Source organism: Helobdella robusta, assembly GCF_000326865.2.
Source record: "Helobdella robusta unplaced genomic scaffold HELROscaffold_39, whole genome shotgun sequence".
Lineage (NCBI taxonomy): Eukaryota > Metazoa > Annelida > Clitellata > Rhynchobdellida > Glossiphoniidae > Helobdella > Helobdella robusta.
Genome location: NW_008704865.1, coordinates 249,430 through 321,518, shown reverse-complemented (window position 1 = coordinate 321,518; position 72,089 = coordinate 249,430). Strand labels below are relative to the sequence as shown.

Genomic DNA, 72,089 nt, shown 5'->3' with positions numbered 1-72,089 from the left:
AGAAAAACGGGAAGGCAGAGAAAGCCAATAGAATCAAGAAATTATAAAGGTGCACTGCAGAGTTATGTTTCTAACTTTAACAGAGCACAATTGGAGGTTCGTCTGCTTGATTCACTGGCCGTCATGACTGACCAACCTACCAACTGATTTGCTGATTGGTTAACTAACTGATTGACTGACACTGGTTGGCTGACAGACTGGCCAACTGACCGACTTATTGACCGATTGTTATCAAGAGTGTGATTGATGGTTTAGTTTTGTTATGGTCTCAATTGAAGATGACTATGTGCAATTTGAATTGGATCGTGAGAGAGACTAATTACACTAAATTGGCTTGTTAGTAAGATGATAAGATTAATAATAATCGATTTGTGTTTAATTCAATTGATTGTATTGCTTGCTGGTTTTCTAAATTATTGTTTATTCTGTAAGTTTATTTTGTTCATATTCACTCACATAACCGACTTGATGATTGACATTGCAGAACAGTTGCAATAGATGTGTGGATTTGTTGAGAGAGAAGGACGTCATCCCCGAAACAGGTTCAGAGGTCAATCTACCTCCCATGTCAGATAATTTAGTCTGTGATCCAGAGTTAGTCGGCTAATCTTGATTTAAGGAATGATTGATTGAACTGATTGGTTGGTTAATAGTGAGTGAACGAGTAAACATTCATCCATCTTTGAACAGGGTGATGTGTTGTACCCTGAACGTTCTACCCAACACACCCGCCCTCCTTCAGAAGGCCAGACTACCACTGGCTGTTCATGTTCAACCATTAAAAGACATCCCCGTTTGTAACATTTACATTTCTAAATTGCTCCTAATTCATTCAGGAGCATGTTTTGTTGTGTTATGTGTTGCCTAGTTACTTTTAGTTTACATTCAATTATATTCAATTGTTGCGTGTATACATATATATATATATATATATATATATGGTTTTGTGCTTCTCCAAGTTTATTTCGTGTCTGACGTAACCGTATCATAATGCAGTTTAGTTACAGCATATTGGTGAGGTATACCATCAATGAAGCATGCACAGTACAATGCACGAATACACACACGCAATTCAGAATGTGCCGGTAGTAAAGGTAGACACAATAGTCAGATGTAGACTTTGTCGCATGTACATCAATCCCTACGTGGTGATCATAGACAGGCACAGGTGGAAATGTTGCATGTGCTCCAGGTTCAATGACCGTAAGTTCCTGTTTGCGCTCTTTATGTCTCTTTATTTTTGCTGGCTGATATGAGTCATACATTTCAATTGGTTACTTCAGTGCCAGAAGATTTTTCGTATGACGTGAAGCGCAAGGCTTACACAAATGGAAGACACCGGAATGAGATGAACTCTTCTTCCTATGAAGTTATTGCCTCTCCTGAATATATTGTTAGTGTTCAGTCCTACTCTATGTTTGTCTCTATATATCTGCTTGTCTGTCTGTCGTTCACTTCTTAAAGTATCCATTAAACATCTGCTATTATTATTATTAAATTGTGTACATTATATTTTGAATTTATTTTATTGTGGTGCATCAATTGTTTTTCTCGCTTTCAAAGGTTGGTAACTTAGCAGTGCCTGTCTACTTTTTTCTTCTGGATGTGTCATATAATGCTATCGAGACAGGTTAGATAAGGATTATGATTCTGACGCAATTAAGATGGTGATGAAAATGAGGATGATGACAAATATGATGTTGATGATTGATTGTGATATTGCCTGCAAGATTTGTAATGATGATAATGAGTAATTTGTTAGCCATGTTTCTTTAATTTCTTGCAAAAAAATTTATTCTTTCAATTCAATAAAATTGGGACTTGTTTTTTTAATAAAGGCTACCTGATTTCACTGTGCCAAAGTGTGATTGAGAAGTTGGAATCCTTGAAAACACATGATAACGTGATGGTGGGCGTTATGACCTTCCACACATCTGTTCACCTCTACAACATCCATCACCGATATACTAAACCTATTGTCTATAAACTGCCAGATTTAGAAAGTAGGTTTCTGATGTTGCTTGATTATAGAGAGAGATGAGAACTAGATTTAGATAAAACGTCACCTTATTTCATTTTTTTTTAGATCTGTTCATACCTGCACCTGATGGATTATTGGTCAATTTAAAAACTTCCCAAAGCTTGTTTGTGGATTTGCTGACAAACCTACCATCCATGCACAAGGACAACAAAGAGATTGGTAGCTGTCTGGGACCTGCTCTGAAACTTGCCTATGAAATTTTGGTATGCCTAACTGCATAGATTGAATGTTTAAATGTTTGTGTATGTATGTTCATTTTGTTTATTCGTTTGATTTTGTTTGTTTACTTGAATATGTTTCTATCTAATTATATGCAACACACCTTTGTATAGTAAGTACATGTGTACTTAAATAAGTAGTTTGTTTGGTAAATAGACGCAATCTTGCTTGCATAGTATTTTATTTTGTTTCTTTTTATTTTTAAATGAAAACAGTAATTGGGTCTTCATAATTAATTTGAATTAGCAACCAGTTGTTTATTGTATGTGGTGTCCAATAATCTGACCTCGCCACATGCAATGCATTGATCAAACAGGCGCCAACGGGTGGTCGGGTGAGCATCTTTCAAACGAAAATTCCGGATGTTGGAGAAGGATCCCTAAAGTCCAGGGAGGATCCAAATAAGAGGGCTGGTGAGGTTAGTGATACGCTTTTGTGATGTGTTACATGATTTGCTTCTTTGTTTGTTACTTTGTTTGTTCTTTGTTACAACATAATTTGCTTCTTTATGAAGTAATATGATGTTGCCACAAACGTAAGCGTCCACACACCAACCAACACACACACAAACAGGTGGTGCAAAACCTGACGGCAGCCACAGACTTTTACAAGAAGGTAGCTCTCGATGGATCTTCATCACATGTGGCTTTTGACCTCTTTATGCTCAACACTCAATACGCTGATCTGGCTACCCTATGTAATTCAATATTCTATGTTCAGCTAATTTTCAAAAATTAATTTTTTATCCTGATAAATGTTAAAAAATAGAATTTATCGTTTCCAATCGACTGAAGACTTTCATACAAATTGTTATGAGTGCTTCTTAGCATTTTATAGTTAAGGTATATTTCATTGTAAAAGCAACCAGTTTTACCGCTTATGGACCTATGTTTGATGATTGACATTTTATTTCGCAGCTGTTTTGTCACGTTACTCTGGCGGCTGCCTCTTCTACTTCCCCAACTACCACCTCACGTCCAATCCTGTTGAATCGAGCAGGTTCGACGAAACACTCGACAGGTACTTCTCGACGAACGTCGGTTTCGAGGCTGTCCTCAGAGTCAGATGCACTCAAGGTTAATTTTTCTTTCTATCCATCATTTCACCAGTAGTATTAGTATTTGAAGTGGTAGTAATAGTATTGATAATAATAACATTTTAGCATTAGTAATAATTATTATAATGTCATTACTGACGGTGTTGGTAGTGATAGTCGAAGTAGTAGTATTTGTGGTGGGAGCAGCAGCAGTGACAGTTGCTACTGCGGTAGCATTAGCGATTGCAAATGACAAAGTAATTAGTAATTATACAGAGTAGATAAATTTGTATCTGTATTGCGAGTTAGAATGATATATTATTGTAATAATATTTTTGACTAGCGTGTTTTTCGTCAGTACTACTCCAGCCATCGTCGTACAGTTCAGTCGTTTGTTCAAATAATTTCAATAGGCCTCAGTCTTCAACTCTTTCATGGAAATGGATTTGTGAGATCTGTTGACCTGCTCTCCCTCTCCTCTGTTACTCCAGATCTCTCTTACGCTGTTCAAATTCAGATGGAGGACTCCATTGAAGACACCAAGGTCTGCATACAGGCTGCCTTATTGTACACCACCAATCGATGTTAGTAGTAACTGTTAATGTAGGTTTCTGTAAATTAATTATGTTTTGTAATATTGTTCGTTTTTAAATAATGAATTCAAAATTTATGATAACGCAGATATTTTTAAAATTTCGGTAGCTAATCATGTAATTAAACTGATAAGAATGATTATAAAGATGATGATGATGGTAGCGATGAGGATGATGATAATGATAACAAAATTAACATTACATGAACGAACAGTTGAACGTCGCATACGAGTGCACACGATCTGCCTGCCTGTATCCACCTACCTAAGTGATGTCTTTGCACATGCCAACCAGATGGCTATCACGGCTCTCGTTGCTAAGATGGGTTGGTTTGAATGTTTCCATCTACATCATTGTATCAGTATAAAATATATCGATATATGTTTTTGTAATATTACATATCTGTTATTCAACCTTCTATTGCATCGCATTTTACTATTTGTCAAGAATTGGTATAACAAAACAAATGATGGTTTTAATGAAAAAACTGACAACGCCAAACAAACAATGCCTTCGCTCAAAAATTAACCTCAATTCTGCAACAAATGAACAACAGCTGTCGACAGATCTCTCAACAGTTCGGTTGCTGACGCCAGGGAAGCTTTGACAAATGTGGCACTTGATGCATTGAATGCCTATGGGGAGAACCTTTCAAGTGGACAGAGGGGTGGACAGCTTCCTTGTCCTTTCTTCTTGAGGGCATTACCGCTATACATCCTTGGACTTTTAAAATCTGTCGGTTTCGTTTTTTTTTTTATTGTAAACGTTTTTTCAGTGCTTGTACGACAGTAATTTGTGCTATACTCGTCAAAAATTGTTGTCCAAAATAGAAACGGTTACCTCGCTGCATAACTGTCATCGTGATTGCATTTCTTACCGCTTGTTGCACGATTATTAGATTCCATTTCGACTTGGGGTGAGCACAAAACTTGACGATCGAGTTTTCATGTTGGACCAGTTCAAGACACTTCCTTGGACGCACATCATCAAGTACATTCATCCAAACTTCTATCCACTGCATAAGCTAAACGATAGGGTGAGGTTTCTTGTGTTGCTTTGAATGATAATATTGGTGGTGCTAAATAATGAAGTCTGAAATTTTAAAATACATATTTTTCAAAATTTATACTTTTTACTTTCGAGCATTTAAAAATTTTTAATCGGTTTTCCTCAAAATGCAGAATGCCTTGTACGTAGATGACAGGGTCATCTGTCAGCCACCACTGCTCCCACTCTCGGCTGGATGCATGGACAGGCTGGGAATCTACCTGCTCGATGATGGCTTCAACATGTACCTCTGGTTGTCCAGCTCTGTCAGTCGGGCATTCCTCAGGGATGTTATTGGAGTCCAGAAATTTGGGGATGTGCTCAGTGGATTGGTTTGTGCTTTATGTTGCTTTAAATTCATTTCAACTTATAAGCGTTATATGAAGTGAAATTGTTGAATATTTATTTGTGTGTAGAGGGAGTGTTTCATTTTGTTCTTTTATGTATTTTCAGGTGTTCATTATTTTTATTAAGTTATACGTTTTGTTTGAAATCTTTAATTTTATTTATCACAATTTTATGTTCACTTTTTCAAATAATGCCCTCAACATTTATAACAAGTTAATTTGCTTTTAATGTTTGGAAATTAGTTTGAGTTTCCTCATTTGGACAACGTATGGTCAGAAAATGTAAGGAACTTCATAGAGTATCTTCAAAGTACAAGAAGTACTTACTCTCCTGTTATCTTAATCAGGTTCTTTTTATGCACTTTTATCATATTTTGCATTATTTCATTTTTTTGCAGAAAAATTAAATGCTTTTTCGTCAGCTTAATGTTTTTTATTTATTTTCGTATTGTAACAAATTCGAATACTGTTGATCATACAAATTCTAAAATAAAATACCATCGTAAATAATAGCGAGCTGATTTATTTATTACTTCATTCACGAATATTTCTGACAATTGTCAGCGGTGGTCATTAATTATTACTATAACTCGGACCAATGTTCATCATGTCTCTTGGGAGCTAGCTCTAGCCATTTCATTTCTTATTAATACTCAAGTTAAAATGCATGGGTTAGCTTGGTTCTCAGCTTTACTGGACTTGCTCAGTCGTTATTTGTTTAGAGACGTTCTTACGAATACATTAACTTGGTAAGTTTGCAGACAACTAAATTCTTGACATTGTTATGACAATTGTAATGATTATGGTGATGACAATTACTTTTATATTATCAATTACGTCATTATAAATGGATTTTTGTCTTAGGGATGACCAAACAGATCGTGTTATGTTTTACGAACGTCTGCTGGAGGACAGGACGTCTGATGTCTTGAACATGTCTTACATTGAATTCATAAGACACCTACACTCCTTAGTGACTTATTAATATTTTTCATTCGGCTATTGGATATTTCTCATTATTATTGTTATTATTTATTGTCACAGTTGTTAATTTTTTCGAATATTGCTGCTACCATCGTTATTATTGCTTATTTATATATAAAATCAAACGTAATATAAATGATGAATGTTTGTAATTTGATAACTATTTGTGATTTGTTAATGTAGGCTTTTTGTTGTGCGTATGCGTTTGATTCTAAATTTGGTATAAATTATTTAATTTATTTGTTTTTTGGACCTATGGCGATGATGATGTTTTGCATTATTCCGCACTTTTTATTGAAGAATTTTGTATGTAGAAAGTCAGATAAGTGCTAAAGAGTGCTGACTAACATTTCTGTAATTTTTATTTCATCTTGTTAACTGTTTTGCATCTTAACACCGATGGCGTATTTGAGTTCGAAGAACGGTAAAAACTTTTATTCGGCCATTGTCTTTAGAAAAATAATTTTAGATTGCCAGTTTGAGTCACTTAAACGTTTGTCATTTTCTTTTCTCCCAGAAGTCCGATGTCCTAATCAGACGGTGGTCATACTTAGAAATCAATAATTAGGCGCATGGTGAACTATAATGTTTACATTAATTTTAAGTTACCTTTTAAAATTTTTTAACACCTTGTGCCCCGGACACTGCTGTGTTTGGTGTTTTATTTTTCGAGTCATGCGGTTAACACTAATTTGCGCAAGTAGATATTTTAGACGCTACATCGAAAGAGAATTAACTCATTCACACTTGAGAAGAACTTGGAATCCGATAAATGGATGGAAGGATGTAGTAAAGAAAAATTGGGATTACAACGAACACAGGCCCTGGACTTCTGAATTTAAGCAGTTCAACCAACAAAAGCCAAGAAAGTACGTACCAGTTGAACCAATCAAAGAGTGGTCCATTTTTAAAGGTGATAGGGTAAGAAGCGTCAAGAAATTATGTGCAAACAAACTGAAATATAATATGTAACTTTTAAATTTTATTTAATCAAAAATTAATTTTAATCTTTTTAATTAATATTAAATTAATCATTAAACCTGTTACTAAACAAAACATTCTATTGAAAAATAAATAATAAAATAATGTTGATGTTTTAAAATTTAAATTATTATATTCAACTTGAATTCTCCTTGCTTAGCTTATCGCTTATCTGTAATATTAAGTTGTGGTAATAAATATTTGTCAACTAATTATTTCATTGTTAATTGATTTAGGTTCAAATTTTGGTTGGCCCAGATAAAGGTAAACATGGTTTAATCAATTGTATTATCAAAGAAAGAAATTGGGTGTTTGTGGAAGGATTGAACTGTGTAAGTTTGTTCAAATCACTTGAACATTTCAAGTTCTTCAATAGTTTTTATTTATATTACAAGTTTATCACATCTGGTCATTATAATCATTTATAAGTCTTGTAAAATTAGGTTATTAAAATCAACACAAAAAATATTTTTAGAGTTACACAATGAGACAACAATCCCCCACTTCAATGCCTGTCTGCATCAAAGATGAACTACCATTGCTGGTCACAAAACAAGTTGCTCTGGTTGATCCATCTGACAAGTAATTTATTGCACTTTCTCATCTTTTGCATTACCTGCAATATGGTGATTTTCATTACTAAAATTTTATTTAAATCAATATATTAAAAAATCTTATATTTTATTTAAGTGTGCCTACAAAAACATTATATTTTATTTCATTTTAGTTTGCCTACAAAAATTGAATGGCGCTACACAGAGGATGGTAAAAGAGTGAGGGTGTCAACGAGAACAGGAAGGATCATTCCCTTGCCTAGTGGATTTCATGAACTTGAAGATCTGGCCAATCCTCTTCTCTATTCATGTTTGTTATTTTCACTTGTCATCATATTTTGTTACTAACTATAGTGAATAAAAATATTAATTCAAACTTTTTGATTTTTTTTTGTTTTTAATTTTATCTAATCAAATTCTTAATGTTTTTATTTTTTTAATTTCGTTATTCTTACAAAACAGCATCTGATAAAGATACCTTGAACAATGAAGTCAAAAAGGTAACATTCGTACCAAAGTTGTGCACATTTGAAGAGGACATAAGCAATGAAATGGGAATAAAGGATGATAGGAAGCCGGCAAAGACATACTGGTACTGACTCTTTGAAGGATGTTGTTCATAGAAATTTACCTTTTTATTTACGCTTAAAATTATAGTTGACTATTGTGAAAAAAATGTAACTTGGTAAAAGTTGTGTGTTGTTTCTATTATTCTATAATTGTGTATGGTATAATAGTATATATATATATATATATATATATATATATATATATATATATATATATTAAAAAAATAATATATATATATATATATTAAAAGAATAATTATGCAAGCACAATTGTATTACGCTCTCGACGTTTTTCGTTCCACTCGTAAAATAGGTTAGTAACTACCAACGGAATTTTTGACTAGAATTTCCTATCGTATTAGCGATTTTCAAATTATAAGCTTCGAAGCCACCCAGTCAATGTAGAGAGTTCGAGTACTACAGCTCAATTTTTAAGTTAAAATCTCGCGGATGAGCCCAGCTTGCAATTTGCAGTCTTTGCGCGTTATTTTATAAGTTGTCTATGTAAAGTTGATGAGCAAATAAGAATTTTCATAACTTATTTTCATCCAATCAAAAAATTAATTCTAAAAAGTAGGTGTTACCAAAATGGCAGGTCAGTACGTATTTATTTTTATTTTTATTCTTCAAAAATATCGCTTCAAAAAAATTTTCATCTTAACGACGGGTTTTTTTTAATTTAATCGCGAACGTGATGTATTCTTTGTCAGATATCCAGTTTTATGAAGCTGACAATGACGAGAGCTCAGACTCTGGTAATTAAAATTTTCGATTAAACTTTTGACATTTTGATTGTTTATTCTTCATTTTATACTTTTTCTCGAAAATTGAAAATAATTAAATCGTTAACTAACGTGGAGATTCGTCCGAGAATGCTGAATGGACGCTGTGTCAGCCTTCCTTTTTATTTACCATACATACTATTTTCATTGTAAGTAATTCAATTGCATTTGTTACAGGTTTATTATTGTAATACAACTGTATAAAATAACTGTTGTATTGACATTGTATTAACTCTCAATATTGAGTGTTGTATTGTATTCATGTTATACAATATTATATTATTTGTATGTAAGTTGTTTTTAGAAAAGCTCTTTTATAATATAAGGCTTATCCTTTATTCTTTTTGTACTAAAAATTTCTTTGTCCTGGTTATCTACTATCTCTTGCCTACTTCTTTCTAGCTAATGCTGGTGACATAGTGTAATATAGTGTAATTGTAATTAACTTATTTACAATTGAATTTACATAGTGTTTTTTTTCAATTAAAATAACATTTTAATGTTTTATTCAATTAAATAATTTGATGATAGCTAAAAGATTTTGAATTCATTTGTTATATGTCATTTGTTGGGGTTTGTGTGGTTACACATTGATACATCTTATTCCACTATTGCTCTACACATCCACACCACATCGAGAAAAGCACTACATAGCAAACTTGAAACATGGCACATTACAAAATGACCTTACTTTCAATTAGCATTCCAACCAGGAGACCACTCAATGTTTTTATTCCTCGTTCCAGTAAGGCCTTGAGATTTGATTAATTTGCAATCATACATGGATATATTACATTTTTTGTTATTTAATGACATTCAATAGTTTTAATATTTATAATAATATTAACATTTAATAATATTTACTCTCCAGGAGATGATGGCCTATTGGGGTCATCTGATGGGTATGATTCAGATTCAAGCAATCCTGACTTTGGTTTAGGACCTCTGCAAAAACTTGAAAAGTTAATGCTAAGTGAACACATGTACACAAGGTATGTAGTTATTTTAAAGTTTATCTTTATATTATTATAAAACTGTTCATATTTGTTAAGAAAGTTTTTGATATTAATAGGTAAATAATGTTTTTAATGCTAATTTTATGTAAATTTCAGTGGTTTAGAATTTATTTCAAATGAATATACTCTTATCAGACAAGTAGTTGCGAAAAATTTGTTGGAGACTTTGAAGTTAGTGGAGCAGCCATCAGATGAAGAAAAAGTTCTTCAAGCCATGGTTAAACTGGCCGCAGATGCAGGTTTATTTATTACCAACTAGACTTTCGTTTCTCATATACCATATGTTTATTAATTTGGTAGAATTCAGTTTTTTTTAAATATCTTTCCGTGTGGATATTTTTATTATTTTATTTTATAATATATTTATTTTATGATCAAGTTTGATTTTATTAGATTGTAACTATTTTTTACCAATAACCGAAAGCTATAACAATTATCGAGGGTCAGTTTTTATTTTTCTCTTCCTCGACAGATAGTTCAGTTAGAATAGAGGTGATAGAGCAGATAGTGTTGATATCACATCATATGTATGTGCATGAAATGTTCCACCAATACAACTCCTCTCTTATCTCAACCTACATATTACCAACACTTGTCAAATGTCTACAAGATTGTAATGTTCAGGTTTGATGCAATCTTATTCATCTCATTTATATCAGTTTTAATTGTTCTTAGATGTTGGTGTCTCATTTTTCAACTTTACTATCTACTTTTACTTTGTTAACACTGTTAACTGTTCTAATTTTGATCAACCAATTTGTTTATATTTTGTTACAATGTGTGTATGTGTGTGTGTGTGTGTGCAGTTTTTGTTTATTATAGATTTTTATGTAATAAGATGAAATTTTATAAATAGAGAAAGCTAGTTTCTAATATTTTTCATTTTACTGGGCTTGTTGGTATGCGATATTTTTATCCCACTCATTGAAGCAGGCATGGTTTAATTTTTATATTTGTATCCTAGAAGAGTAAATGAACACATAATTGGTTACCCATTGTTAAGCAATCCTTGCTAGTGTCTAAATTTTTTTGTACAAAACAGGTCATGATTTATAATTTTCTTATATTAAAATTTCAAGGCAATCTGTTAAGAATTTTCACTGGTTTTAAATTTTGAACAGATGAGCTTTTAAATTTTTATTTTGTAGCTTGAAAGATTGCATAATTGTTCCATCAACTGTTTTCTGCTAGGTTCTATTAGAATTTGTCTAATTTAATATTTTCATATATCATCATGTGCCGTGATGAAATAATGACATTTTCATTATTATTGTTGTGGTTAAGTTATTTAATAATTTCTGGGGGATAATAATAAAATTGATCGACTAGTTGACTGCTGAATGAAGTTAGATACAATGACATGATAGATATATAGCATTTTTTATGATCTAGCTTTATAAACCGGCTTGCCTTAAAAATTTAACATGCTCCTTACAACCATAGGTTCTATGCTTACAATCTAGAGCACTAAATAGAAACATAATTGGTTAAACATCATGTCTAATTTGTCCATAGGTGCTTAGAGGCATTCAAAATTAATAAATTGATAGGCGTAAATTTAAATCTTATGCATCATAGTCATTTTCATAGTTGACTATGAAAAATTTCATGTTACCATCATTATCATTGCAAATAACAAAATAATGATATGGCGTTTATAATTATGCTAGCCATGGTAGCCATTGCTGGACATCTTAACGTCAAACTGTTTATAAATTGCAAATTAAGTTGCCCCATTGTGTGTGTGTGTGTGTGTGTGTGTGTGTGTGTGTGTGTGTGTGTGTGTGTGTGTGTGTGTGTGTGTTTAATTTTTATTAACAATCTATAAACCTACCAATCTATCAACAAACCAGCTTCTTTGAGAGCAAAACAAACAAACGCCCATGACAAATGGGATTGTTTTAAAGATATTGTTGATCAAAATAATATCATTACTCACCTCAATACAGTGACTAAACATTGATGCAGATGAGATGTATTCTAATTTGTCACTTCATGTAGAGCTCAAATATTTGTAGCATTATAAAAATTTTTACTCTGGAATTATGATGCTGTGGTTGGATTGCATGATGTTATCAGACGATGACAATATTATAGTGCTGATGTAATGGCATGCATTATAATTGCTTTTATTATTATCTCCCATGCCCCATTGCAATTAGGTACGAAAAACAAGTCAAACATCTCTACTGACTATCACACAAGAGGAGTACATTACACATGGTTTGTTTATCCTCTTCTTGTTTTTATTGTTGTTTGTGTTTCTGTTTGTATTTAGTTTCTTAATGCCAAACCAGCTGACCTTTATGTATTTGATTTCAAATCTGTTCACTAGTCTAATTCTAATTTATGCAAATTATTTCAGATAGCTTTCTGTCTGTATACTTGAGTTTCTTTTATCATGCACGAATGCAGTACATCTGTCACGTACTTGATATATTTTCTATGCTGTTTTCCTATTTATTTTTGCATTTTATTTTCATTAATGGTCAGGACCTAGTTATTTGTTGATGAAATTAGTGGCTTATGTACAACATTAATGAAATTTTGTAACATTTAGTTTTCATATTAAATTATTTATTTGTTTTGGTTTATTTTTACTTTTTTTGTTTATGAAACTTATTTATTTAGTTATGTATAATATTTGTTTCATGTACATTGATAGCTGAAGTTGAACTGATGGTGGTGCCGACCATATTGGAACTCTCTGAACCCGATGGCTTGGATGACTTCAGGACAGAATCAATTGTGGTGGGTATCAGTGCATGAGGAAGGATGTATGGATGTGGCTTTGTTTGATTGATATTTCGATTCATGTGTGTGTGTGTGTGTGTGGTGTGTGTGTGTGTGTGTGATGGTAAGAATAATGTTAATGTATTAATAGTTCATGTTTTGTATCATCAGACTAGGATAACTTTAGTATTGCAATCGTTGTTAACTGTTGATAAAGTTGAAAGGATAGAGATAGATTTATTATTACCATCATCATAATGTTTCATCATCACTTGTCATTCATCAGATTATGTTTAAGCTAGTCATCAATCTAGAAAATTTTGTATTAAACTTAGTTGATGGTGAAACTGGCATCTATATTGGGTCCTCAAGTAACTGAGAGGTGCTTCCTCAATAGGTTTCTTAGCCTATGCGATGATAGTCTCTTCCATGTCAGGAAGGTTGGTCACAATGATAATAATGGTGGTGATGATGATGGTGATTGTTAAGATGATGATGATGATTAGAATGATCAAGATATGGAAATAATATTAACAGTGAATATGAAGTTAATAATATATGATGTTATCTGATAATATTGGATTAAATTTTGTGGTGCTCCCATGAAGGTTTGTGCCACTAATTTTGGAGAAATGTGCAATGTTCTTGGCTGCAATCTCACACAGACAAAACTCGTGAGTGGTTTATTTTAAAAAATTATGGCAGTTATTTGTTCTAGTCTTATACTCAGATATTCAGTTTGCTTAGATAGTATTAGTGCCATGTCATCTTCTCAATTGAAAGAATTAGTCACACATTTACCTGATCCGTGTTTCTGTTTAGTTTCTGTTCATTATCACTGTACTGCACACATCAGTTAAGTAGTGTATTTGCGACATTGTAAACTTTTAAGTAAGTGTTTCTGGTTAGGAAGATGTGTACAAATACTTGGTGCCATTTCACAAAATCCTGTTTGTTGTTGCAAGTGTTCATGCTGACAAAACAATTCAACACAGAGACATTCAGAATAGCAATAAAATGAAACTTTCAGCTACCCAAGTTTGCCAAACTATGTCAGGACGAGGTGTGGGGAGTGCGCAATGCGTGCACTGAATGCTTCATGCAGGTTGCCCAATCCTGTCAGCTTTCAATACGAAAGAATGAGTTGGCGAAACTCTACATTGGTCTCTTGGCTGACCAATCGAGATGGGTTGGTGCTTGTTTGCTTCATTTAATTCATCATTGTTGTGTTATGTGCTAAAAAAAAGTTGAACAGTTGTCTGGGATTTTTTAACAGTTAAGCAGTTTAATTTATCTATTAGCAAGCACTTTCACTTACGCAGGGGTTACTCTAGACGATTTTGAAAATGTTTCAATTTTGAAACTTGATGGGGACCGAAAAACTAACCAAATTTATAGTAGTGCCGCTAAAATTAGGCTGGCAACCTATTTTTGATGATGTTTTTCCTGTGTAAAAACTGAGTTTTACTGACTTTGAATAACAATTCTTTTCACAATGGGGGTCCTTAAATCCGCCAGCCACCGCTGTAGAGAACTTATTGAGAGTACTTTTATATAATGAAGTAGCAAGATATATTAATTGATTTCTGACTTGAGAGTTTATTTTGTCAGTAGATGAGGTTGGGTGACTGACGCATAGTTAATACATTTGTTGCATAATCCAAAAACAAGGTTCGTATGGCAGCTTTTCAATCTCTTGGTGCTTTCATTTCCACATTCGCGGATTCCTCAACAACTGGCTTGCAGTTGGACAAGAATGGGAAGATTGTTCCTACGCTATCCAACAATGCAGATGTTAATTCTCCTGTCAAGTCAGCCTATGTATTTTCATGTCTAAATGTTTTCATTTATGCTGTCCTTATTGGTAATAATTTACATCTTATATTTTGATTTTGTTTGGTTGCATAAATACAAAAGCATATTCAATACTCGAGTGACGTGTAAAATTAAAATAAAACAAACAAGTGAAAAAATGATGCATCCATTCCATTGAATAAATCAGTGATCAGAAACTGGCCAGTGTCAATGGCAATGCCGACAACATCGTAACAACAGTGACGGTATCGACAACTCCACTTAAGACAACAATATCTCCTGCAGACTCACCAGCATTAACCACATTAAATGCCGGCAATTAGTTAGTGTTTTATTGCAGTTAAATAGTTTAGCTTATTATTTGATCTGTTTAATGCCACAATTTATGTAATAGTTTATTATTTGGTCTGTTTGTTTTCTAATAGAGAATTTCAAAATTAATGAACAACAGTCGAATATCGCAAGACTCATCGACATCCAACGTTAGAACAGAGGATGGAAAGCACCCAACCAGCAGTATTACAAGCAGCAATATGGTGGAAGAAGAGAGCGAATTGAAAGATTTCAACTCGTTCAATTACTGGAGAAGCTTCCCTGAAACCGTCCAGTTGATGGACATCTCCCCATCAACAACTTCCCCATTAGTGGCACCACAAACATCACCAACGGTTGTAGAGAAAGACCCAGAAACTACTACACTGGCCACTGAAGATTCATCTCATCAGGAAAATGATAGCGGAGATGATCAGGCTATCATCGATTCACTAGCAATTGTTAAAAATATCTCCTCAGATTCAACTATGGTGAGCACACAACAACACATGTCTAGTGACGAGACTGCAAATGATGCTGGAAAACATGTAACGTTAGATACACGCCAGGAGGCGACAGTTGACAATGAGCTGCAGCAAACATGCCTTAGTGATGCTTGTCAGTCTTTGATGCCTGATAACAAAACTGATGACAAAACGTCGAAGACGACCCTGCTCAGCAAAGACGGTTGTGAAGTTGACAGCCATCTCACTAAGAGCTCAATTGAGACCTTTTTTGCAGCAACCAATCCGCAGTTTGAATTCAGTTTCACGAATGACCTCACTGCCAGGGAGTTTGAGAACGCCGTCTATGATAACTCCTCCATGGAAGTTAATGGAGAAGGTTAAGATATATATTTTGCTTATTGTAAATATAATTTGAGTGTCCAATGATTGACATAAACTGTTTTGACGTCAAGATTTATCAAGTTCAGATATGATGTTTAATACTTTTTGTTACTTTTGAAAGTAAATTAAATGCAAAAACTAATAAGTTATTTAAATTATTGTTGAATGAATCAGCAGATCTGCAGGGAGTTGACTCAAGTGAAGTGGTGATTGATTCAGAAACGTCATCTCAGGTTGCTACTACATGTTGATCTGCTCTTATTTCTTCTGCTTCTCTTAATTCATTAATTTATTGTCCATGCCAGTTGATACTCTGAATCAACTATGTAGAAATCAAAGATAGATCATTAGGTTTTGTGTGTACACACATGAAACATGCTTATTCACTTGCATGTGCTTGCTCACTTATTCCTATTATTTTCAATAATCATTAAAACAAAACCTGGACGTTCGTTTTAAACAGATAGACTTCGTATGTAACTCACCTAACAACCAACCAACAAACCATTCAATCTATTTACCAGACAATTGTTCCACGAGAACTACTGGACCACTACTTGAGCATGGTTGATGCCACCAGAGCCCAGACGACAGACACAGAGATAACAAAACATTGTGCATACAGTTTTCCAGCTGTTGCATTCGCTCTTGGAAGGAATCACTGGCAGCTCTTGAAACCTGTCTTTCTGAAGCTTGTTCGAGATATGCAGGTCTTTCATGTTTACTTTTTTGTTTGTTGGTTGCTTCTTGTTGTTGTTTGTATGAACAAAATTTTGAAGAAGTTTTAATTTTTAAGAGTTTCGTTAATTGTAATTTCCAAAAAAATTAGTTTTTCCATCGAAAATATATTTTGATTGAAACTAGTGGAAGGTCAGGCGTACATTATCATTCTCCTTGCACGAACTGGCCATGGTCTTGGGCCCCCAGCTCACCGAGACTGATCTCTTGTCTGTTTTTGATGAATTCCTCAAGGACGTTGATGATGTCCGGGTAGGTCTGCTCAAACATCTGGCTGACTTCTTCAAGGTTTGCAATGGAAAATATTTATTATCTTACTAATTCTCAAAATATTTAATATTTGGAAGGGAAAAATTTATGAAATTTGATTTGTCCTACCATATCACTAGAATGCTGTTTTATTATTTTTTATTCATTAAATGTTCCAATTTTCTCAATGACTTGAGTAATTAAATGTTTAAACATTGTGCACCCATGCATTCATTCAACTAACTGCCCACCACCATCGTCGTGCATGTTTCAGTTGTTGGAGGTTGATGTACGAAGACAGTACCTGCCAAAGATTGCCGACTTTCTCATTACTGACAACTCACGCAACTGGAGGTTCAGAGTTGATCTGGCAGAGTAAGTACTTCTTCTATTTGTGTCTCTGTTTGTGTTTGTTCTTTTGTATGCATGCTTGCTTGCCTTTTTATCTTTGACATTATGCGCTTATATGGTGACCAAGCTTGTTATTTTTTTAATTGTCAACTTTATCATGTTAGCTACTGATCTTTTTTTTCAAAAGATTTTATGTTGAACTAAATTATATATGAAACTGGTTGAATAAATAAACAAAAAAACAAACAAACACACGTTTAGACGGCATTTTCCCCGAGATCGGGGGTTGCCGTTTGGCTACCTATGATGAAACCGAAATACCCCTCGACTCCATCCACATCTGTCACTCGCCTCAGTATCACGCAACCCCGCTTTCACCCTGTCCTTCTCCACCTGCTCTCTCCATCCCAATCGCGGACGACCCCTTCCTACCACTCCTTCAACCTCGAACTCCAACGCTCGCCTAATCCCGACCCTTTCATCCCTTCTCAACACATGTCCATACCACCGCAATCTCGATCTCCTTATCAATGTCACAATGTCCTCATTCAGTCCCATCATTGACATCAGCTCTGTACTACTCCTCCTATCCTTCACTTTAACCCCACACATCATCCTCACCATAGCTCTTTCAGCCCTCTGCAGTACACTTTCCTCCTCTCTCCTCAACACCCAAGTTTCACCACCATATATCATCGCTGCTCTCACACATGCTTTATATACCCTCCCTTTCATCTTCACTGACCAGGTCCTGGTTATGACATTAAACTGACCCTCACTGCCTTGTGAGTGATGTTGGATCATCAAAGGCTAGGCCCACCGCTTATAACTGTGGTTGCGTAAGGAAGGGCGTCCGGTGTAAAAACTAGCCAAATAATAAATGCTTATGATGATGACTGGTTGAATAAATAATGATTTAATAATTATAGAATAAGTAACATTTGTAAAAGAACAACAAACGGCATGGACCATAGCATTTAGCTACAATAACAATCACTGCAGTTCCTACCATTTCATGGATTCAGATATTATTGATGGTCATCTTTATTTCAACACCTTGAACTTTTACGCACACATACGTACACACGCACACACACACACACACACACAGACAGCTGATCAAATTGTTAGACCTCTTCTCATCATCCGACGTTTTTCATCATCTATCTCCCATCGCGTTCAAACTGGCAGAGGATAGCGTCGCTCAAGTCCGACATACCTCCGTTTCTGTGGTCGGTTACATTTTTATTCATTTGCTGTCGTGTTCAGTTGTTTGATATTTACCGTTTCAGACGAAATGTTAATAGATGAATGATTAATCTGATTGTTGATTCATTCTTTCATTCATTCATTCATTCATTCATTGTTTGATGTATTATGCTCTCTCTACAAGTTTTAGTTTGTTTATTATAATGTCTATTATAAAAAGAAAAACAATGCTATGAAAAAAGTTAAATTTTTTATATAATGTTATATTATTATTAAATATAATAATTAATTTTATATTTATTTGTTGATAGTTATCTTATTTGATGTCATTAACAATCCAATCAATAAACCACTCACTCGCTCACAGTTAGAAGGAATGATAAGGAAGCCTCGAGATGAGAATGACAAGGACATTGAAGAACTGTGGATGGCTTTCTTCAACAGAGTTAACAACTTTCACCTCTCAGATAGTTTTTTCAGGAGGCAGCTGTAAGTGTCTGTGCGTCTGTCTGTCTGTCTGTCGGTCTATTTTATTGAATTTATAATTTGTTTCAGATATATGTTTTTTGAATATGATCTGTATATATTTGTTTTCAGTTTTGCACAGATATGCAGCAAAATCTGTGAGAACAGTGGCCTGCCATGCGAACAGTTTGCAAATCTTTTTCTTCCTGGTCAGTCTTGTTGATGTACTGAGAATAGTGATTTTTTTGTATATATAGTGATTTTTTGGACGATTTATATATATATATATATATATATATATATATATATATATTACTTTCTAAAAGTGCACTCAACTTAAATTTGTAAAACTATAACTGAATATATCATTCATAGTTTTTTTCATGATACTTTATCTACAACTTTCATTTTTCAGGCAAACTGGATTTTACTTTGCTCTCTTATCTACTAATTAAATTGCAAATTTTCTATCGCAATAAATTTTTATTTATTATTATTGTTATTATTATTATTATTGGTGTTGTTGTACAGGTTTGCACAAACTGTCAATGGACAAAGTGCCTAATGTGAGATTGGCAGTGGCTGTTTGTATGTTCAAGCACATGGTTCATCAAGGTAAGGATGATGATGAAGATGATGATGCGAGTGATGATCATGGTGATGGCTGTTTTAATAAAACATATTTACATATATAAGTATATGTTGGTAATAGACCCTAATTTTTACAATATTCTATAAATTCTACCGAATGTTTGGCGTTAATATGTTTGTATTTCGATTTTTCTCACTAAAGTTTTTTGGTGAACGTTTAGTTTATTAAAATTCAAAATAAACTTATTTTCCGAATTCATGCTGCAAATAAGGCCATATTTCGATTCCGAATGAATCGCCATCAGTGCGATTTAGTTTATATAGGGAAATATTCACTTTGTCAAGTATTGAAGTATATATATATATATAGTTATATGTTCTATATATGGGATTAATTATAATTTTGGTTAGTATGGTTATAACTGTTATATTGTTGATGTAATATTTCATTAATACAGTAGTTAAGTGTTATTTATATTTACGTTCGTTCACTTACTCGTTCAGACTTTTTCATCAACTCAACGTACAAGAGGAGGGCAGACTTCATGGACATGATCCATCGGTTGACATCAGAGAAGGATCGTGACCTGCTTTTCATCATAGGCACGTACGCACCCAATTACTTACCTCCTCCGCCTCCACCCCCATCGCCACCTCAACCTCAGCAGCAGCCGCTGCAGTCACAACAACAACATCAGTCATCAGATCTGTTTGCACAACCTCAGTTAACGACACTCTTACACGATGAACCAGCAATTATAACGCCATCACAAGAGACGTCGATGACGTTACAGTTGGTTGCTTGTGCACTGCAGCAGCAGCAGCAACAACTGCAGTCGTTCGTTGAGTTAGTATTTGTAGAGATGCTGGTGTGCATGTTATTCAGTTGCTATTCTGGCAAACGTGGTCGTTGTGTATGTTTGTTGTTAGTGTTATGAGAACAACATCCTAACAAGAGATAAAATTTGCTCTCAGTGCCATGTCAAAGAGTGTAGTAGAGTTGAGAGACCCTACAACTTCATCGGCGAGAGAAAACTTTACTGATACTTATTCCGAAGCAATGCCAGATCCATCGTTAACATCGTCAGCCAACTCATCGTCGACTTCGGTTCCCAACAATGTTGCAACTTCGACCTTTTCAACAACACCAACAACAACAACTGCTAGCAACGACATAGAGTTTTTTGTAACAACACCATCTTTATCAGCGCCCATGGTAACGACAAAAACAACAACAATGTCGGCGCTAATGACGCCAGATTAATTTATTTTATATTAAAGCAATGTAAGCGAATTAAATTTTACTGATTCTTTGGTAGGTCTCGTACTGATATATGTACTGTACAACCAGCCAACAATATATAGATGATTATTTATTGAATAAATTCACACTCATCATTTTTTTAAATTATTGTACATTCTTCTTTGGAATATAAAGAAAATTAATTTTGTAGATCTAAATATGATTCGGCAGATATATTGATTTAAAAAACGAAATGAAATAATCGACTACATTCAAATCATCCTTGCGTAATGTCTTTCTCTGTCTCATTAGGACTCCTCTGGTTTTATAGAATTTATTGGCGTGCGCGAATTTTTTTTTTTTTCATTGATTAACTATCCTGTGTTAAGGCTATAACATTTTCATTATTCAATCATTCATTCGTTTATTCAGTCCAGTCCATTCAACCGTTCACTTATTAATTATTTAATTGATTGATTGATTAGTTAATTAATTAATTAAAGTGTTTGTCATTAGTTTATTCGCTGTTTCGGTTGTTAGATCCATTCAATCATCTATTCACTGACCCTGTTTTTTTGGAAGAGGTTTGAACTTAACAATAAATAGAGCCTGTTAAGTAGCACGTTTAGTCATCTCTAGTAGATGCCGTTTATGGCAGAAGCCACTCTTAATATGGTTTGCAGTTCTTTTTGTCTGTACATACGCTATACATGTTGTCTTCGTGTATTAAACGTTGTTTCCGCGTCGTCATCATTATCGTCAGACCTTAGGTTGGTGGCCAGCATCATCATTTCCCTTCACTATTTTACAGATTTTGTAATCGCCACTATATCGCCATTATGAGTGCACTGTTTTGCTTAACCAAGGGCCAAAGTAGTTATAACTGATGACTGAATGATGACTGAATGATACGGCCATTAATGTTATTATTAATGTGCTCCTTTTTACTCTGGACAACTATCAACATTAATAAACATTGAGTGTTCACCTGAGGAGGATGTGGTTTAATTAAATGATGATAGCCGCTGACGTGATAGTATTGGATAATAATAATAATGAAAATCACAAAATTACCATTTTTACTCTATAAATTATAAGAATTATGTAAATAATGTTAAATTAAATATATGTGCGTGTGTATTTGTGCGTGCGTATGTCTGTGTTTGTGCGTCATAATTTTTCGTTATGTATTTATTTACAAATTATTATTGCGTATATGTAAACAAGTGGTATTAATTATAGTTATAATATTCGTATTATAACGATTGAAGTACATAATATGTTCGGTCTGTACGTCGTTAGATTTTATATTAAGGTATATATGTATAACGTATAGTTGCGTATTGTATTACGTTTTATTTTTATTACATTTATTTTTCCTTCATTTATTTATTTTTATTAAATGAATATAATCTTAATGTCTTGCCTTTAAATGAATTTTAAAATATTGAATCATTATTGTGTAAATCAAATGTCATTTGCTCAACTGGCTCAGCTGTACATTCAATGAAATCATCTCGCATTAACCTACAGTTCCTACATTTCATTGTCGTCAACTACATTCACAGATTTTTTTATATTTAAACCGCATAGGAGGCTCATGAAATATATAGCTAGCTGCAAAGTTTTTGCGCCTAATTTTATTTTATTTTAATTTTAGAATTAACCTGCATCGTCGTATTAGTTCTCCAGTCTCTAGATTATTCATTGTGTCACTAATCACCGAGATCCTAACCAATGGCGTCAGACGGATGTATTGGTCCAGATAGACTAAATGAACAGACCTACTTGTCAACCTCCAAACGAATGTTTGTATGATTTGTTTGAAAGCATGATACATAGTACAATGATGGTTAACTGTTGGAACTTTCATAATTGTTTGTAGCAGGGACATATTTTGGCATTTTTTTTACAATTTTATGATTTTCATCATAACATTGTTCATGCTAAGCTGTCAAAATGACGAATTTTGATTTAATATTGCACATTGAATTTATTTTTCACATTAATTTTGACCGACTACCGTCTTTTATGTTTGTATAAAATTATTTACATGTAACATTCTCTTATAAATAAATACAAACATGCATGTGGTTGCTTCAATTTTTTCCGTTATCTGAGCGGATAGAAATTAACTTGGCTAACTTAGTGGCGTCAGTGATCTTTTTATAATAATAGTGTTTGTGATAGTTATGTGTTTTGAGCGGGCCCAAACAGGAGCTGGAGATTTCATAATCATTTGCCTGCTCAATTCATATCTTAATTTAACAAACAAAAAACAATATTTTGAATATTAAAAAATTTTTAAATTCTCTTAAGGTGGCTAAATTAATATGTACATATAATTATGCACGCACATATTGGCATGAAAAATTTATAGGAAGGCTGAAGCTCAAAAACTGCTCGGACTTCAGCGTTGATCTTCACCAGAGCTCCTCCGCTTGCTTTCCTTCAAAGTCCACAGGTTAACAGTCCAGAACTATTTCGTGACACTCTGCATTGTGTTGTTTTCGTTTTTTTAAATGAAAGTTATTTATGCGTAATATGTGTCATAACATGGATTGTTTAAGTTGTGTTGACGAGTATTTGAACGGTTAACGATTTTAAACTTTCCGACCTACTCTTACTTTTGCATATATTCTATCAGTCGCAATTTTTATTTTTTTTGCTTTTCGCTATTATAGGCTTCGGTAAATCGGCAAATATATTAATTCAGATGTGTGCCTTGCTTTACTTTTGCCATTTTGTCACGATTATTTTTAAAATCGTATTTGTTAATGGGAATTGACATCATATCATGGTCAGAAGAAATTTCATTACGAATTTATTCACGTGGTGTTCATAGTTTAGCGCTCTTGAATGTAAAGTTCTCAAAAATATAGGCGTGCTGTCGGACGATCTACCTACCATCAATTTACAATTTATTATCCATTCGTCATCGACGTCGTTAAATCGTAAATTAACGATTTTTTGCCGCTGTTTCACGAAATGTTCTGTTTTCTAAGAACGCCTTGACTGTGCTAGAAACTGGTTCACTGAGGAGCCATTTTGTATGTTTGCCGATGGGTTTTGTTTGTATGATGATATGTGCCTAGGTATGTGTGTGTATTACTTCCTACATATGTTTCTTATGTATGTATGCAAGTTGGTAGATAAGTATTGTATTACTATGTGTGTTTTTCTGTCTATATGTATGTGTTTGTGTCTGTACACATGTATGGATTGTGCTTGCGTGTATATGTTAATGTGTGAGTGCGTATTTATAGGTGAATGTGAATATATGTACGTCTTGTTATATGTATGGCATTGTGTGGATATGTATTTACGTTTGTATGTCTATATGTATTCATTTAAGAGTATATGTATAAATGGGTGTATCTATATGTATTTGTATGTGTGGGTTGCTTTGTTGCAACAACAGCAGTTGCTCTCGTGTGCATGTATGTGTGTTTGCTTGCATGTGTGTGCGTGTCGATATTTGTGTAAGTATGTGTTAGTAACTCTCTGTTCTGTTTAGTAATACTGGCGCAAGTACTTATTTATAATGGGTCTTTTATACAGTAGTGTGTCTCTGTACGTGTTTCTATGTACACAGACAAACAAAAACATCATGTTTGTTTGGTATGTACGTGTTTGTGTGTACGTGTGATTTTATTCTCTTTGTATTGTTGTTGCTGCTTGTTTTAGGCACGCACGCATCTGTTTATGTGCGTGTGAGTATGTGTGCTTGTAAGCCTAGGTATTTGTCTGTGTTTTTATCGACTGAATAGCTGGTTAGAGAATGTACGTTGTTTGCACGTGTGTGTGCGTGCTTCTGTGTGCATGTGTTTGCATTTGTGTGCGTGTGAGAAAGTGCGTGAGATTCAGCTTAGGTTTGTGCATGTAATATTAATGCTACTGCTGTTGCTGTTATCTGTTTTTGTTTGTATGCATACATTTTCTATTTGGTGCGCGTGTGTGTATGTGTTTCTCTGTGTGTGTGTGTGTATGTATGTATGTTTGTTTGTACTCTCGTTATTATTTTTGTACATTTAGTATTTTTTAGGTATTATTTTTATCTACGCGGACTTTACACGGTACATGGCATTGTGTGGATATATATATATATATATATATATACATATATATATATATATATATATATATATGTGTGTGTGTGTGTGTGTACATGCGATCTTGTTAGTTTTTGGCTTATTCCTGATTATTTATTTAAAGACACTTTTTCAAATAAACTGTTCGCAAACATGCGTCCTCGCGTATTTCCGCTTATTTATGACATACCTACCTACAACAATTTGCTATCTTCAAACATCATGTCATCATTAATCTGTTATTCGTATTCTGCCAATGTTCATTTTTGAAACATGCTGCTCAATCAATACCTCCGTCGTGTGATCTGATGAACCGACGAAGATGAATAACATGTAACCGAACTTTCAATTTTGCTTTCCTGGTCAGACGACGTTTGTTCGATTGGCATATATTTTCGTGTTACTGTGACGTTGAGTTTGATAGCGCTGTTGTTTCGCTGATATGTTGATCTCTATGACCTTCATTTTCATATTAAATTGACGTGTTAACAATGAACTATGTATTGACTTGAAACGTGTCAATCACTTATTTTCATGCATGATATAACCTGTATGATTTAAAAACTGAACTTTAAACGCTGTTATGCTTGACATTTTAATTAGGACAATAACAGGGAGAGTAGTACATGTTGCCAAGTGAACGCACGTTGTCAGGTAGGCTAGCAGGATAAGAAGTAGGAGGTAGTTGAAAGATTTATATCGTCCCCATTGTCGTTCATTACATGTCAAATGTTAAGCACTGTTGCGTTCAATGTTCACGAACTTTCTGCCGTAGCTTTTTAGCAGGTTGTCACATATTTATTGACTGACTGTTTATATTCATTCAATCGCTTTAAAAGCCGCGATCAAATTTTTAATGATCTTTTATTAAATGAAGTTTTAAAAATATTCATTTAATTTCACTTTCTCGCACATGCTGATTTCAAATTTTACCTTTTTTGGATCATTTTTTAGCGTCTGCAATAGCCTTATTTGTATCTTTAAAATGGATATATAAGTGTATCATGATATACATATATTTAAAACATATGTATATCAGCAAATAAGTGTACGTATGTATAAATATATTTATACATACATACATACATACGTATGTTTATGTATTATAGTATTGTATGTGAGTCATTAGAAACAACTTAACAAACATTCGTGCAACGTGATGTGACGATGATAACGAAGGCGTTATTATAAAACATTACCACAAGCACATGCATTCTACACACGTTTATATTATATATATATATATATATATATATATATATATATATATATGTATATATACTTTAAAAATACTAACGAAATGTAAAAAGCATTGTATGCATGAATGTATGCATGCATGACAGTCTATAAAAAGATATATGTACATAAAAAATAATTATATAATGTAGATGTTTGAACGTACAAATGTATGAAAGATACAATTGCACATTGGCTGGATGAAAAGTCTCTGGAAAAATACACAAAACAAGGATAAAACGTTGTATGTATGTACGTATGTATGCATGTTGTACACCAAAACGTACACAAAAAATAAAATCTTTCATTTGTACGATGTTGCATTGCAAATATGTGTGCTTGTTTTTCTCAAACCGCTCAATGCACACAAACAAACCATACTTCAATGTATGTAAATGTGTATGTGTGAATATTTGTCCGTAGGTATGTATGAATGAATGTTTGTATGCGTGTCTGTATGCATGTGTTTATGCACGTATTGATGTACATACAAAAGTAAAAATATACACATGTGCGCGCGTACAAACACCGAAAATTTTAAGTGTTTCTTATAAGCATAAAATCCTCTTGTATCATTATGAACTCCTTTACACAGAGATTCAATCTTACTTTATAATGTAAGTAATGGTGTATCATATATATATATATATATATATATATATATATATATATATATATATATATATATATATATTCATTATATATAAATATATATATATATGTATAAATAAATATATAATATATATATAAATATTATATGAATATATATTTATGCATGAAATTATACAAACATATATTTCTATTGAATTTAAAATTTTGAATTTAAATTTTCATTCATTTAATTGCACACCTACAAGTACGCACGATGCTTTTTTTTATAAATCATAATATTTTATGAATATTCCTACTACCCACNGCCCACACACACACACACACACACACACACACACACACACACACACACACACACACACACACACACACACTATATATATATTATATATATATACACATCAAGGGTAGTGAATTATATATATATATATATATATATATATATATATATATATATCACTTACATACATTATACACTACTATATATATATATATATATACCAATGATGTTTATGTCATACAAATTAACATAATGCATGATGAGATGATGTAATGTGTATACGGTCTAATCCAATACAGTACAGAGTGTATACGTATAATGTTTATACCACGTGTTTGTGTACAATATATAAGTATGTAGATGTGCATGTTGAATGTTAGCAATATATATACAAGTATTTATGTATATATATGCATGTATATATATATATATATATATAATTATTTACTATTGAAATAATAAATAATTGATTTTTAATGCTAATGCAACGGTAATAGCTGTTAATAGATGATATTATATATATATATATATATATATATATATATATATATACATACATACATGTAATTTATTGCTGATACAAGCAGTATTATAATAGCATTAATTTGTTATAATAATTTGTATACACATATACCATCTTTTTACACGAGCGAGTTTGGTGCGTGCATGTATTACGAGTCAGAAATACAAAATTTCGCATACTAAACGCGATCATCTTTGCATGTATACTTAATTGTGTACGTATACTTTGTCTCATGTACAAAAGTGGGTACGTTTACATACAGTTTATAAAGATTTATATGAGGAGACCACACTATGTGACTATATTAAATCAGAATCACACCCCTTTTAACATTTGTTCATCCTCATTGATGTAAACTATATTACTCTCATGTGTTGCCTTCGTACGTACATACATACACGTCCAGTCATACAGCACACGATACTCTCACTAATAACAACACAATATTCTCGCTTCGGATGCAGATGTAATAAACGAACGACTTTGAAGTTAGCAAACTTTTGGCAGGTACGATACGTTACGGACCAATGTTACGGAACGATGAATTTAAATCTACGCGCGAAACGATGTCAACTCATTGTCGAGATGCTCCTTCTCCTAAGATTTATGACCACTGTCTCTCCAAAGTTTTTCACCCCTTGGCTTCCTAACTTTTAGGGTTTTGTGATGGTTTATTTCGAGTGTGGCTGGTCGGGGTGTGTATGTACCGATGCATGTACACGTTTGAGTGTACACGAACACATCTGAGTGTACACGCACGCGTACACCGAGTGTGGTAGACGCTTTGTGAACACGAGCACAGCATATTCATGAACACACTCGTAGCTGTGTGTGTATGCCTGTGTACCAGTTTCTACAGCGTATGTGTTTGTGTGTCTGTGAACCCGTGCATTAATAATGCGCGTGTGAGTGTGCATGCGTGCGTGCGTGTAGCACAGCCATTATGTGAGGAAGCGCGCTATAAAATTCATGCAGAGCATACAAAGGATAGCTACACATACAAGCAATACATACAAGCTGTGTATAGTAGGTAGGCAAACACACTCGTACGCACGCACGCACGGGCACACACACAAGAACACACACTCACAACTGCGAAGCGTGTTTATATATTGCACTGTATGTCTATATATGTCTCTCCCTCTTCTATATGTTGTGTATGTTGCTGGTACACGCACGTTATTCTGTATGTGTTGTTCTCTATGCCTGCATGCCTCTCCCTATGCCTGCCTGCTGTCTTCTTGTTGTTCTCTTGTGAGTTTAAATCAACTCGTCGAAATATTCATTAGTGTCGGCCATCTTAGTTTTTCTATGATTAATTATTTTCGTCTTGTTTCCAGTTGAATTGATCTCTAATAAAGGTAAGTTTTCTTCCTATTTTCGTTGCACTATATTTTTCTTTTTCGTTTAATAAGCTCGTTCGACAAATTCTTATTTCCTAATTCACTAATCGCTAGGCCGGCCGATATTATAAATGGATACCGTTCTAGTTTGTTTTTATTTTTAATAATGGATTCAACGTGACTGGCGTATATTACTGACATAACGTTCGACCGGGATATTTTAAATTTGTTTAGTGAACTTCTTTGTTTCAATCAATGAAATCTAACATCTAAGAATGGCGGCGTGAAAATTCAGTTTTTTAATTGTATTTATTTACCATTTCAGATAAATTTTCCAAATATGAGCAGTGTTGCTACAGAGTCAAATTCAACACACGAGCAAGAACCCACCGTTGAAATGAAGTTAAAAGAAAGTCACAGTCCCAAAAATTCGGACACAAAGGAAAATATTAACTCCGAAGTTGTAAGACAGGATTCAAAAATTACTGAAAATCATTCCACACCAGGAGAAGAAACAAAAATTAATGGAGTTAACAACGAAACAAAATGTAAAAATCAATTGAAAAATTCTGAAATTAACACCGAAAATATGGATACTTCTAAAACAAAAGATTTAAGTAAAGCTAAAACTTTCTCATCACATAATGGCTTTAAGCAAGTCGATGGAGAGAAAAATGAAATGGAAATTGATGAAACCCTGTCATCAAAGCCTGATATTTCAAAATCAGATTGTGAGGTTAAAACTGAAAATAGTGATACAGCAAAAACTTCAGTTGACAATTCATCCAATGATCGAACTGAATTAGATGGGGTTAAACAAAAAATTAAAGATGAAATCTTAACCCCCGATGTTAAATCAGAGAATGTTGATTTAAAAATCAATGATAATAAAAAAGAAGTAACCAGCGAAAAAGAAGATGATAGTGAATCCGGTGATGTGATCATCATTGAAAGTGATGAAAATACAAAAGCTCCAAATATGTCATCAACATCTCCATCTAATTCTAAATTTAAATCTAACCAGTCATACGATCAGTCATTTAGGCAACAGAACAAAACACAGAGTATCACACCAAACAAAAATGATATTAATAATTCCCCATCATCCTCATCAGGACCCAATATTGGGGACACTTCTATGACTGCATTTGCTAGATTACTGCACGATTTAGGAGTTGAATTAGTTCGACAACATGTCTACAAAGACCTGGTTGAAATACAACTATCTAAAGATGCCCAGAATAAATTGAATGAAAGAGAGAAGGAACAGCTATCCAAATTGGAAGAATTTTATTCCAAACAGGAAATTAGAAATGCTCCATACAGTCTGAAGCAGTATGTCACCAGGTGCAAATGTCGAGTGTTTGCGACAGAGTCATTAAATGTCATGCGACTTCATCAGGAATATGGAAGAATGGAGAGTGGATCAACCCATGTCTGCTGCTGTTGTAGGGAGTTCAAATCTCGCTGGCCATCTCATTACATCTCTCACATGAAAACTGATCACGATATGATTGGCAGATTGAGGAAAAAGGTTTGTGCTTTTGCAATTGTCATTGAAACTTTAAAAGAAAATAGTCTTACTTAAGAAGTTTAGTTGCTGGTGGACTGTAAACAATTTTAAAACTTCATTTCATAGTTATAATGTGTGTAGCTTGGTAAAAATGTGTCTGTTAATAAAATTAAAGAAGAGTAGAAATATTAATAACATTGATTATTATTTCACCTTTTCAATTTTCAATGTTGAGCTTACAGATGAAACTGAGAGTAAACTACAGGGAAACCAAATTTTTTGGTTCAAAGTTGTCACCATAAAAATTAAAACTAATTATCACAATATAGTATTTCAATTTTAAAATTTCATTTTGCAGATGTCTCCCTATAGATGCTCCTTTTGCTCATATGAAGCGAAAAATCAATTGAAGATCGACTCGCACATGTTGACATGTTCAAAAAGGTTTGTCTTGGCCTGCAACCTGCAGCCACTTCCTGCTGATACTGACATCCCATTGAAGAGGAGATTCATCCAGCCATCAACTTATGCTGCCAGTACACAACGCTACTCCAGCTATCTCAACAACAACAACAACTATTCCAATTATCACCAGCAGAATAATTATTATTCTCAACAGCAGCAGCAGCAACAAGCTGGAGGAGGAGTTTATGGTGCTGCTGGAACAATTGGAAGAGGAATGGTGTCGTCTGCATCATCCATGTACTCCAACCAAGTGTCAGGTGATTAGAATGTTTGGTCTCTTGCAAATAAATTTATCAATATTTTACATTTGAGGATGTGCTTACATGTTGATTTATAATTGTCTCTTGTTGCTATCAATTATTTTATTTTAGAGTGGTGAATGATATAACTTGGTGTATTTATATTTTCAATTCATTCAATTTTATATACCTTTTAAATTCAATTGTTTTTTTAACTGTGGCATGAAATTTTCAGTTGAATTTTGTTCAAGTATCATATAAAAACTAACACACATTTTTGTTTTTAGTTTGAAAAGTTCTCAAAATACATCAAGACAGCAATAAAATAAAAATTAGTCACTATTCGGTTAATGCACTATTTTATTTAATGAGCATCGATTGTCAAAAAATTTTCTCACTGACCAGGCACAGTGAGCGGAGGAACGGTACTGTCACAGCAGCAGCAACAGATGGTGAAAGATGGACGAGGTGTAATGAAAATGACATCAGCTGCGAATGCAGGCCAGATGGAGACGTGCGAAATCTGTAGTGCCAGCGTGGGTAGTCGGGCATCATTACTCAACCATCTGCAGGTTTGTTGTCAGTGAGAAGGAGAGAGAAATGATGGATGTCGTTTATCTGCGATTTGTTTTTTCTGAAATAAGTTATTGATTTGATGATCAGGTCTTTATTTCAGTTGCTATTTTATATTTACAAATTGCTTTTATTTTTATATAAATACTGTTACCAAACGAAATGTATTGAAAACGATTCTCTGTAGATTGTGTAGATTATTTAATTAATTAGTCAAGTTCAACAATTCTAAATTATGATTAAGGGCATTTTGCTTTTATTTATTAGATGACTTCAAAACTGACACAATGAACCAGGTAATGCACAAAGTAAAGTTGAACACGGCCAGAGGATCTACAGAGCCAACCATGTCCTGTGACAGGTGCCCTTCAAGATTCTGGACATATCAGGGACTGGCCAAACATGCTACAATTGTTCACAGGATCAATACAGGTCAGATTGCAATGATGATAATGGCTGTGGTGGCGATGAAATTATGAAAACTTTATGCTTTTGATGATGTGCATTGATATAATATTGGTGGAAAAGTGATGTTATTAAAACTTTGGTTTGTTCAATGACCATCACAAATCGTCTGGCTCATTTTAATGTTCTTAATGACTTGGTAGAAATTATCTTTCCATCCACATGTCAGGCACCTGGTTCAAAAATAGTTTTAATCTTGTTGAATTTAACTTTCATACCATCAAATTTTTATCATTGTTCTTGTAAAAATTTCAGGAATGACCTCATCAACTCCAGGAAATCAAGGTCGCACCCCACCTATTTGCCACATCTGTGGGGAGAGTCAGACCATCAATCCACTGAATCATATGAGCACAAGACACAACATCACATTGTTGGATATGTACCAGGTAGTTTTTAGCTTTATGATTGATATGTTCAGATAACTTTTAATTTTTCACGAGTTCATGACTGTTATAGTTTTTATTATTATTGTATAAAATTTTATGACAAATTTGTGATCAGACATAATTTTTGATGTTAATGACTTATGGTGTCTTTTAAAGTTATACGTTGGATATTGTTCAATATAATATTGCCATCCTATTTTTTTACAGGTGAAACAGTGCTACATTTGCAACAAAGCTTTGAAAAACGGCCCAAACTTCCAGGAACACATGGTGTTGTACCATCGAGACATATTTGCCAACAAGGATGTTTTGCATACTGTTTTACAGGCTCTCTCGGCCGCTCGCCATCTCAAGAGAGAAGAATCATCATCTGTACAACATCATCAGCAGCAGCAGCAGAATCAACAGTCATCGGCTTCCACCTCCTTCTCCTCCTCCTCCTCATCATCATCTACGAATGCCAATTATAATAATAAGTACAAAAAGTTAACAGGCAACCAGCCACAACCACAGCAGCAGCAGCAGCAACGTCATGGCAACATGACAGCCCCTAAGAGGAGAGTGTCGCAGTCAACGAGTCACGTCGTCAATACAATCCCTAGCAAGCCTGTTGAAAAGAAGACAACGGAGCAAGAACGTCTGGAGATGGAGAAACTTTATGAAAATTTTGCTGGCATTGGAAGACCAATTTTGAGATCTATGAAACAGAGATTGTCATCATCTGGAAACTCGAGTGCTTCTAATGCTGCTGCTGCTGCTTCTGCTGCTACTGCTTCTCCAAGTGCATCTGCTAATGTTGCCAGTAGTTCTTCACCACTTAACACTAGCTCCACAAATAATAACTGTAGTACTACAAGCGATGTTGTTGCAACTAATAATGTTAGTAACTGCACTGGCAACGGTAACAGTGGCAATGCAGGCAGAGGTGGTGTTGTCAGTAATGTTAGTTTTCAGCCACTAACAGCGACATCATCATCATCATCAACTTCGGGTATCAACTCCACGGAACAAAACAATCAGCTACAATCTTCATCACTAACTGTTGTCAACAATTGCAGCAAAAACTTTGTAAATAACAACAACAATAACAACATTAGTTATCACAACAACAACAACAATAATAATAATAATATGCTTAATGACAGATCCACCAGTGAACCAGAGGCAAAAAAAATAAAATTGGATAATTCAGCAGGGGTAGCAATAACCACCAATTCAAGTTGAATCCAATCAGTTTGCCCATGCTGATTCGTCAAAAGAATCGTTAATTAAAATATTAATTACAAAGTTAATATTAATTTACGATTGATATTAATAATACCAATGTCAATGATGTGCATGTACTTGTACACGTGTCACGTGATGTTCGTAATTAACGTAGCGTGATGTAACGTAATGTAATTGATGTATGATTATTGGTTACTGAAAAATTACTGTAATTGATTATTAATTACTAGAAAATAAATTATTTTTCAATTAGTTGGAATTTAATTTATTACGTTAATGCATTCACTATATTCGACATTCTCATTGCCGCCATGTTTGTGTTGTGGCTGATTACTATTATTATTATTATTATTATTATTATTATTATTATTATTATTATTATTATTATTATCTGTTTCCTATTCTTTCCACAACACGTAAACACACACTAAGTTTTTTGTGATTGTACCAGTCTCATATACATACACACACATATATATATATATTTATATATATGTTTATTCAGGATTCAGGCTATCAGATATACAGTTGTTTGGGAAGGTCACAACATCAGTCACAAAATTAAATTAAGCAACGCTGAAAAGTTGTAACTTTACTAAACAACTGTTTATATATATATATATATATCTGTATCTGTGTGTGTGTATTGTATGGTTTATTTGTATTTTGTAAGTAAGGTACACTGTATATACTAATTATGAAATTTATTTTTATTCATAGCGATTTTCTGTATATGACATTGTACATTCTAACGATAAAGACGATTCATACACTCTCCAGCAGTTGTTTTTTTTCTATTTATTTCCTGTGGAGATGTGCATGTACACGTGTCACGTGATGTTTGTAATTAACGTAATGTAACGTAATGTAATTGATTGGTTACTATTGATCACACTCCCCTCTTAGTTAAGATGAATAAATGCCTTTATAAAAGAATTTACATTAATATATATATATATATATATATATATATATATTTATAAGTAAATTAACAATTCATCCAGGGTCTCTTTCCAAATTTTTGCTAGAAAATCATCATTTAATGATGATTGTTTATTGAATGCGTACTCTGTTCAACCAATCAGATCATTCATTCATTCATTGACGGATTGATTGGCTTATTTGATTGGTCGGTTGGTCGGTCAAGCAGTCAATCACCGGCGTTGCTGTAGAATCTGTAAATATTGAAAGCTGGTATAACTTCTTTAAAATAATTTTTTCTTACGATGTTATATTTTCAGTTTTTATCAACTTGTTTAATTATATTTTTATAACTCATGGATAATATGATAATAAACATGAAGATACGTTTATTCATCATTGTTTAAATAAATTAAAAATTTAATCTTATTGCTCTCTCTCTCTTTCTCTCTCTCTCTCTCATTAGTTGGCGGCTATAAAATTAAAATACATCAACCATTATTATTATTAATTGCTACTATTATTGTTTATTATTATTATTACTATTATTATTATTATAGTTATTATGTTTACAATAATAAATAATGTTAGTTATTAGTAGTTGAGTTCACCAAAAGAAATTGACCTTAAACTTAAATCACTAGGCATGGGTTAAATAAATATTTTTAGCACTATTGATGGCACTAAAAAAATCAATTTCTCTGAGGGGACATAGTTAGACACATACCTTTATGTGTGTGCGTGCGTGTGTTTCTTCGTAGTCTGTGTGTGTGTTGGTGCGCCTGGGCCTCTGCATGTATTCATTACACTCAAACACACACACACACACACACATCAATACAGATATATATGGTAGTTATTTCATATATAAGTTACCGATTTAAAGTCATTTAATTAAAGTTTTCATTACAATTTTCATTTCATGTTATTTGAAATGGTAGGCCTATTCTCTTAACTTGCTATCTTTTGTTCTTATCGGCATAGTTACAATTTATCTATTTATTATTTTTTGTTATTATTTTTTTATTATGGGTTGGACATTACATGATAACAATTATTATTATTATCACTTGAATTTACCGCTACTAATGATTTACGATTGTCTCCAATTATTTAGACTAGATTATTTTAATAATAATCTTATTATTATTATTACTACTACAAAGCAGACGAGTGATTAATTGAATTTCAACTGATTCAGTTAATCAACATAATGTATCAGAGGTAAGATTTTGTCAGAAAATTCGAATGTTTCTGTTTTTACCGTTATATTTTTGTTCGGTTGTCATTAACTTTGTAGGACCGGTCATAATTTTACCGTCGTTTCCGAAACCGTCACACAAAAACTGTTCATCGTTCGACGAACTCTTTAGGAATAACTTGTGGATAATGTAATAATATTTAGAGATATGTTCATTTATTATTATTATTATTGTTTTATTGTTGCTGCTTTATTATTATTATTATTATTATTACCGTTATCGTTGCAGTCGTTAATGTAAAATAAAAAACATGTAAGTATTGTTTTTCTACTAGTAAGGAAATGCCTTTTAGAAGTTATAATCTCCCTTTACAAGATTCGAAATTACAACGGTGCTGAATGTTCAAGTGGTCAAATGAAGGCGCGTGTCGTCCTTCACTTAACACCAGTGGCGGATCTAGGAGGACCGGGGAGGTTTGGTCCTCCCGTTTTGAGCAGTTTTTTTAATATAAATCAAAAAAAGATCGTTTTGTGAGTAAAATCGACCAAAAATTGAACGTGATAGAAAAAGTCGTCAGCTACACTATCACAAATCTTGCCCCCCCCATAAAAATTTAAACATTTTCAATATTTGGCCCCCCCCATCAAAGTTGTCTAGATCCGCCACTACTTATCACTACTCACTGGTCGTGACACGCTTTACGTCAATATTTTCTACGTTTAACGTGGACGAAGTAAATAAAGATTTATTTGAAATGGAAACTGACCAGTCACGTAAATATCATTGCATTCTTCAACATTCACAAACTTGAATGGGTTATCAAGTTTCTATACAATAGATAAATTGTTGAATCGTTTGTCTAAGCATTCTCTGGATTTTGAAAATTTTATTAACTAATAAAACTTTCATAACGAAAGTCACTAGTTTATTTACAGACAACTATATTTCATATAAGAACTAGAAAAAATATATTGTTGTGAGAAGCTTGGCGTTTCTGCCACGAGCTGCTGGTGGGTTCAATAACTACACGATGATGAAATGACGGCAATAGTGACGACGATGATGTCAATGATGACGAAAACGATGACAGTGGTCACGACGAATCAGCAGGTAGAATTGCTACTTGAATCTGGTTGGCATATCCTTTCCTCCCTTCTTTTACCTGTAAAAGTTTGTAACATTTTATCGTTGAGAAGTATGAAACTAACAACAAACCGATATAGAATGCTTTTTATGTGTTTTTTTTTCACTATGACAAGAGCATTGCTGGTTACAAACCTTTGCATACTTGTCAACTGGTTAGTAATGAAATATATATATATATATATATATATTTACAATATTCTATAAATTCTACGGAATGTTTGGCGTTAATATGTTTGTAGTTCGTTTTACGAACTACAAACATATTAATCTAAATAATATCGCCAACTTAAATTTTATTAAATTAATAATTATAGCAAATCATGAATCTTTTGTGTTAACCTAATATATAGATTGACAGGTAGTGTTGAGTCAGTTCATCAAAGCATACTGTATCAATTAATTAATTAGTTAATTAATTAATTAATTTCCATTTGAACAAATTTATACAAGAAAAAGTTGTTGAAATGTTGATTTATTGTCTCCAACTTTAATGTGAACAAGTTGGGACTGATTCAATTATAAGAATTACTTTTCTCTCTCTCACGCTTTCTCTCTTTTTCCCCATCCCTATTTCTTTCTAATCACCACTTATTGCCTTATATTATCCACCTTAAATTTCTTTTCTTCCTAGCTTAATTTATTATATTCCTTTACTAAAGCGGGTACTGTAAATTAATAAAATTCTATAATATCAACAAGCATGCTCTTAAAAACACTTCAATGCGGCTTGAAAATTCAACATTTAACAAAAACCCATCCACACACACACACACACACACACACACACACACACACACACACACACACACACACACACAAACACACACACCAATCATTATTTACTGTTGAAGGCTTAAAGCAGTTTTGCATGTTTGTGTGTGTACGTATATATGAATATGTACGTTAATATGCGTTTGCGTTTGTGCGTGTATGTTTGTTTGTTTATTTGTGCGTGTATGTGTGTGTGTGTGTTTGTTTGTTTGTGTTTACATTTGACGTCATTAATCTGTTGTATCTTTGTTCATTAGAACGTCGGATGTCTGGGCAAATACTAATCAAGAGATATGGCTCACGGCGCATCCACTAGATGTTTGCTTGTCATCATAATTACGTCATGAGAAAAATGATGATGATGATGATGGTAGTGATGTTAATGATGATGATGATTTTGATGGTGATAACGTTACATATTGACGATAACGATGATTGTGGTTGTCGTGAGGATAATTGTGAAGCTAATGATGACTAAAAATAATGTGCTGATGATAATATTGATGATAATGACGATGATGGCGGTGACGATGATGAAGAAGAAGATGAAAGAGAAACGATGCTAATTTTGAATAAAATAATGAAGTTAATGATGATGTTTCTTATGGTGGTGGTGATGGCGAAAAAAATGATGACTGATAATGCTTGCAGCTACACCAGCAATGATGAAAGATGAATAAAAATAATAATCAGACCAAAAATAATCAGACCTAAAATGAGGAAATTCTTTTTTCGCAAAATTAGTCAGAATATAATATTTTACGCAACTCTAAAACAGAATCATTCTCGTAATTCGTACTTGCTAATTTGTATCTGAATTAAGAAACAATAAAGAAAAAAATTGACATAACAAACATGATGATACTATGGTATATAAATAGATAAACAGTAAACGATACAGACACACAAACACATACAATCAAACAGATAGATAAATAGTTTTAACTGAGAATTACCTATAGATATGAGTACAATACTCACACTTGTGCAATTACTTATTAATAAACTTCATATAAGTGCACATGTACTTAATACTACATTACATATAGCTGCATATGCACTTATTATTACATAACCTGTTCATATGTACTTTTTATTACATTACATATTAATGTATGTGGAGTTATTATTACAATATATTTTAAGAGTGCACGGTACATGTACTTAATATTACATTACACTTAAGTGCACAAGTACTTAATATTACATTACATATAAGTGCACAAGTACTTAATATTACATTACATATAAGTGCACAAGTACTTAATATTACATTACATACAAACCCAGCGTTTTTGTCGACATTTTAGAGTTAAAGTTTATCTCGGATTTCATACCAGCACAGTCACTCCCGTCAATAAATTCCTCATGATCTGTTTTATTGTTGCCATTGATTCGGCTATCCGGTTTCACAATGCATTTGTTGTCACGTTTCTGAGTGTTGCTGTAGTTGAAGATGTCATCGCTGATGTCATTGATGACATGTTTGATGTTGTTGTTGTCTGTGTTGGAAGTTGTGATGTCGGCGTCAGTGTTGTTGATGTTTGTTGTGGTGTTGCTGATTTCGTTGATGTTATTGTTGTCATTTCCGTTAATGTTGTTGTTATTGTTTTTGCTGTTAACATCGTTGGTGTTGTCTGTCTCGCTATCGTTGTTCAAATTTTGATTGAATTCACGATCTATGTTTTGACAACTGTTATTATTTTCAGTGAAAATATTGTTGCTCTCAATATAGCTGTTACTAACACTACCAAAGTTGTTACTAATACTACCGAAGCTGCTGCTAATGCGACATCCACCACTACCATTACTACTCGTAATGTTACTGCTGCTGTTACTAATACAATTAGCGTTACTACTAATGCTAATATCAATATCACACAGCTTTTTAACGTTATCTAGACGCAGATCAATCTGCTTTCCTTCGTTATCTCTCGTCCTCTTCAACTTTTCACCTTCATATCTCATCTTTCTCACCTTCCTGTGGTGACTCTTTCCGCTGAAATGCTGGCTGGCTTGGAGTTGAGAGTTCAAGGAGAGGTTGCAGACGTAGCATCGTATGTGTTGCTTCTGTTGTCGTTGGTGTAGTTGAAGATGTTGCTTTTGTTGTTGTTGGTGGTGGTGGTGATGGTGGTAGTGGCGTTGCTTATTTGGTGAGTTAAGTTGGTATAATATCTGGAAATAATGATTTGCAAGAGTTGTTCGTTAATGTTTATAGATAAATCGCGCATTATATACACACACACAAACTCACATCTAAACACCACAGATAAACATACACACACACCCAAACTCTACACATACACACACACTCACTCACAAAGACACACAGACACACACATACACACACGCATGCACGCACACACACACGGTTGTTGATGAAGTTGTCATAGCAACATTCACAACCACCCATTCAATGAAGACTTCCTCTCCTGGTTTAACAGTAGGTGAAATTATTTTGATGGAGCGATGCGAACGGAATAGAGGGAGATTGAAGATATGCATGTACAGGGAAATATTAATTTAATTAATTAAACTAATTAATTAATTAATAGTTTGATTGATTGATTACCTAAATAGAAAAAGTATTTTTTGCTTGATTAATTTGTTTTATCACTCGATTAGTTACATTATATTAGTTAATTAATTTTTAACTATTTTAATTACCAGTTTAGGTTTGTATATCTTTAATCATCTAGATTTTGCCAATCACGGGCTTTTTAAATTAGTTTATTTGTCCACTTTTAACTACTCATTTATTCACTGGTTCAGCTATTCATTCATTCATTCATTCATTCATTCATTCATTCATTCATTCATTCATTCATTCATTCATTCATTCATTCATTCATTCATTCATTCATTCATTCATTCATTCATTCATTCATTCATTCATTCATTCATTCATTCATTCATTCATTCATTCATTCATTCATTCATTCATTCATTCATTCATTCATTCATTCATTCATCCATTTATTCGTTCATCCATTTATTTCCATTTTGCGTTCATTATCCGTGCACTCATCAGCCAATAAAAATAATATGAAAAAACAAAATAAACACGAAAATATCAAAAAACAAAATAAGAAGTAAAGGAACCAAAGATAATAAATAACATCGCGGTATATTATGTTTGAATTAAAATATGGACATTTTAATTCGCCGCCGCTTTAAAATAGGATGGTGTTATTTTCAAATTAGAATAGATCACATTTGTTTTGTAATGTTTATTAGGGCTATGTTATGTTACTGAATGTTATGCTGCCTTTGTTACCTCATATTGTTATATATTCTGCAATATGTAAATCCGTTAAATTTAAGGACCAATATGTTATGCATACATGGATCAAAATATGTTATGTTTAAATAAGGATATGTTATGTTTACGGTTATGTTTTATCAATGCGTCTCATCTTTCGATAAACAAATTGCTCCAACAAGAGCATTTCATCCTTTCTTTTTCAAAGTACATATCGTTCTTTTTGCTTGTTCGTTGTTGTGACGTCATTGTTCTTGTTGTTGTGACGTCATTGTTCTTGTTGTTGTTGTTGATGATGATGTCATTGTCAGTGTTTTTGACGTAATAGTGATTGTAATAATAGACATGGTAGTGGTAATGATGTTAATTGTATAATTAACAAAAATGTAATTATTAATAACACAAACAAACGCAAACACACACACTCATAAAAACACGCACATTTAGACATACACGTATGTATACACTTATACTTAACCCAAACCTCAAGTATAAACATACCTAGGACTAAAAAGATAAGAACAAAAATGCACACATACAAATTTTCAACAACAAAAATTAAGCATTTTTACTCAGAGCCTTCTTTTTTCTTTGAAGCTAAAACAAGAAAAATCAAAAATATGTAAAAAAAATAAACAAGGCAACTAAATCTTTTTTTTCTCTTTAAGCCATCAACATTTTTTGCAGGTTCATCCAATTATATGGTATTAGTTACAGATGATCAACATATGACCGGTATTATGTTTGTTGCATGTGATGTGATGTGATGTAATTGGATGTAATATGGTGTAATGTAATGTAACGGTACGAACACATGCACTATACTGATTCAATTAAAGTTTGAATTTTGTCTATTTGAATTTAAAATGTCTGAAATTTAATCTTCTTAAAACGCTACTGGATTAATTCTCTTCGTGAAATGAATTCACAGCCTAACAGCAATGATTTCCAAACGTTTGCAGGTTGAAAAATTTCAATTAAACATCATTTTATCCCGTGATTGTATATCTTAAATTATGTGTTGACCACAATGAATTAAGAAGTATTGAAAGATTTAAATTCTGATGGATGAAATCTGGAATTGGAAAAGCCAAAATCTCGAAAGACATTTATTGACAAGTTTATTTAATCATTTCTGGTACGATTAAAATTTTCCTAATCCAATTTTAGTTCTCATTTGATTGACTTTTATAATTTTTAAAAATTATTAAATATTATCATTAATTAACTAATAACTTTTAAATGCTGTTTCCAATATTATTAATTAATACAAACGTTACCATTTATAATATATTTCAAACCCGAACCATACAAATCGTAACAATAATATATACGAGTTGACAGCATAAAACATCAGAAAGAAATTTTACATTTCTTTAATTTAAAAGTATTTAAACAAGAATTTATAATGTAAAATAATCAAGGTTTCAGATACAAAATTTGAGGCAAGATGTTATTTAATTGCCTGATCAACAACATGACGACATTTTCTCAACCGCATTTTCACCTTTTCTACATTTACTTGTTCATTTCGTTTGTTTATACGGCGCATTAATTCACATTGTAATGAATCTGTTTGTTTGTTTGTTTGTTAATGTTTGTTTGTTTGTTTGATTGATGTTTGTTTGTATGTTTGATTGATGTTTTTGTTGATGTAAATGCGTGTGTGTGTGTGAGTGAGAATTTGTGTGTTTTTGTTTTATGCATGTGTGTGTGCGTGTGGTTGAGTGAGAATTTGTGTGTTTTTGTTTTATGCATGTGTGTGTGTGTGCGTGAATGGGATATTTACCATAGAAAGTTGTTGATGGGCTGCTGATATATCCCCCTCCAGTGTTTCGTAATTTGGAAAATTTACTTAACTTCTGTAAGGAATGATGTGTTTACATTATGCGTTTTTTATGTTACTATGTATTGTAGAAGTAGTAGTAGTAGTAGTAGTAGTAGTAGTAGTAGTAGTTGTTGTTGTTGTTGTAGTATAGTAGTAATAATAGTAGTAGTAGTAGTAGTAATAGTAGTAGTAGTAATAGTAGTAGTAGTAGTAGTAGTAGTAGTAGTAGTAGTAGTAGTAGTAGTAGTAGTAGTAGTAGTAGTAGTAGTAGTAGTAGTAGTATAGAAGTAGTAATAGTAATAGTAGTAGTAGTAGTAGTAGTTGTTGTAGTAATAGTAATAGTAATAGTAGTAGTAGTAGTAGTAGTAGAGTAGCAGCAGCAGTAGTAGTAGTAGTAGTTGTTGTAGTTGTTGTTGTTGTTGTTACATACTATCATGTATTTATCGTTGCAAACGTCTGAAAATGTTGTTTTGTTGTTTGTTTTGTTGTTGTTTTATATATAGTTGATGATGTTGTTTTTGTTTGCACACACATTCACTTCACATATGCAGTTGTTGAGTTTTTACGTGCTAAGTCTCTTCGTTTTAAATTAAATTGATGAATCAATTTGAGTGATTGAGTGAAAAGTTGTCAGAAGATCATATTGAAATGATCTTCTGACAACTTTTATTGAAAAAGTGATGTTACAATGATGTTATAACAATGTTACAAAGATTTTATAATTATGTTATACTGATGTTAAATAGTTATTATTGTCAGTTAATGTCAGTTACTTGATGTTATTATGTAATTGATACATTGGTATTTCATGAGATACCTTATTGCCGTAATGATAATTGAAAATTGATAAATCAAAAACTAAAAATACATCTAGAAGTATATTTATAAAATGTTTCATCGCGACTACAACATTTGCATATCTGGTTGTTTTTAATTTACTTGCATGTCCGAAGTTATAAACGTTTATATCTTAACACGTTTAACATGCTTAAGCTCTAAGACGTGTTTATTTAAACAAAACATGTGTCTTATGATGAGACGAAAGAGGAAGACAACTTACATCAAATGACTTGTTGATGTCTTCTGTTAGAAATTGTTGCTGGTTGCACAATAATTTGCTCGGTTGGTATATGACGTATGAACAGACATTGGCGTCGTTTTTGTCGTTGCAATTAATCCCAGCGATGTTGTTGTTGCTAGTTTGGTTAAAATCCAAGCTTTTGTTTATATTTTCATGAATGAAATTATTTTTAAAAACATGTTTGCTGGTGCAATTATTATTTTCCATTTTTTGTTCTTGCTGTTGTAAAATAGGAAATATTGAAGAAGTTGTAGGAGGTATGGTCAACAGCGTCGGTAGAGGGTAATTATTACCAGTAGATGTTGTAGTAACAAATTTGTTACTGTTGTTGTCGACTATGTTGATGTTGCCTTCGTAAACATTGTTGAACATACCTCCAACAAAAATGGTAGGTGTCGTGTTGGTAGGCAGGCATGGAAAGCCCTGGTAATATAGCACGTTCATCTTTCCTATCTACGATCTCCTTTAAAAAATATTAACGTACCGTAGGGACATTTTATTATTTCTATAAATAAAATTATCTTTTAAAGGGTTTTTGTGTAAATGTAACTTTAAGATTATTAAATTTAAGTTAATTTTTAAACGGTTATCTGTGCTTTTAAAAAATCGCTAGCGTGAAACGCAGTGAAGTTTATCATCAGACTGTTTTTCCCCATTTATACTTATGTCCTACTCTCTCCTTCACACACACTCTCTCTCTCTCTCCTCCTCTCCCTTTCTCTCTCGATCAAATTATTTAGTTAAAAATATAAAAGCAATAATATAAATAATAATAAAAATTATAGTTACATGAGATTTAGAATTTACTTAGATTCTTGAAGGTTTAGTAATGTCAGCGCATACAATTCTTCGCATTTGAATATATCATCTCTCCTACTATATTAAACACGCGTAAAATCCATGCGTAAATTGATGGTTAAACATACGTACACATACATATATACATACACACACATACATATACACATATATGATACACCTATATATATATATATAATATATGATACACCTATATATATATATATATAAGTGTATAATATATTGTATGCATGTATATCATATACAAACATATAAAGTAATTTCCTAAAAGAAATGAATTGTTTATTATAGATGCATGAAATAATTTTTTAAATAATATAAACAATAACAAAAATAAAATAATAATATAATATTAAATAATAAAAATATTTTTTCCATTATTATTGCGACTAAGACAACAATGCTTTGTTCAGCTTCAGCATGAAGTGAGTGTAATTTTAGACATCAGCCCACATTATAATTGCGTAAATATTATTATTATAATTATTAATATTCTAAAATAGGAAGTATTTTTTACATTTTTATTTGCAGTTTCTATATGTAATTAAATTTTAAAATAGAAACCGCTTATTCGAACCAATATAAAATTTGAGTTATGTGGTCAGAAGAATTTGTGTTCCTGCGTTTTAAGATATGTTTAATTGGAAGCATGGAATAATTAGTGGAATGCGAGCGTTGATTATCATAAATTAATTTGTTTAATGTTTCTAAATGATTTGAATTGGTCCATGAATGAAAATTTTTGAATTGTAATAATCGTTATTGTTAGAAACTAACATTCTAATGTTGTTTAAAAATTTTTACCTTATGGAAATGTGATGATGATGTGATGGTGGGTGGTCTTTTATTGCTCTTCTTTGTTTGTGTATGGTGATGATAGTTAATGTTCTTGCTTGGAGTTGTTCTGATGGCTGTTCAGATTTTCGGTGCCAAAAAATCATCAAATTTTCATTTGAATGAATAACCTAGGTGGCTACTTTTTATTTCAGAGGTATGTTTGTTTGAAATCGTAAAAGATTTTGTCTTTAAAAACAAACTAAACTTCGAAGACAAACAATTCGTTTTGAAAATGGGAAAATTTAATTACAAATAAAACAAAGACAAGAATGCAATTATTCTCATAAACAACTGTCTCTAAAAATCTCAGTCTAATAATAATTATCATCATAAAAACATTAAAAACGCACATTTTAGAACTTCAAAATAACTTCTGTCAAGGGTCGCTCTGATTGACCATTCTCCCAACCTTTACGTAAAAGGACCATGAGATATCTGTGGTAATCGAATACTTGGCTGGAATCCATAGGTACCTACACAATTGGGACATTGTATGGATGGATGGCTGGCTGGTTGGAGATCGTCAGGTCTGATTTCTGATTCATCCACTCTCTCGCTAGTAGGATGCCCGATCCCAAATGCTCGTTGTCCAATCTCAAATGACCCCTAGGTGTTTATGCCCCTAGGCTAAATATAAAAAGTAGCAAAAATTTTTGTTAGAGATTATTTTTTAACATCAAGCAATTAATCAAAATAAAACAATATGAATGGCAAGTAAAAAGAATTGTTAGTATCAACTCTGTCAAACTTTACTCACACATGTATGCACACACACACACACACACACACACACACACACATACACACACACACACACACACACACACACACACACACACGAACGAACAGACATATTTGCAAACGTGCATATTTACAAGCATTTACAGCTGTATTGCTATTGACACTCAGACACACTCACAAAAAAACGTCTGCAACACAAACACACACACACACAGATGCACACACACAGATTCACACACACACACACAGACGCACACACAGATGAACACACACACAGACGCACACACGCACACAGACTCACATTCATCCACTTTACACATGTGCTAATGATACGATGATGAATGAACGCAAGGCACTTGAATTCAATTTATGATGTTGTGTAGTGTAAGAGGTGAGAAACGTAGCAGTTCGTTATGTGGATTATTGATGGTTAAACGGTTTTAATCTATTCCATTCTATCTCAAATCTCACACCACACATTCTAACAGCTCATGAAAATTTGGCTTTCATTTAAGAAATATAAACACATACAAATCCATTATTACAAATTGTTAGTATCAACTTTGTATAACTTTACACACATATACACACACACACATTTTAATAAATGTTATATGTTTATTTAAATAATATCCATTAAATCTTTCTCATTGACGCTTAATATTACATACAACATATGCAACATACAAAGACGTATTATATGAGTATTGTAAATTAGCATACGTATATACATTATTTATATACCATATATATATTGTATATATCATATATATTCCATATATACCATGTATATTTAATGTATAGATGTCACACATACTATGGATATAATTAAATACGTATCCAAACATCTGTGTGATATATAATTTGTATGTTAGATGACGTTTGAAATTCGAACTATGGTAGGATATGAATGTCACAGGCACGGGCGCAGGCACGGGCACAATAATTCATTCCACCTCAGCAGACGGCAAGAGTCACCGCTGCTTTTAATTTGTACACTGTTGATTCGGTACTTACCTACCTACTGTTCATTCCATACCGAAAAGTCGCCTGAGTTTAATTTTGAAGTTCTGGTAATATTGTAGGAAGTAATCACTCGCCGATCTCCATTGCAAAACATTTCCTGAAATTTAGTTTTAAAACTAGCGATGTTTTTCAACGTGCAAAATTGAGTTAAAAATTGAGTCATTAAATTTTGTCGTGCATTTATTTTTGTAAGTAAAATAAGCTGTGAGCCAGCTAACAAATTTCATTGAAAACAAGTTTTTTTTATTCTTTACAACGTAGCTCTGTCACATGTTATTCTATTAACTTATAATATTTGAACTTTCGTGCCCTAACCCTAACCTACCAAGGCTGTACACTATTCACACCACACGATGCACATACACATTTTGTATGCACATACAAGCACCGTATCACATGCGTACGATTGTTTTTGAGTTTCGAACCATGCAGCCATGCAATCGCGTAAAAGCAGCTCGAAGCATGGCACTCCTGCTGACTGAGCTAACACGTTGATCAAGTTTGATACCTCTGATACACATGATATGATATGATACAGTTTATATCCTCGCCTGGTGTATATATTGATGCAGTTTGTAAATACACACTATGAATTAACTACCATGAATGTACTTGTTATGAAATTCATACCCACAAAAATGTTGAATAGTCAGTTACTTTTTTTAAAATCTCAACATAGCAGTATCGTGTATTGGTGAGATCAGTGAGGTGGTTTACATTAAAGAATTCTAGCCCAGACCTTTTATTAAGCAATGTCGACATTTTGTGACTAATTCATTCATTCATTCATCAAGACATTGATAGCTTTGAGAAAGAGTGAGAGTGAACGAGTGAAAGTTATATTTATTCATTTAAAAATATACAAACGGACTATACAAAATAAAAAATGGTGCTTAACTTAACACAACGTTAATGTATGTATATGATTTTTGATAACTGATAAATGAATGTGATCATTCCGTTCATTCAACACACCGCGTACCTACCTACCCCTATATAAAGGGTGAAGAGATTCATGTTCGCCAACAAATCTGCCGGCCGCAGTAATTGATGGATTACAATTAGTGCATATTTCAAAAGCATTTGTTTGTTAATTATAAATGATAATGATAAATTATAATGATCGGGAGTTTGAGTTCAAACAATTTGAACCATCTATAAGACAGTCTGTTAGTGGTTTATTTTTTATTTATTAAATTAAATCTACTAATACATACGCATAGAGATAAATTTATTTAACTATTATATATTTAAGCACGCATATTTAGATATCATTCTTTATATATGATATATATAAATTACTAAATAATATATGCTATGTTTTTATAAAATACTATATTTCATGTATCCGATATAAATTTTATATATACAATATAAAATTTTTCATTATACGTATATATATATATATATATATATTAGGAAGAAGACCAAGTTCTATACAGTTGTTCAAAAAATCCACCGACGATTCAGCATTAACAAGTTTTTTGGTTGATTTTCTAATATTTTGAATTAGTTATAAATATATATATATATATATATATATATATATTTATATATATAATATTATTCTAGATTCTTTACATAATACAATACATTAACACCGTACATTGTTATAGATCGTAAAATATATATATGTATATATATATATATATATATATATGTAGAAAGATCGTATATTAATTAATATTCATACATGGATATATATAACTCGAACCTCAAAGATGGCGGATGTCTTAGCTTTTATTTGTGATTTTTTTCGCCATTTTGTTATATTTATACCAACTAATCGTTGATAATTTTAAAATATATGTTGATTTTGTAACAGCTGAAAGTTATTTAGAATAATCGGTGAAATTTTCACGTTTTTACTAGTTATTTTGTCAGAATATTTCATTAGAGTTTGTTGCATTCGTTGGCCGATATCTCGTGCTCTGCGAACGGCGGATGCCTAATTCGTAATTGTAATTCCTTCGCGATTCGGTTAGTAATTTTTACCCATAAACTGAATTTTTTCGTGCGATAATTAGATCTATGTTCATATTTTATTTAATTTTTTACGTTGGATGATGCTAGTTTTCAATTAAAAATAATTTTTTGCATCATTTATTTTTTCATTTTTATGCATAATCAACAACTCAAAATAATTTTGGTTGTCGCACAGATTAGCATGAAATGAACAGCAACACTGAAGAACCCCCATCTAAACGTCTAAAAGTAGAAGAACCAAAATGTAAGAATTCTTTTTTAAAATCCGCTTTGAATTATTTTTTTTATAACAAAAGTTATTTTTATTTTTTATATTTATTTCTAAGGCAATGAAACAAGTTTGCAACCTTCCGGTTCAACGTTACCAAATGATGCAACTCAAGACAACAAAGTCAACATTACAATCAGTTGTGTTCCCTTTGCGGATAAATTGACAAAAATTTTCATTAACCCAATAAAACGTAATTCACCTGATGTGGTCGAACAAATTAAACCACAAGTGCAGACAAATGCTTCAGCGCCAACAGGAACTCCTGCATTGGCAATTCAATCTGGGACATTACTGGGTTCACCTTCTAATGTTCAAACTGTCAACAATACTAAGGCTATTCTTTCGACAAACATACCTCCTAATGTTGTCGTTCAACCCTTGCCATCCCAAAATGTGAATCAAATAGGGTTGTTAAGACTTCAGAATCCAGTGAACATTCAACATGTATCATCTGCAACATCATCGCAGCAACGACCTCTTCTGGCTACGAATTTACAAAATGTTATAACAACAACAGTTTCCGCAAACAGCAAAACAACTGCTGCAGTGGTTACATTTAGTAACCAGTCAGGAAATGTTGTTCCTTTGAGAATACCATATCAAAATATTTCTTTACGGAATCCTGTTGCCATTGTTCAAAATAATTTGCCTGCCTCATCATCTTCGACATCAACCCCGGTCATATACCAGCCTATTGTTTTGCAGCAGCAGCAACATCCTAGACCTGTACTTGTCGTGCAACAAAATCCAAACAACAAACAAGTACCGTTATTTTTTTATTTATTCATCTATTTATAAGTCTATGTACAATAGAATTTTTATAATTTAATTAATTTGAAATTTAACATGTATATATGAATAATAAAAGTAATAAAATTTTTTGGTATCATGTCATAAAATAATTTATATATTTTTTAGGTGGCTTACACAAATCAGACAATGGCAACATTAGTCATTCCGCCGAATGGCAATGTTCCTCCTCAACAATTTCAACAGAAAGTCCAGTCCCAACAGACACTGTCCAATCAGATCAATCATGTCATTGTTCAAAAGCAGCCACAGCAAAATCAACTGCAACCGCAAACTAATCAGATGCAGTTACAACAGCAGCAGCAGCATGTGCAGCAGCTACAGCAGCAGCAAGTGATGCAGCCAATTCAGCTTCAAATGCAACAAGTGCTTAATCCCCAGAAGCCTGCTGTACTTCGCCAGCAAGTTTTAGTACAACAACCAACAGCCAATACAGCATTAATTGTCAGGAACCAACAACAGCAACAACAATTGCAAACACTACAACAGCAATTACAACAACAACCATCCCAACAGTTACAAATACAACTGCAAAAACAGCAACAGCAACAACAAAATTTACAACAATTGCAACAACAACAACAACAGAATATACAGCAATTGCAGCAGCAACAACAACAAAATATACAACAATTACAACAGCAACAACAGAATATTCAGCAATTGCAACAGCAACAAAATATGCAACAACAGCAACAACAAAACACTCAACTACAACAACAATTTCAACAAACTCAGCTACGACAGCAACAACCCAAGCCTCAGACAGCTACGACAAGAACTACTGGTACACTATCAGATCCAACGAAGAGGCGACAAATCCAACAGCAGCTTCTTTTATTGTTACATGCTGAAGACTGTGCCAACAAACTGAAAAAAAATGGGCTCGCAAATTTCACATGCGACCAGCCACATTGCCCGGCTATGAGGAAATTATTGAGCCATATTGAAACTTGTAAATTGGAGAAGGCGTGCAAAGGTTAGTTATTCTTAAATAAGTTTGATAATTTTGCTTACTTGATTGTTTATTTACTTCAACTGACTTTTTTTTTGTTATAATATCTGCTTTCTAGACAGAAAATTTCTCATATAATCCTTTATCATTTATTTATTTGCTTTTTCTTATTTTATTTCGGGATTGAAGAAGTTTATTTTTGTTGATGGCATCTATGTTTGCTCTTCACTATCATCTACTTATGTAATGTTAAGGGGACCTGAAGTTTTTTTGGTTATATATTTTTAAAACTGTATTTTCTTTTTTTAAAATTGTCTCTTCTCACTATGGATAGGGATTTGTTATTTGCTAAATTGATGGACAGTCTTAACTTATTGCTCTATTTCAGATGAGGCTAAGAGGTCAAAAATAATATTTATATTATAGCAAATCCTTCAAACTTTAGATTTTAGAAAAATATCAATAAGCTTATAGTGAAAAGTCTTTCAAAGACAGCATGTAATGCCTAGCTATCAAAATTAATTTTTTTATGATTAATTTATTAATGAGATTGAATGAAACATGTTTATAAATTTTTTTTCCTATCCAGAGTACTGCTGTATTTCTTCGAAACAAATTCTGCATCATTCTAGGAACTGTGTTGCTCCTGCTTGTTCTGTTTGTAATCCTGTCAGACAGAAAATTATGGAGCGACAACAACTGAACAACAACAAACTAGCTGACAGCAAAAATAATGTTGCAACGATGAATGGCAGTAGCAGTGTCAACAACATTAACAATGGCCTTTCATTAACACAACAAAATGGCACATTGTCAACAGTGATGGCACCTAACAACATTACTCTTCAGTCGCTTCTGCAAACAACCAATGCACAGACATCATCAACATCGACGTCGTCTGTCTTAAACAATCACCAGACATCAACTAATGCACCAACGACGTCACAACAACATTCTTTTCAGCCAGCTATGATGGCGAAAGCATATGAAGCCTTAGGACTCTCGCTAATTAATGACACTACAAATTGTCACACATTCCTCACAACCAATCACAATAATCAGCAGCTCGACCAATCATTATCTTCATCAACACCATCGTCGTCGTCGTCATCTAAGACCACCCAACTGGAGGCTTCTTCGTTACAATCAGCGTGTCTACCACTTTCTCTGAACAACGGTGCAAGCAAGAGCTGGCATGCCACCGTCACAGATGACCTCAGAACCCATCTTGTACTGAAACTGTGAGTCACAACTGTCTAATAAGTCGTTTTAGAATGTAACCTATTTATCCATTTTACAAAAATTATTTCTGACAATTTTTGCATATTCCTAGTTTATTTGTAGTTTTAATTCTTGCCTGTTTACTTACATTGAATTTTAACATTTTAAATGAAAAACTTATGTTAACAGATAGTTTTTAACAAATTGCAATTATTTATTTTTAGTGAACAATATATGAGAACTTTGTGGTTTTCAAACAGAGTCCATGCCATCTTTCCTACAACTGATCGTCAGGCATTCATGGACAAACGAATGAACAGTTTGGTCCAGTATGCCAGAAAAGTCGAAGGTGGTTTATTATTTCTAATAATTGATGATTTCGTCATAGTTCATAACCTTATTGTTTATTCATTTCTCTTATATAATGCTTCAAATGAAAGTTTTACATTTGAAACTGTTGGATGATGTATGTTTGCAAAATAGTTGATTCTTAATTGTAGAGAGTGAATTAGTTAATTATTAGAGTATTATAATAGCAGTTGTAATAAAACTTGTGCAGGGGATATGTATGAGCAAGCCAACAGTCGAGAGCAGTATTATCATTTCCTGGCTGAGAAGATCTACAAAGTTCAAAAAGAGCTTGAGGAACGCAGAACAAAAAGAATAATTGAACAGAAGTCACTGTCTACTTTAGGTCTACAATCGGATGGTTTGTCTGCTACCACAGCTACTGCTTCCACGACTTCTGCTGCTGCTGCGGCTACCAACCACAACAATGTTGTTAATGGTGGAGAAACTTCTATGACTACTGTGCCTAACAATAGGACAATTAGTGAAGTCAGTTTGATTCTGTTTGTTTTTTCTAGTTGATAAAAACTGTATGTATGAATTACACAAACATTTGAATCATGAAATTTATGCTCCTCAAACTTTCAGCAATTTATTAATAATTGTCAATTATCAAATTTAAATCTATGTGGTGCTAGTTATTTGTTTTATGACCTAGTTTGGATGCAAATATAATTCAGACATTGCATTAGCTGTGCTATATATATTTTAATTACTTTGTTTAAATTTATCTACAACTATTATGAATGAATGAACTGAAAACAAACAGTCAGCTGTATATATAATAAATTATGATTGAAAAATAATTCACTAATAAAGAAACTGCTGAAATTACATTTGTTGCGTTCTTACATTTCCATTCACTATTTTAATGTAACTGTACACAATCCACCACGATGCAACTCCATAATAACTTCACCCTCAACACATCCACATCAATGAAGTATTTAAAATTAACTTTTAACAAATGAACCAGACTGTTAATGGAGCGACAGCAGGCCCGTCTGCTCAAAAACAACTGCAGGACATACTGATAAAAAAGAAAGAACAGGTTAATTAATTAATATATGCTTCTATATCACGTTTGCTATGCACACACCCGCACTCTCTCTCACACACACACTCACACATACCTACATATGTTTATTATTTATTTGTATTCTTTGCATACCTGCTATATAATTATGTCTGACATCTACTTTTGACATGAATGGAACAGCAAGTGATTTAGTTAATCATTATTCAAGTATCATTTTTACTTTTTACTACAATTTTCAAATTTTTAATATGATACTTGTGTGGGATGAAAAAATTATTAAAAAAACTATAGAAAATTTTATTGTAAGTATATAAATTCAAAACTTTTCATTGAACTAGGATGTTGTGCAGACAGAAATTAAAACTGAATCCAAATTTGAGAGTAAACCATTCACTCTCAGTTCTTTGGATGATGACAAAATGGCTGAAGATACACAGAAAAAGGTTCCAACTCGAAAGAAAGGTTTGTAATTTTTTCATCTTATTTCTTTTTTATTTATTTGTCCACCTTTCTATTGTTATCTCTGTTGGGCATCAAATTAATTGAAAAATTTGTATTTAACAATTTACTGACTAACAATCAAATAGTTGCTTTATTAGACTAGCTTTCTATTCATTTATGATACAATGCAATAAAAAATATACATATGTTTTAACCCTTAATGTTAATGTAATGTGGTATATTAAATAATAAAATGTAACACGTAACTGATAATATGACAGAATGGAAGTGTGACGAATTGCGACAATATCTGATGCCCATTCTTGAAAAGTTGTATCGATTGGACCCAGAATCTCTGCCATTCAGGCAACCTGTTGACCCTCTTCAGTTAAACATTCCAGTTAGTTTTTCTTTTTCTTTCTCTATACTATAATCTGTCCTCTGGTTCAGTTTTGACTAATCAAACAAATAAACAAATGCAGGATTACTTTGATGTAATCCGTAAACCAATGGACTTGTCGAAGATCAGGAGGAAGCTGGATACAGGCGTGTACACTGAACCCTGGGAGATGGTCAACGATGTTTGGCTGATGTTCAATAATGCATGGGTCTACAATCGTAAGGCATCAAAAGTCCACAAATACTGTACTAAAGTAAGTTGATTGACTGGTATGATTGATTGAGTGGTTGGTTGATTGTTTTTGCGTCTGTTTGATTAATTGATTATTTAGCTGCTGGTTGTTATATTCTAGTTTTTGTAAAGTTCCAGTTTTATTGGGATGTTTTGTCGAGTGATTTTGTGCTGAACTGCTATCAATTAATTAGTCTTTTTTATATTAATTACAAAAAATACTTACAAACAATTTATTCAATATATTTAATAATTGGATAATTTGACCCAACCCAATGAATGACAGCTTTCGGAAGTGTTTGAACCGGAAATAGAGGCATTGATGAAGTCACTGGGTTACTGCTGTGGTCGCTATTACTACTTTAATCCTCAGGTCCTCTGCTGTTACGGCAAGCCGATGTGCACAATTCCCGTCAAAGCATCTTACTTTGGCTATCTGAACAAGTCTGTCCTGTTGTCATTTGTAATGTTGTTTCTTGTTGTTTGCTTGCATGTTATATATTGTTACATTGTGCAAGCATTTGTTCAGTGATTGTAAAATAACTTCTATTCTACATTGTTATTATTTCTAAGTCTTATTGTTGTTAATTTTTTATGTACTGTATAATGTTTTATAAGCATAGCTCAAAATACCTGCTAAATATAATGAAAAAAAACTAACCCTTCAACAAACAAACGTAAATAAAAACAAACAAGGTCGTCTTCCATATACTGCTAAGACCTCTGAAGCAAGCGCAACAGAGAGAGAGAGAGAGAGAGAGAGAGAGAGAGAGAGAGAGAGAGAGAGAGAGAGAGTAACTTTTAACCTTTAAAACTCAAAATTAAATTGACAGGTACGTTTACTGTGAGAGTTGCTTCAATGACATAAAAAGTAAGGACGTGGAGTTGACTGATGACCCTACACAACCTCCTGTGTCAGTTATCTTTTTATTCATTACTTTAATGTTTGGTCATTTTCTAATTTATATTAAGCTTAGATCTTTCGTTTTTTTTTTAAATTTGAATTTTATGTTAGTATATAGTATCAATTTTCAATATGGTAAAGTTTATTGTTATTTGTTGTGCTTTCTTATTACTACTATCGATTTTTCTTCTAATTTTTTACAGGATAATAGAGAAGGCATCATTCAGTCGTTTGAAAAACAACAAACAAGAGCCAGAACTGTTTGTGGAATGCACTCACTGCGGCCGCAAACAGCACCAGATATGCTCCTTGTACTATCAACCTATCTGGCCAGATTGTTTTGTATGTCACCACTGCTGCAAACATGCCAATATCAAGAGGAAGGAGAACAAGTACACTGCCAAGAGTAAGTTTCAAGGGATCTTTGCTATTTGCTATTCATTCTTTCTTATCATGTTTTTATTTTTCTGTGTTGTTATAGTTTGTTGCTGTTTATTGCTATCGGCAGCTCTCCAATTGTTATTATCAGTATTATTTCTGATTGGATAGTGCTCCCGTCTAATTTGTAAGCATGGTTGTAATTGCAAGCCAACGTTCATACCCTCTTAACCCAACTGCACATTGCAGATCTCCCACAGACAAAACTAGGCACATACTTGGAGAACCGCATCAACTCCTTCTTACGTGACAACAAGTCAGGTTCTGGTGACGTCATCATTCGAGTGCACTCCAGTTCAGAGAAGTTCGTCGAAGTTAAGCCAGGCATGAAGGGACGTTTTTGTGCAAGTCAACAACAACAGCTAGCATTATCTTCTTCATCCTCATCGTATGTTGACAACTCACACCATTCTGAGTTTCCCGAATCTTTTCCATATACTGCTAAGGCCATATTTGCTTACGAGGATATCAATGGCACCGATGTTTGTTTCTTTGGAATGCATGTCCAAGAGTATGGGTCAAAATGTCCACCTCCAAATACAAGGTCAGTCGTAGTGTTGTAAGGTGGTTGTTTTATTATCTCTCTCTGAGTAAATCGCAGCATGTGATAGGCAGGGATCTTTTAGCATTTGAACCCGAGCATTGCAACGGCGATATTGAGTGTCTTAAACATCACACCAGCTGACTAAATTAATGATTGTTATGATTGCTTTGTTATCAGATAGTTCGTGGTAGTTGTTGTTTTATTGTTAGATTGTTTGGCATCATTGTAAAAAATGTTTACAACTGACGCTTAACTGTGCTTAACCATTGAATGAAACAGGCGTGTGTACATTGCTTACCTGGATAGTGTCAACTTCTTCCAGCCACGACATTTCAGAACTTCTGTCTATCATGAAATTCTCATAGGATATTTAGACTACGTGAAGAATTTGGGGTTTGTACAAGTTTTTCCATCATATTTGTTTGACTATTTTGATGAGTTATTGCTAATGCTTTGAATGGTTCAAGTTTGAAATAGGTAATCGCGTGTTGAAATAGGTAATCGTGCATTGATGTTGGAAATAATCTTCAGAGACACATATTCTAAAATTGATTAGTGATCTATTTGTTAGTTTTAAGATTAATATTGATTTCAGATGTACATTAATTTGCAAATTATATTATTTTCAGATACACGACGGCACACATTTGGGCCTGTCCACCAAGCGAAGGTGATGACTATATCTTCCATTGCCATCCTCCTGAGATGAAGATACCGAAGCCAAAGCGACTGGCTGATTGGTACAAGAAGATGCTCGATAAGGCCATAATTGAAAGGGTCGTCATCGATTACAAGGTAGTGTCTTCTATGCGTACATTCATGAATTAACAGATGTGTATAATAGATTGTTCTATGAGTTTGTGTTTTAAATTGAAAGAGCTAATTAACATTAAAAACACTATTTGAAACCAGGACATCATAAAAGATGCCATTGAGAATGGAATGAAGAATGTCACAGAGATGCCATACTTTGAGGGTGACTTTTGGCCGAATGTCATTGAAACGTGCATCAGTGAGATGGAGCAGGAAGAAATAGGAAGGAAATTTGCTATTGCTGAAAGTTGCAGTGGTGATTTTGCTGCTACTGCAGCTGATGACTGGAATGGGATTGGTGGCTGTAGTAATGCTGCTGCCTCTACTGATGATATCTGTGGTATGGATATTGATAACCATTCAAATTCTGGAGAGGTGGGTTCCTATTTGTAATAGTTCGTTATTTATACGTTGTGGCTTTCGATGTTTTAAATCGTGAGGATGACTGTAGATATGATGTTAAAGCGATTAATTGGTGATGCACAGATTTTGTGGAGCCGGCATTCAAATAAGCAGTATTGCTATTATTTCATAATTGAATATTGCAGATGTCTGTAAAGAAGAATCAGAAGGGAGGGAAGTTGAACAAGAAGAAGACTGTGAACAAGAAGTCCACTCAGAACAAAAAGTCCTCCTCCAAAATGGGCCAAGCATATCCTGGAAATGATCTCATGTCCAAACTTTACACCATGATGGAGAAACATAAGGAGGTTAGTTAGTCAATCTGGTGTTGCTGTTGTGTATTAATTGAGAAATTGATCGTCACACTTCACTATCACCGGTCATTTTTAAAATTGGCTTAAAGTTTTCACATTTGAATTACTCATAATTGAACTGACAAGTTTTAAATGAATGGCATGTCAGTCAACAATGATTTGTAAATGATACAATCAAGTACACATTATTTGCGTGGGATGTTCAATGTATTATATGATATTCATCAGGTGTTCTTTGTAGTTCGACTCCGCACCAGCCACGAGTACTCCTCATCCTCTCATCACTTGCCACAAATTGTTGACCCCGATCCACTTGTTTCCAGCGACATGATGGATGGTCGGGACAACTTTCTGATGACGGCCAAAGAGAAACATTACGAGTTCTCTTCTCTTCGTCGAGCTAAACATTCTTCCATGGTCATGTTGTACGAGCTACACACACAAGCCAGGGACAACTTTGGCTACCTGTGCAACAACTGTCGAACAAATATCGAGACTCATTACCATTGCTCCGTCTGTGACGTTAGTCTTTTTCTTTTCATCTTTCTTGTTTTATTTTTCTTGATGGTTTGTTTTTGTTGACGTACCTTCGTTTGTATTTTCATATTCTAAAGTTTAATATCAATCATTTGGTCACGGCTTCTAAATGACTTGGTGTATTGGTGGAATTTGAAAGACGTTTTTTACACTTGTATAATCTTGTGATTAATTTATTAATCTCATGATGGTAGTATTGTAATCTTGTGATTATAATATATATATATATATGTATATATATATATATGTATGTATGCGTCTTTGGCTTCGTTTAGCTTTTGAAAAGTGGGAATATTTTACATTGAAATTGTTTTATTTTAAAACATTAATAATTTTTGTTTCAATTTGTTTTAAAAATGTTGTTTTGGTAAATATAATAAAATTTAAACAATGACCACTTTTGACCACCAGGATTTTGACCTCTGCGTTCCATGCTACCAGAAACTGGGACACAGTCACCAGATGGAAAAGATGGGACTCGGTCTCGATGACGACTACGACAACGCTATGACATCCTCTTCTTCCTCATCGCTATCCTCCATGAATACCAATCGACAACTCGTAGCCGGTGGGATGGCCGCAGGATCTTCTGCCGCTGTTTCTGTTAGTGGAGGTGCCGGTAATCAGAGCGAGCTAACACCACAAGAGATTAGAAGGCAGTCACTGCAAAGATGCATCGCGTCGCTGGTGCATGCTTGCTACTGTTCTCTTTCTTCTCTCGATGCTAACGTTAGTCCTTGTTACAATTATTGCTTTAGCCCATTTTTTATTTGTTTTTAATGATTTAATTTTCATGACTTAATGATCTTTTCAATATCCTTCCAGGACCCGACAACATCATCACAGTCCATTTGTCCACAGCCAAGCTGCTCAAAGATGAAGCGAATCATCGAGCACAGCAAGTCATGCAAGCGACGTAACACGGGGGGCTGCGGTGTTTGTAAGCAGCTGGTTGCCCTCTGCTGCTACCACGCTAAGCACTGCACCGACATGCTCTGCAGAGTTCCTTACTGTCTGGCCATTCGAAACAAACTTCAACAGCAACAGATGATGATGCGGCATCAGCAGGCCCAGATGATGCGTAGGAGGATGGCCACCATGCAGCATCAACAACACTCACATCATCATCAGCAGCAGCAACAACTTTTCACACAACAGCGTGCCCTCGTGCAGCAGCAACAGCAGCAGCAGCAACAACAGCAGCACAACATAAGAACTAATCTCCAACAGCAGCAGCAGCAACAATTGAGAGCAGGTATGCAGTTTAAGCAATTTTCTGGACCGGCCATGAGACAGATGAACCCACGACTGACAGCTCCTCAACAAATTGGCAATGCTGCAAGTGGTGATTCTTCATCGGATCCTAACCAAAAGTTGTTGATTATTAAACGACAACAACAACTTCAACAACAGCAGCAGCAACAGCAACAACAACAGCAGCAGCAGCAACAGCAACAAAAAATTGTGTTGACGACATCTGGAAAAGGAAACACAACGAATATTGTTGCAGATCCACAACTTATCAACGTACTGAAGAACAACCCTCAAATCATGCAAGCCATCATTAAAAAGGTTCTCCATTAAGTTCACTAGAATTATTTTATTTTTTTGTCATAGTGTGATTGATTTGAACAAAATACATTTTCATTAAGATATTTTATTAATTATTAACATGTTCTTATTCGATTTGCTGTTTATTTTTTTGATGAATAATGACTAGTGGTATTGATTGACCAACATGATACTCAACAACCACCCCACCTTACAACAGCAGCAGGAACAAAATCAGCACATGTCTGCCAGCAACATGGAAGGCACGAGCAATATTGTCCTGGAGATCATATCTCCTGGCCAGGCCACCGTATCAGCTGTCAACCACGATAATAATGGATTGTCGCTGACTCAGACACAACAGCAGCAGCAGCAGCTTCTTCTGTCTGGGAATAATAATAATAATAATAACAATACATTACAAATTAGGTTCGATAGCTGAGCTGGCTGTTGTTTTGTATTTAGAATGCAGGTTTTCGACAACCTTAGATAATAATGATGACATAACGTGCAAAACAGCTATTTTGTGAATAAATGCATTGTTCATTTAGCATTCTGTCTTTGATAGTTTTGGGCCTGCATAATTGCATTTGTCTTGTCGGCTATTGAGCTGTTTAAAGTTAAAATTTGTTATCGTAAATTACAAATTTAAAAATTGCTAGTGAAATGTTTAATCTGTAATATTATATTATAATATAATTTATATAATTTATATATATTTATATAATTTATATAATTTATCATAATATATCTGTAATATATTAAAAAGTTGAGACAAGAGAGATTTCGCATTGGGACAAGAGAAATAATGGTATAACAAATCATCGCGAACCACAAACTTCAAACCATCTTTAACTAGTAAATAAACAGTTGCAAGTTCTCTAATTCCATTATACACTGGAAGTGTACTTCAATTTCTGAGCCAATAATTAAAGAAGTTCTGCTAATTTTCCGTTGAGTTGTGATAAATGTCTAGACAAAATAGACGCTGTTAAATCTTTCAAGAATCTAAATGATTTAGAAGCAGTGGCGGATCTAGACAACATTGACTTGGGGCTAGATCTTGAAAAATATTTGGCGACATGGTGGGGGTTTCAATAAAGTTGACCGAGAAGAATTTATTTCCTTTTCTGTGTTGGTGGTGGGCCAACTTTTCTGCAAATGTCAATTTTACTTTCAATAACAGTTCTTTTTTGCTTAAAACAACCACTTTTACTAACTTTTGACACAAATAACGCACACAACTGGTTGGGGCAGTACCGCCCCCTCCCCTTGATCCGCCACTGTTTGGGAGAAAATATTAAGAAAATTCAAGATAGTAGCGACATTACGTGCAGTCAGATGAAGTAAACGAAAGAACCACCGAGGAAGACCTTAATGACCGGATGAATGGATTTCAAGAGAACCTCAAAAGGTCATATGCTGATACCTTAAAAGAAGTGCGCGTACAAAAGTAGTCGTTTGAAACGTTGTAGAAGGGAACGAGGATGGCGTGCAGGCTTTGAAAAAAAAGATAATTCATACTAAAGATACCATTAAATCCTTCTGTGAGATGATGGAAAGATCCTGTAATCTGATAATTTTTAGATTACAGGAAAATTGTGAACAGAGTTTCAGTGATAGGAAGATAGGTAATGAAGAAAAAATAGAACGTATTATAGGTTCAATAAGTTAATGACCAGGTAGATGAATCATGCGTAGTTATGCATTTGAATCAATTTATTGCAATAACAGCTCTTGTATTCCAATCATTTGGTTATCAATGATCTTGTTTTAATTAATTTCGCAACATTAAATGATTTAAATTATCAAAACTAACAATTACAGCAACCACAACGGCAACAGCACGAACAACATCAACAACGGTACAACACCGATGAACAACAACACAAATCGTCACGTTATGCTGTCCCAGACACGAGCCAACATGCTGGGCTTCAACAACACACCTAACGACACATCTCTAACATTACAGGACCAACTATCTAGATACGCTGATCAACTCTGATTGTCCTGACTGTCTCTGTCTCTCTGCGTGTGTGTGTGTATGTGTGTGTGTGTGTGTGTGTAGCATGTGTGTGTGTGGGAGAATTTGGTAATTGTAGACACAATTGTATGCCGGTATGTGTATTGAATAGTGCATACACATACAAATACATACACTTATGGCATAATGATGTGTATGTATATATCCTCACCATAGCTGAGAGAGAGCTGTGGTGAGGATGATGTGTGGGGTTAAAGTGAAGGATAGGAGGAGTAGTACAGAGCTGATGTCGATGATGGGACTGAATGAGGACATTGTGACATTGATAAGGAGATCGAGATTGCGGTGGTATGGATATGTATTGAGAAGGGATGAAAGGATCGGGATTAGGCGAGCGTTGGAGTTCGAGGTTGAAGGAGTGATGGGAAGGGGTCGTCCGCGATTGGGATGGAGAGGGCAGGTGGAGAAGGACAGAGTGAAAGCGGGGTTGCGTGATACTGGGGCGAGTGACAGATGTGAATGGCGTCGAGGGGTATTTCGGTTTCATCATAGGTAGCCAAACGGCAACCCCTGATCTCGGAGAAAATGTCGTCTAAACGTGTGTTGTTGTTGTTGTATGTATATATGCATATATATGTATTTTAATGTGTGTATATTTATATGGCTAGATATCTGTGTGTGTACATGTAACTCCATGCATTATGTACATTTTGTATATGCATGCATTATATATATGTATATGTGTGTGTGTACCTTATATATATATATACATATATATATATATATGTGTGTGTGTGTGTGTGTGTGAATGCATTCTGAGTGTGTGTGCCTGATGGTCATACTTTTTGTTTTTTCTCAGATAAAAATGACGACACATATAGAATGCCATGTTTATATATATATATATATATATATATATATATATATAATATATCATATATATATCATATATATATGTACATCTAAAACTGTGTTTGTCCTTTATCAATTATAATTATTTTCATTAATTAATTATCACCGTCACCTTGTTAGTAATAAGAAGATGACGTTATTGGGATAGTGTAGTTTATTTTGCAGTCGTTATTAATATTACTAAAAAAATCATACTTGATTAAAATCTTACGTTGATTATTTATATAAAATGATTTATAAAATATTATTTATATAAAGTTCAAGCACAGATCTGTCCGGTAATAAATAATTTGGCTTATTTGGTTTGGAAGAAATATAATAAATCAATATAAAGAGAACAAAAAGTGCAAAAAAATACGTGAAAACGATGACGTCATTAATTAATTAATGATTAATTAATTAATTTATAATGAAGCTAATAATAGTTTGAAGTGATTCCTCTTAATGTTTTCGTGGATAAAAATATTTGCAATGAAAAAAAAATAATTAATCGCGAATTGTGAGTAATTTAATATTTATTTTTAAATTATTATTTTTGATTGTTGCCTAATGTTTACGTTATCTTATTTATGATAGAAAAATTGAATTTATTATTACTACTATTATTATTAATTATTATTAATAATACTACTATTGTTAGTATCACACAGAGAGAGAGAGAGAGAGAGAAAGTTCTATCTATCATCTATCATCTTGATCATAATTTTATTAATGTACATTTAACCAAACCTTAAAGAGAATAAAAGTCAGTTGAAAGAATGATCTGTGTTAGTCTGTGTTCATTCATCCATATGATATGATGGCTGGCAGTTTGTGTTGCGTATGTTTGAAAATATTGTTTATTAACGTTTTGAATTTGAGAGGTTGATCGCTGCCAACTTTCTCCGTGTGTGCATTTTGGCAAGTATTCATGGTGATGTATTACCATGATGAATGATATAATATGCATAGGGGTCATGTTTGTGTTGGTTTCTCTCTCTCTCTCTCTCCTTTGTGTGTGTGTTTAGTGTGTTCTTGTACTACGTATGTGATTAAGTTGTTTGTTTTATATGTTAAATACACGCACACGTAGTATGCTATTCATTGTATAATTTTGTTGATTGATTGATTGATAGATAGATTGATTGATTGATTGATTAGTACTTTTGGCATTCAAATAATTTTTCCCGATTGATCAATTGACTGATTGATCTATCCAATCTATTGATTATGGACCTTTTTTAGACATTGTCTTTACATTGATTGCAAACACATGCATAGATAATTTAAAATAAGCTACTACCCAAACATGTAGGAACTAATTTACACTTACATAAATAAATACGTGATTGTATTTATTTAAATCCAAGTACAATTGATCATATACTTATAAGTGATCACTTCCTTCTACATAACAGGTGAATTTGTTATAATAGATGTGATTTCTACACTAATACAGATTCAATGTAAGCGATATGCATATAGTCGGGCAGGCATATAAACCGACACACACGCAGGTGCATTTGCCTGTTTGAACAATCGTATGTAGGTCATATTCTATTGGAGGAGGAACAAAAACACGGACGGATACCTCTAACTCTTCCATCATCGTCGTCCTCGTCGTCGTCGTCATCTTCATCATCGCATTCGTGGTCATTCATTTTTTAATTTTAATGTATTTCTTAACGTTTGCTTTGATACATTTTTTTATGGTTTAATTTTAAACAATATCATTAGATATATCTACATTAGGGATATATATAGATATATGTATATATATATATATATATATATATATATATATATATATACATAATATCATATGTATATGTAATTTTATTTCATAACTGCATTATTATTAAATTATTATTATTATTATTATTACGATTGCTATTATTATTATTAATATTATTATTAATTTTTATTAAATGCATTAATTTTAATTTAGTGAAACTGTAATATAGATATGTTTGTATATATTACAGTTACATTTACGTTTGTATATTACGGATATATATATATTTATATATATATATATATATGTATATATATATACATATATTTCAGTTATATATATGTATATGTGTGAAAAATATATATTCATATATTACGGAAATAAAATTTAGTCTTTTTCATCGTTATTTTTTCATGCTTATGTACATGTAATATATATTGTAATAATATGTACTATATATATATATATTATATAGTTATTGTAATATAGGTATATTTACTTTAATAGTAAGTATACTAAATTATTATGGTGGTTAAGATGTTTGCTTATGTATAATCTCAGCAAAAGAAAGAAATAGTTAATGACAGTGCGTGGATGTGTGTGTGTGTGTGTGTGTGTAATGTATATCTGTTCGTTTGTGTGCGAGGTGTGCGCGTGTACATTGTGTATCAGCTGACGGTAAATAATTGTAATAAAAGTAGGTCTGTCTTAACCAATAAATAATAATTATAGCAGTGATAGTAGCTGCACTTATGATTAACTCATTAGGTAATATGAGTAAAAGCGAGATGCATTTTGATTCGCAACAATGTCAGTCATAACGATTTTTTCTTCCGTTTCGCATTTATTCCACGCAATCAGTTCATTTTATGCGTAAACGACGATTAAAGAGTAATTATCAGCTGGCGTCCTTCCAAATGATTTCTTTCCATATATCGGCGGTACCAACTGTTCACCTGGCCATTCGCACTCCGGTGAACTTCAGCGAAGCACATCCATGTATAGGATCTTTTTAATTAACGTTGGATATCGTAAGAGGTTGTAATAAATCCATGTCGAATTACTTTTTGAACAGAAAATACGGTCACTTCATCAGGTTGTTAATATTTATGATTGTTTATCATACGGAAGTTTATCACGCAATCTTCTACGGCAGGTACGCGTTATAAGTGATGGAACATTCAGTGCTCAACTTGAGTTCCAGTGCCAACCACATGAGTGTAGTCTCCTATTTTGAAAATATGGCTTATGGAGCTGCGGATGAGTTCGGCGCTGTGGCCAAGATTTCGTTCTTCAATTCTGTTTCTGATTTGGATATCGGAGAACCATTTTACTGCTTGCTCAAGAACAAGAACACCGAACGTTACAAACAATTGATAAAACATTTTTTTGTCAATGAAGTTAGTCTTTTAATCGAAAATGTTGTAGTTCATAAAAGCGCTAAATAAAGCTTTGTTAAAATTATTTGTTGATATTTAATTAGGATTGTCGATACAACCACACCACATACAAACTTGCGTCAAAGATCTACGGAGCCATAAGAGAAGACAACTTGTTGCTGGAGAATTCTAGAGGCAACACTGCTACCGCTAACAACAGCAACAAAAATAAATTAACAGGTCGTGGCGACGCAGACGACAAAGGCAAGAGTGCGGCCAAAAACAAAGTACCACCATTCAATAAAACAAACAGTACAGTCGGTAGAACCGCAACTAACAATGAACAATCGAAACATGGAAGCAGCAAAACTATTTCTGGAGCCATTACGGACGCCAACATTCCTACAGCTGCATCAAAGATTGATGAAACCAGCGGTGAATCAGATGCTGTTGTCGCCGATGATGACGTGAGAGATATGTCCAGTTTGTTCAGGAACGAGGAAGAGAAGAGGCTGTCCTTCCAGCTGGTTTTCCAAACGCTGAAATGTGAGTGCTGCAGCAGCTGCTAGATGTTGATTCATTAATGATCTCGAAAATAAGTTATCCCTTCTTGTGCATCCATCAGTGGAAGTACAGAGCGAATGAATGAACGCATCGCATAGAAGACTGTGCGTGAGATGGAGTGAATGATGGATGATCAATCGCAGTTATTCACGCAAGCAACACTTTCATTAATTATTCAAACAAGCGAATCACATTTTATCGGATTTGATATTTGATTCTCATAAATTATTTGACGTTTATATTCTCGAAATTTTAATTTTTTGTTCTGTAGATGAAAAATTTCTCGAGACCATGTTGGACAAATCTCATTTTTATGAGTTGTACCCCGAAGTATGTATAACGAGTTGTTGTACGAATTTTTTGTACGAAATAATTAACTAATTCATGTTTGTTTGTTCCATGTGAACTTTTGTTGTTGCGTTTCATTCGTTTGCACGCTGGTATTTGATTGTTTGCAAGTTGATGTTGTTGATGACATTGATGTTATGACGGTGCCGATGTTACTACTTTGATAATTTTGATATCAATTTAACGTGTTTTGATGGCATCGCTTGATGTAGCAATAGCAAGGTAATAAGTTAGCAACATTTATTTGCATGCATCACTCTGACTAATTTTTAAGAACGATTGGTTCATTCGCCAAGCAGCATAGAGAGCAGCATAACTTAATCATCGTCGTGCTTTGTGATTACATGGAAAGGAAGTTCCAATCCAGATTGGTTCGTAGTGATCTCGAAGATGATGACAACGACGACGATGTGGTTGAGAATGTTAAGGAATGTGACATCATTGGTGGGAGGGTTGATAGCAGAAGAAGAACCACCAACGTCGTCTCCGTTGATTCTTTACTGGTGAACATCGAAGCTGATATTATGAAGCACAGGACGAAGTTAAATGCGGCTCTTGCAAGGTTGTGCTGCGTTTGCGCTTCTCTGTTTTTTTTATTTCAACGAACACTTTGCAGCTGTTTCTAACTTTCAATATTTGTTAATATGTTATTGTTTTTTTTAAATAAAATTTCCCTCTGAAATTTTAAATAAGAACTCGTCCTTGAATCAGATGCCGGATATCACTGAACGTGTTGACGTTGGACTCCTTCCTCCCAGAATCAGTGAGGAAGAATGATAAGATCGCATCGGGCATGCTGGTCTCCGCGTGGGTCAATGCTGCTAAGACGAGGTTGGAAGGAAGAGAGGAAAGAATGACTGTTTGGAAGGAGGAATGTATTTCTTTATTAAACAAAATTAAGCTATTAAATTCCAAAGCAGTGTTAATATATATATATCAGCAGCAAATTCAGTTGAATGCCAACGTCACTTTTGATTAACAGTTTGCATGAAGTCAAACAAGCTCTCCACGACAAAAACTTCAAAGAAGTATCTACGCAAGATGAACTGACCCATTTAACTTACCTCCATGATGACCACTGCCCTGACCTCATTTTCTTTCCTGGACAGATGCTGCAAAAATTAGAGAAAATTTCTATTGTAACGAAAAAATTTCTAGTTTTGCAGGTTTTTAGATTCATATTACAATGTACATTTTTATCGAAAATTCCGTAGAAAGTTTCACATTCATCCGGTCGCAAGATTATTTAATTATTACACCTGCAAAGTACTCGCTCAAAAACACGAGATTAGCACTTAACTGTCATAGAAATTTAAACGTCATATTAACAAAACGAGCTTAATTATAAATACCAGAACCCTTGTTTATTCCGTCTGTTTTATAAAAAAAAACATAATACATTAACACATAAGAGATGAATGACTTATTGGTCTAAAACAAAGTTTGCTAATATACGAAGGACAAATCAAGCAGCGTTGGCCTGCATGCTCTGGTGTCGGTCTTGGGTGAGGACGATGATGTCGTGTATGTCAATGTTGGGTCGGCCATCTCTGCAGGGCACCTGGCCAGCATCCTGTACAACAGGGGGTCCTCGGTATATGCCTTTGGTGTCACTTCGAAGAAACAACTGAAACAGTGCAGTATGAATCTCGAGAAGTTGGGAGTTAGAGGTCAGGGTTATTACTTAAGAAAAATTAATCAACAGATAGATGGTTGTTTTTTTCTATTTAATAAATAATCGAACAAACAAACAAACAAACAAATATGACAACTGATTCTACTGAAAATAATGATTCTATTTTTAAAACGCCACAACCATCAATCAAAAAGACCGTGTTAAACTGATGAGTGAGTCCTTCTTGGAATACGAGCACAATGTCGAACCATTGAAGGAGATCAAGGTGATGATAGTCGAGGCATCGTGCACGCGCAGTGGAGTGGTCAGTCCCGTCAATTTCATCGTCAGCGAAGGCAAAGGTAGGTGGATTCAGATTTCTAATTGTGGATGGCTGTTTCTGTGAATGGGCATAACTAAACGATTTTTTGTCTTAATGAAAGTTTTGATTTTTTTTTCATACGAGTCGTGAGAAAAGTTCATGTTGATTTTGGAAAACTTTTATTTCTGGACTTTACTAAATATTTAAAAATTACATGTCTTAGTTCCGAAAATTAAAGCAATCAAGTCCTTTTAATTTTAACGAACATTTTTAACTTTTGAACAAACTATAATAGTCTGAATGAATGAAATGTTGACATTGCAGATTACGATTTCCAAACATGTTAGTATTTCAATTTTGATTTGATCTTATTTCAATTTTACCTTTTTGGTAATTTTGTATTAGCACAGCTAAGTCCTTTCATTCATTTGTCATATCAATTTATTTAATATAGGTGTTTAACTTTTTGTTCTATTTCAACCGTGAACCCGCATATCAAACACACACACACACACACACACACACACACACACACACACACACACACACACACACACACACACACACACACACGCATGCACACACACAAACACCCACACATGCACACACACGGACGCAAAGAAACACGTAGACATAATCAAACACACAAGATTCCACGGTTCTCCAGGACTTAGCGTCTGGCTTCACTGATCAGAACAAGGTGAAGGAGTTGAAGATGGAGAATTACAAGCTTCTGAAACACGCCATGCTGTGTGAGAATTATTATTATACGTATTTTTTACTATTTTCTCTTGAATTTCCTCTTCACAGAAACATCAACGAAACACACAATGCACGTGAATGTGCGTGATCAATGGATTATTATAACTTAACTGTTTTTGTCGTTTTTGGTAGGGAGTTTACCCAAATTTGGAGTGTTTTTTTTTATTAATTGAATATTATCTTCCTTTCCAATCTACCGTAAGAAACTGCTGAAACAACAAAACAACTGCTAAAACAACAAACTCACAAAACATCGACACAACTACGAATCAAGTAGGAAATACCAACGACACATTCAACACCAACACAACACAACGACCAACGACCAACGACAAAAACTCCTCTCCTCCGCAACCATCCTAATAGTTCCACGTCTGCAAACTCTGATCTACATCACAAACTCACTGAACGAGGCCGAGAATGAGGAGGTGGTAGAGGGTGCAATCGAGAACTTCAACACAACACAACTCACAAAATCACCATACAGGATCGCGCCACCAGGTCAGTCCGTCCTTCTCTTATTCACTTATTATTATTACTATTATTTATTATATTTATATATATTATATATTTATTTAGTATATTTTTTTATTATACATTTTTATTTTTATTATAGTTTTTTATTATTGGTGATTAATTAATTGATATTAAAATATTATTTCTTCTCAATTAAGATGTTGTATATCATCTTAAGCTCACTTTAACGTACATCTAAATAGTTTTCTTCCTTTTATGCAAGTCCATGTGGTTAAGTTTTTTTTCATAAATATGCTTTTTCTAGACAAAAAATTTAACAATATTAAAAAGTTGGTTAATTATATTTTCATCGACATAATTTTATAAGCCACTGCTGACATATTCATGGTATTCGTTGATTATTCGAAAGAGTTTATCTTAAAAAAAATCTTTTATCAATCCTAGATGGCGATCAGTGTTTTTCTTTAATTAAGTCCTCTGTGTATATTATTACTGCATAGTAGATCGAAAGCCAATAGCCGACACAATCACATTCAGTCAAAAATACACGCATGTAAACTCACGTACAAAGTCAAACACACACACACACACACACACACACACACACACACACACACACACACACACACGTAGAAAAACACAACACATAACACACACGTAGCGACACATACAAACACACACATACACATACGTAATAACACACAAACAAACACACTCACAGGCATCCCACTAACGGAGAAAGATATAGAAAGCGAAATGCCGTTGAGTAACAAGTATTTGAAGTTTCAACCGTCCAAGATGACCAGCGGATGCTTCGTTGCCGTCATCAACAGAGAGGTGATGATGATGATGATGATGTTTGTTGGTGATGATGATTACGATAATGATGACAGCCATGATGAGGATGAGGATGGTGATGATAAGGGTTACATTGCAGTGAAAACCGCACACACACTGCATATGATAGGCAGGGATCTTCTTGCATTCGAACGCAGTCACCGCAGCAGCAGGACCAGACAGGCAGACACCTCTTTCTAACCATTACGCCATCAGGCAGTTGGCGTCAAAACGTGAAAACAGAGCACCTTCATGACCTTTTCAATAATTGTAATAGACCGTTTTCAACTTTATGTCAAAATAATTTTTAAATTGTAGTTTTATGAAACATTCACTCAATCACGTTATAATAATTTATTAATATATTCATACGACAGGCTGATGACCCACAAGAAGCGGCAAGGGGCATCCTGGCCAAGGCAGCAGCCAAGGGAATCATAGCCAACGAGCCGCAGAAGAAATAAATTAACATAATTAATTGGACGCACGCTAAAACGTAATTAGCTTCGCAACATATTAATAATATAAAATGTAACTGCTCGTAAGGTGGATGAATGTGTCATTAATTTTTGAGTTTGTTGAGTTTTCAAGGTGTTAATAAGTGTCAAAAACCTATCGTGTGAATAAAGAAAATTATAATATATAGGTATCTTG

General features: G+C 33.5%; 8 protein-coding genes across 8 annotated transcripts; 6 read left to right on the top strand and 2 right to left on the bottom strand.

Annotated features, from left to right (window-relative positions):
- The first annotated feature begins 472 nt into the window (after window positions 1–472).
- HELRODRAFT_101510 (hypothetical protein) lies at window positions 473–6,903 on the top strand. The gene is made up of 17 exons (XM_009024047.1): window positions 473–594; window positions 691–793; window positions 1,077–1,203; window positions 1,284–1,393; window positions 1,564–1,630; window positions 1,839–2,003; window positions 2,087–2,244; window positions 2,577–2,678; window positions 2,834–2,957; window positions 3,178–3,336; window positions 3,710–3,880; window positions 4,104–4,214; window positions 4,446–4,624; window positions 4,788–4,925; window positions 5,071–5,268; window positions 5,527–5,630; window positions 6,148–6,903. The coding sequence occupies exons 1-17, from the start codon at window positions 566–568 to the stop codon at window positions 6,266–6,268; spliced, it is 2,166 nt and encodes a 721-aa protein (XP_009022295.1). The 5' UTR covers window positions 473–565; the 3' UTR covers window positions 6,269–6,903.
- A 39-nt stretch (window positions 6,904–6,942) lies between these two features.
- Window positions 6,943–8,401, top strand: HELRODRAFT_84263 (hypothetical protein; the record flags this gene model as incomplete). Its single annotated transcript, XM_009024018.1, has 5 exons — window positions 6,943–7,188; window positions 7,485–7,580; window positions 7,724–7,830; window positions 7,976–8,112; window positions 8,265–8,401. 5 exons carry the CDS (start codon window positions 6,943–6,945, stop codon window positions 8,399–8,401), a joined length of 723 nt encoding a protein of 240 aa, XP_009022266.1.
- Window positions 8,402–16,398: 7,997 nt separating this feature from the next.
- Window positions 16,399–20,128, top strand: HELRODRAFT_101507 (hypothetical protein; the record flags this gene model as incomplete). The annotated part of the gene is made up of 8 exons (XM_009024046.1): window positions 16,399–16,587; window positions 16,742–16,903; window positions 17,139–17,239; window positions 18,327–18,447; window positions 18,792–18,913; window positions 19,022–19,098; window positions 19,421–19,504; window positions 19,985–20,128. Coding segments are annotated over exons 1-8 (957 nt in total), but the record flags the coding sequence as incomplete, so codon positions are not given.
- Window positions 20,129–28,685: 8,557 nt separating this feature from the next.
- Window positions 28,686–33,676, top strand: HELRODRAFT_192841 (hypothetical protein; the record flags this gene model as incomplete). The annotated part of the gene is made up of 7 exons (XM_009024045.1): window positions 28,686–28,826; window positions 29,134–30,342; window positions 30,680–31,043; window positions 31,431–31,597; window positions 31,895–32,030; window positions 32,319–32,452; window positions 32,660–33,676. The coding sequence occupies exons 2-7, from the start codon at window positions 29,149–29,151 to the stop codon at window positions 33,674–33,676; spliced, it is 3,012 nt and encodes a 1,003-aa protein (XP_009022293.1). The 5' UTR covers window positions 28,686–28,826; window positions 29,134–29,148.
- A 3,219-nt stretch (window positions 33,677–36,895) lies between these two features.
- On the bottom strand, window positions 36,896–44,334 carry HELRODRAFT_176678 (hypothetical protein; the record flags this gene model as incomplete). The annotated part of the gene is made up of 4 exons (XM_009024044.1): window positions 36,896–36,964; window positions 37,081–37,097; window positions 39,006–39,819; window positions 43,870–44,334. 4 exons carry the CDS (start codon window positions 44,332–44,334, stop codon window positions 36,896–36,898), a joined length of 1,365 nt encoding a protein of 454 aa, XP_009022292.1.
- A 1,565-nt stretch (window positions 44,335–45,899) lies between these two features.
- On the bottom strand, window positions 45,900–48,075 carry HELRODRAFT_176677 (hypothetical protein; the record flags this gene model as incomplete). The annotated part of the gene is made up of 3 exons (XM_009024043.1): window positions 45,900–46,019; window positions 47,702–47,864; window positions 48,053–48,075. The coding sequence occupies 3 exons, from the start codon at window positions 48,073–48,075 to the stop codon at window positions 45,900–45,902; spliced, it is 306 nt and encodes a 101-aa protein (XP_009022291.1).
- A 975-nt stretch (window positions 48,076–49,050) lies between these two features.
- On the top strand, window positions 49,051–62,526 carry HELRODRAFT_192840 (hypothetical protein; the record flags this gene model as incomplete). The annotated part of the gene is made up of 24 exons (XM_009024042.1): window positions 49,051–49,293; window positions 49,475–49,543; window positions 49,626–50,332; window positions 50,489–51,359; window positions 51,925–52,576; window positions 52,781–52,905; window positions 53,116–53,393; window positions 53,881–53,955; window positions 54,282–54,405; window positions 54,666–54,784; window positions 54,867–55,037; window positions 55,302–55,459; window positions 55,849–55,929; window positions 56,123–56,325; window positions 56,547–56,901; window positions 57,181–57,294; window positions 57,531–57,696; window positions 57,814–58,089; window positions 58,263–58,424; window positions 58,659–58,952; window positions 59,379–59,696; window positions 59,793–60,539; window positions 60,739–60,947; window positions 62,346–62,526. The coding sequence occupies exons 2-24, from the start codon at window positions 49,486–49,488 to the stop codon at window positions 62,524–62,526; spliced, it is 6,444 nt and encodes a 2,147-aa protein (XP_009022290.1). The 5' UTR covers window positions 49,051–49,293; window positions 49,475–49,485.
- Window positions 62,527–67,733: 5,207 nt separating this feature from the next.
- On the top strand, window positions 67,734–69,160 carry HELRODRAFT_84266 (hypothetical protein; the record flags this gene model as incomplete). The annotated part of the gene is made up of 5 exons (XM_009024019.1): window positions 67,734–67,844; window positions 67,953–67,987; window positions 68,134–68,253; window positions 68,405–68,588; window positions 68,882–69,160. Coding segments are annotated over 5 exons (729 nt in total), but the record flags the coding sequence as incomplete, so codon positions are not given.
- Between the last annotated feature and the right edge of the window lie 2,929 nt (window positions 69,161–72,089).

Excerpts from the sequence above, each read along its gene's own strand:
- HELRODRAFT_101510 (XM_009024047.1), top strand. The coding sequence starts at position 566 with ATGTCAGATAATTTAGTCTGTGATCCAGA. Across the intron at positions 1,204-1,283 it reads GTGCTCCAGGTTCAATGACC|TGCCAGAAGATTTTTCGTAT; the intron begins GTAAGTTCCTGT and ends TGGTTACTTCAG. Across the intron at positions 5,269-5,526 it reads GGGATGTGCTCAGTGGATTG|TTTGAGTTTCCTCATTTGGA; the intron begins GTTTGTGCTTTA and ends TTTGGAAATTAG.